Source organism: Ovis aries, chromosome 6 (assembly GCF_016772045.2).
Source record: "Ovis aries strain OAR_USU_Benz2616 breed Rambouillet chromosome 6, ARS-UI_Ramb_v3.0, whole genome shotgun sequence".
Lineage (NCBI taxonomy): Eukaryota > Metazoa > Chordata > Mammalia > Artiodactyla > Bovidae > Ovis > Ovis aries.
In genome coordinates, this window is record NC_056059.1 from 53,349,586 (window position 1) to 53,421,674 (window position 72,089).

A 72,089-nucleotide genomic window follows, 5' to 3' on the forward strand; every position below is an offset into this window, starting at 1 on the left:
TGCAGTACTAGTCTATTGTTTGTCTATACACAATGTTGAAAGTCACTAATGGCATCTATAGAAAGAAGCAACTCTCATTGCTGTACTAAGCTAAATATATAGTTTCCTAAAAGAAAAAAAAAATACATACAACGATCTGACATCATACAAGATGAGTTTCCAAGGCGATGGGGGAACATCTCCGCACAAATAAGATATACTTGTCACACAAGATGGTCTACTTATAGCAATTTCTGAGCAAGACTTACACAACTACCCAACCGAACATTCATTTACTTGGCACCCATTTCCTAGTAGAACAGGCTCACCAACTTGTAAACAGGCAACATGCCATCCTAACAGATGGCAGTGAGTATCTGCAGCCAAGAGACCATGAATGAACATCAAATGTGTTTGCTGAGGGCAGGATTCCCAATCAAAAACACCCCAAGAGCTGTCTTTCTTAAGGTTTTGAACCCAGGGTTAAAGGCACCTACCAGTCTTATTCTATCTCTTGTGAGCTGAAGTTTTCTCAAACCCCTAAGTTGTCTTCTTCTTTTCATAGCAGCTAAACTGTAAGAAATATTTTCACTGGACAGTATGTCTATATGTTTAACTGTATTCAAAGTAGTGTTTTACTTCTACACATGTTAGTTTCAGTTAATATCTTGAATATATGACCAAAGGAAATAGTACACATACACACTCAAATCTGATATTGGTTGATATATATTGCCATCATTGTCATAATTATTATTTATTATCTCAAATCTGTCTCTGACCATAAAGTACCACTACTGTTAAAAGGTCTGCTGAATAGTAACTGGCTCTACACTCTTTGTATTGGCAGAAATAAAAATTGATCTGTTCTTGTCTAGATCTGTTTTCTGTCATCTTTTAGGTAATGCAAAACAGTTGGAGAATGGTAATCATGATCTTATTCCTTAGAAATTGTAAAAGCCTGATCAACACATTTGACATTTCAATTCAAAAGATTTCTTAGCAAAAGAAAAAACAACTGAAAAAGTGTTTAGTTCAGCCTCTCAGTTGTGTTTAACTCTTTGTGACCCCATGGACTGCAGCATGCCAGTCCTCCCTGTCCATCACCAACTCCTGGAGTTCACCCAAACACATGTCCATTGAGTAGGTGTTGCCTCTGTCATCCCCTTCTCCTGCACTCAAACTTTCCCAGCAACAGGGTCTTTTAAATGAGTCAGCTCTTCGCATCAGGTGGCCAAAGTATTGGAGTTTCAGCTCTAGCATCAGTCCTTCCAAAGAACACCCAGGACTGATTTCACTTAGGATGGACTGGGTGGATCTCCTAGCAGTCCAAGGGACTCTCAAAACTCTTCTCCAACAACACAGTTCAAAAGTTATCAATTCTTCGGCGCTCAGCTTTCTTTATAGCCCAACTTTCACATCCATATATGACCACTGGGAAAACCATGTCCTTGACTAAACAGACCTCTGTTGGCAAAGTAATGTCTCTGCTCTTTAATATGCTGTCTAGGTTGGTCATAACTTTCCTTCCAAGGAGTAACTGTAATAAGAAGAAAAGTTATAAATAGTCAAAAGTTCAGGAAAGTATATCCAAGTTCATTTTACTTAAAACTGCAAAATTAAAGCTCTCTAATGAATTATTGTTATTGATAAGATTGGTAAAAATATAAATATTGGTTACCCAGAATGAGAAAACAGTTTTCTTCACTTTTCATGTGACCATAAACACAATAGCCTTTTTGGATGGTGATCAAGTCACACACACACACACACACACACACACACACACGTACACACAAAGGGGATAGCAATAAGAGAGAGAAAATGGACATATATAGATGGATATTCCAATCACTTGACAGTGATTATCTACAGAGTAATGGAAATATAATAGGGCACTTTTTAGGTACTTATGTTAATGTTTTGTTTGCTTTTGTAAAATGCATCCATTGATATTAATTAAAAATTGTATTTTCTGCAGAATTAAATAAAATTTTTCTGAATTTCCCCAAATTATAAAAATAATAAGATTCTAAATACATTATTAGTTCATCATCATTATTCCTTAAGCTTGTAAAGTAAGAATTGTGGAGTTTAATAAAATACAGATTCCTTAGCTTCACATCCAGGGTTTCTAATCAGTATATACACGGAGTAAACCTGAACATACATTATTAATGAATACTCAGGATGATTCTGAAATCAATGTTTTCTGTGGACCATACTATAAGAGGCATAATTATGATAAAATTAAAAAAAAAAACAACTAGAGTCAACAGTAGAGCCCTGTCTTGATCATAATTATATACTCAACACTTTAAAGGAAATACTCTCCACAAAGACTATTTCCCTTTAATCAGATTTCTCTAATTTATGATGTAGAGTCTAGGAACATTTTTAGTGTATTCATAGCATCTACATTACACTTACAGTAGAGACTAATCTTACCCTCATAGCTGTTTTTGGCAACCCACTCCACTATTCTTGCCTGGAAAATACTATGGATGGAGAAGACTATAGGGTTGCAGAGAACTGGACATGACTGAAGCGACTGAGCACACACAGCAAATATTAGCCTAAGGAAATGACCAAGAATGGCATATTTTTGTTAATACCAAAGAATAAAAGAAAATTACTGTCTGGAGTATTTAAGACTATAACACTGATTTTGAGCAAGTTCAAATTCTGACCTAGTCCCCACTACTATATTATTGTAACAGAGGTAGGATAGATCACGTATAAGCATGAGAACATATGTTATTTCCAACTATGAACAAAAACAAGCACATTTTTCCCAAGATCCTTGAAGTTCCTCGGCAAGAGTATACCTTTAGTGTCTGCCAGCAGCAACCCCTTGTGCAATTCCTCACCTCACTCTCTTTATTGCTAAGGCTAAATTTTTTTCCTTTCCAATGGAAACAATGTGCTTATTGCCGGAGGAGGAGGGTGGAGATGGACGAGGTGACGAGGCGCTGATTCTCTGACATGTAACCAAGTTTCTTATGAAGGTAGTGCCACCCATAGTGCCAAAACAAGGTAAAGAAGCAGCACAAAAGAAAAAAAGAATAAAACTTCTGATGTCAGTTTTGACTATTCCAATGAGAAAACCAAGCTAGAGTACAAACATTTCTTTTAGTCTTCTGCCTTTTCTCATATAGAGTTTTAAATGTTAAAGGTTTTTTAAAATTCAAATATTCATAATTTTGGAATCGCTTCTTAGAACACTGGCTATTCAAACAGAAATAAGAGACATGTGGTTTACAAACTAGAATGATAATATGATGTTTCTAACATTGTTTGCATCTACCCTTTTTCAGAATGTTTCCTTAGCAATGCCTGAAGATTATTCTGTAGAAAATCAAGAAATTTGAAGTGATCTGAAAGTGAGTATAAAAAATTGTATTATATAATATGACTGTGATTAAAAGTTATTAGTCACTTGGTTATTAGTTAATTACTTCATAGTAATATATCAATACTTGCCTTATTTTTGCTACAAATTATGTTCTGTTTGTTGTGATTCAGTTACCCTTGTCTTCTAGTTTTATGTTTCTGGTTTTTATTTTTTGTTAATATTGTGTACTTACAGGCTAAATAGGCAATTTTTTAGTTCAAAACCATTAGGATAAATTTTCAGCCATCTTAGTCTCTCTATTTTCAATTACCTAAAAATTAAGCCATATATGCTTTCTTTCTTGGCAGAGTTTAACAAATATATTCATGAAAAGTCTAGTTTATCTTGTTAATTGCACAAATACATTCAGTGGTAATATTTTCTGAGGGCAACCTTGTTGTGGAAATCTCTTGGATATAAATCATTACACTAGTTTTAGGAAAAGTTTTTAATAACATAATATTTCAGGTTGAATGCTGCCAGAAGACTCTCTTTATTTCTGTCCAAAAGGGGATCCATCAACCTTGTCTTTCCTCTGTTATAAGCAATACTGGCTCAACCTGGGCTTTTTTGTCTACCAGAATTGTGGTTTCCATTGACAATTGTGATGAATTGTCATTCACCCATGTATGTCCTTGCTTAGCAAAATTATTAATAGGAAGGGTATCTGAGATTGTGAGCTAAATTAACAATCTAAGACCAGAGAATTGAGCAAAGAATTGACATAGAAAGCTTTGTGAATGAAAATAAAGGTTACATTATTAATCAGTCAACCTAGTTGTTACTTGGCAACTTCAAATGCATTTTCTTCTAAAAATATTATTAAAATAAGACAGTTGGCACCGTATGACCCTTTTTTTCTATATCAACTAAGTGTTCTTTAAATAATATTGCTCTTTCATTGAATGCTTACTATATACCAAGTTCTGTTCTGTGTGATACATATATATACATGTGTTTGTTAGCCTGTGTTGCCTTCAGTTCATCCTATGGATTTGGACTATAACTATCTTTACTTTATGGATAAGGATTCTGAGTAGCAGACACAAATCACATTCAGCCAGCAAATGGTGAAGGTAAATTTCAGATCCATGTGTCAGTATCCATATGCCATGGATCAGACCAGAATTAAGAAAGTCCTTACACATTAAAGGACTTCTGCCTTTAGAGCTTTTTAATGATTCTTCATGTGCAACATAGCTAAAAACTGTTGACAGCTTTTCTTGACAATTCCAAAAGAAGGTAAGAGTAGAATTCCCCAGTTAGCTAATCATAAAACTGTTTATCAAACTATAGCAAGGAAATAATAGATTAAATTAACACTTTATAATTGGATGGGAGACGGTTTGGGGAATCTACACATTTAAAATGTAATTTAGGGAAGCAGAAATTATGGTATTGCAAAGAGTAATATTAAATGTTAAAAAACTTCAAATTTATATTTCATTCAGGAGAAATGACTAAGAAGATTATTTATACTAGCCAAGTATATTATTAAAATGGTAATAATACTACACTTAACTCTTAACTGTTCTACTCTCTCAACAAATGTTTACTGAAGTCATACTATATGTCAATATTCATGGGGTTGCAAAGAGTCGGACACAACTGAGTGACTGAACTGAACTGATCTGTATGTCAGTAAATATTCAGAAATCTGTAGTTTAAACTATGAACAGGAAATAAAATAATCCTGTATCTATGAATTTTTATTTTATCTGAGGAGCAGGCAGAAAACTATCAAAAAATAAATGAGGGAGAATATTTTCGATGGGGAAGCTAGGGTAACAACCAAGTTTAATTGGGTTCTTATTATGTGGCAGACATTTCTATATTATTTACATTATTACTTCATTTAATTTTCACAGGCACACTGTCAAGTATGTTATCATTTATATAATTCACATTAGGAAATTTAGCCATATTTATGTTAAATAGTTGGTGATGCTCAAAGTAGTCTGTTTCTTTTTTATTTCCTTTAATTAATAGGCTTCATCTTTTTAGATTTATAGAAATTGAGCAGATAATACAGAGAGTGTCCATATACCTCCTTTCTCATTCACTCACAACTTTCCCTATTATTAACATCTTGCATTAGTGTAGCATATTTGTTACAATTGATGAATCAGTATTGCTAGATCATTGCTACCTAGTATGCTATTACCTAAAGGCCATGGTTTACATTAGAGCTCATTCTTCATTCTGGAGAGTTCATGAGTTTCGACAAATGTATAATATTGTGTATATACTACTACAATATTAAAGAATATTAACAATTACATAATTATATTAAATTAATATTATATTAATTTGGGAGACCACATTCAGTGTATAGCATATAGTAAGTAGCCTTGAAAGACTTCCCTGGTGGCTCAGACAGTGACAAATCTGCCTGCAGTGCAGTAGACGTGGGTTCCATACCTTGGTTGGGAAGATCCCCTAGAGAATGGAATGGCAACCCAGTCCAGTATTGCTTGGAGAATTCCGTGGACAGAGGTGCCTGGTGGGATACAGTCCAAGGGGTTGCATAAAGTCAGACATGACTGAGCAACTAACATTTTCACTTTCAGGTTATTGTATGGCAAAAACAAACAGAACATTGTAAAGCAATTATTCTCCAATTAAAAATAAATTAACAAGTTTTAGGGCTTCCCTAGTGGCTCAGACAGAATCTGTCTGCAATGCAAGGGACCTGTAGCCAGTATAATGTAAACAAGCTCAGAGTCAGCTTTGTAATAAATGACACACATTCTAGTCTTCCCATTGTCTTCCAAATGATGACAAATGCATTAGTGAGACTGATAACATCATGGGAAGCTGCTGAAGACTAATCCAAATTACCCAACCACAGAAATGAGGAATAAATAATTTGTTGTTTTAATCTATAAAATTTCAGAGTGGTTTGTTCTCATCAAATGCTATTACATTTAGTATTTACTCCATTGCCTACATCATAGAGTTCTTTTTTTTCTTTCTTTAAATTGGTACACTTAAAATAGCTAAAAATTAGCTATTATTTTTAAATGTACATGGATATGGTTTATAATGTAGCTTCATGGAAGACCATGTATTTATTTCTTCAATGTAAGATATCATTTACATTTTTAAAAAAATTTTTTCTGAATGTTTTTTAAACAGTATGGCATCTAAATATACTTAACAGTTTTCAACATACATAATGGTATGAAAACCATTTTATGATATGCTATTCACATATCAAATGCTTTCAAAAGTAAAAGTCTATTATGCCCAAAAGAAAATAAGTGATAATTTTAGATTTAAAAAAATTTGGTTATTCCTTATTAGAGAAATGGAACAATGACATGGACTCTAATATTTGATGATAAGCTTTCATAGCACTCAGTGAGTATAGAAAATTGTAGTGTGGGCAGTGTATCATTCAATTTCACCAAGGAATACTGGTCAACCCATCAGCTGTCAGTAACAAATACTTAAAACTCTAAGGAAAATAATATTTTTGAAAATTTTCACTGAAAATCTCAGTGAATCAGTTTTTAAACTGAATTTATGTGATATGTGAAATGACTTGTTCAATTCTATAGTTGTTGGTTGTGGAAGGCTAAAGCCTCCCCTTGGTTGCTCAGTTGGTAAAGAGTCTGCCAGCAATGCAGAAGACCCAGGCTCAATCCCTGGGTAGGAAGATCCCCTGGGGAAGGAAATGGCAACCCACTCCTATATTCTTGCTTGTAGAATCCATGGACAGAGTAGCCTTCAGGGCTACAGTTCATGGGATCACAAAGAGTTGGACACGACTGAGTGACTAACACTTTTACTTTCAAAGCATTTTTCCTAAAGGATTTTCCTACAAATTACATGTATTGGCTGACGAATACTGTTCATTATGTCAAACTTCCAATTATTTCCCTTAAAATGAAAAGATATAAAAGTGTTTTCTAAACTTGCTATGTTGAAATTATAAAAAATAATTTTAGATAAACAGAAAAATTTGTGAGACCTTGCTTCTATCATGTTATTAATCTCATATCCTCATATTTGTGTTCATATCTTTGAATCAAATCATATTTCATAGTTTAATTTTAAATGGATTGTGGATGTACATTTATTGTTTAAAGCTGATTAACATACAACAATATACATACAGAAAGGAAGTTTTATAGAAAGTAAATTCAAATAATAAAATGTTTTGGGGGTAGCATGTTTAGACTGATGTACATTTATGCAAATCCATATATTAAGCCAATGAAATCAAGAAAATAGGAATTTTAAATTATCACCAGATATAGATATTTTAAAAATATAATTTGAAATATTTCACTAGCAGACTTTGTTTCTACTTCTCTATATAATAATAGAGAGAATTATATTCTCTATATAATTCTATATAGTAATAGAAATTGAATCTAAACTCAGAGAGAAAAACTAAAATTTGTCCAAGAAATGGAGTAGTGAAAAAGTATTAACCATCAGAATCTCAAAGAGCAAAATGACAACAAATAACTAGTATACTTGTAAATCATGATATGTTATTTATAGCTAAAATATAATTAATTGATGCTGGGAAAGATTGAGGGCAGGAAGAGAAGGGGATGACAGAGAATGAGATGGTTGGATGGCATCATTGACTTGATGGACATGGGTTTGTGTGGACTCCGGGAGTTGGTGATGGACAGGGAGGCCTGGCATGCTGCAATTCATGGGGTCACAAAGAGTCGGACATGACTGAGCGACTGAACTGAATAATTTACCATATTAAATCTTCAAATATAACCTTATAAAGTTTCAATGTTTAATATAAATTCATGTTTAGTTTTAGTCTTGTCTTGAATTCAGCTTCCACTTCAGTTCTACCATTCTGTGGCCTTAAATGATTTATTAAATGGGGTTTAATATAATAAAACTTCTTGCACATGAAAATATAAATGATATCCTCCTAGAGACTTTTCAGTTTAATTTTGCCCTTAAATATTTGGTCTTTTCTTGATTTTCACTTATATTTTCTTACATTGAAAAGTCTAGTTGTTCATACTACTTCATATAATTGTATATTTTACAATGATTCATAAAACACAAAGCTTAAATTTTGAAATTGTAAACTATGACTTATATCATGTGCAAAGTAGTCAAGTGACCAATAATCACATTAGGGATCCTTATTCCTATTGTAAAGTTGATAAACTTGATATCCAGAATTATCAGTGTGCTTATAAAGTGAAGGAGCTGAAGCTGCAATCCATGTCTTTTGATTAAGTACTTTTACATTTTGTATTGTAATAAGACTTTATAGCCTCCTGCAGAATAAGAGTTGTCTATATGTAATCTTAAATTTTCTCATGCCAATGGACAATTCAATTTAAAAATTGAAAATGTGTCATTATGTCAACAAATAGAAAAGCCAATATGAGTTTTAATTTTATGATTTTTAGTCAATCATAAGTCAGTGATTTGATGCTTAAAGTATCCCTGAAAGAAATGAGGTTTTTTAAATCATTAAATAGCTCCTAGGAAAAGAAAGTAGGATTAAAATAAAAGCATTAAAATTAATGGGGGATGATTTGGGAGAATGGCATTCTAACATGTATACTATCATGTAAGAATTGAATCGCCAGTCTATGTCTGATGCAGGATACAGCATGCTTGGGGCTGGTGCATGGGGATGACCCAGAGAGATGTTATGGGGAGGGAGGTGGGAGGGGGGTTTATGTTTGGGAACACATGTAAGAATTAAAGATTTTAAAATTTAAAAAATAAAAAACTAAAATAAAATTAAAAAAATAAAGCAGAATGAAAACGTTGTTGTGTATAATTAATGCATAATAATTTAACATGATTGCCTACTAACCAGATGTGTCTCTTGTAAGAAATTAGATAAAATAAATTTATTTAGAGTGGTATAAGATTATAGTTTTAAAACCTTGAAAACATTAAATCAATATTTATCAATATTAATAGTATATCAATATTTGGCTAATTAACATATCCTTTATATTCAATGAGTGCTCATCTGACACGCTAGTAAAGTAATGCTCAAAATTCTCCAAGCCAGGCTTCAGCAATACGTGAAATGTGAACTTCCAGATGTTCAAGCTGGTTTTAGAAAAGGTGGAGGAACCAGAGATCAAATTACCAACATTCACTGGATCATAGAAAAAGCAAGAGAGTTCCAGAAAAATATCTATATCTGCTTTATTGACTATGCCAAAGCCTTTGACTGTGTGGATCACAATAAACTGTGGACAATTCTGAAAAAGATGGGAATACAGACCACCTGACCTGCCTCTTGAGAAACCTATATGCAGGTCAGGAAGCAACAGTTAGAACTGGACATGGAACAACAGACTGGTTCCAAATAGGAAAAGGAGTACGTCAAGGCTGTATATTGTTACCCTGCTTATTTATCTTATATGCAGAGTACATCATGAGAAACGCTGGGCTGGAAGAAGCATAAGCTGGAATCATGATTGCCGGGAGAAATATCAATAACCTCAGATATGCAGATGACACCACTCTTATGGCAAAAAGTGAAGAGAAACTGAAAAGCCTCTTGATGAAAGTGAAAGAGGAGGGTGAAAAAGTTGACTTAAATCTCAACATTCAGAAAACTAAGATCATGGCATCTGGTTCCATCACTTCAACTGAACTGATTCACAGCAGATATATAAGAATGCACACAATATGTTAATCTGCAACACCTCTCAAGAATAAATGAATATGGTGGAAAATGTAAACATTTTATTGTTTATATAGAAAAATTTTCAATGATTCCTTGTATCTAACCAGTAGATATCTTATTAACTAATATGCCTTATATCTTAGTCTCAAAATTGTGTTCTTTGATTTTCATGCCACTAAAACTTTAGAATGCTTATATCTTCCTGGGATCTTATTGGTAACCATCAGTAGGACAGGAATGTATAAATATGCTCAATTTGCAAACTAATAAAAAATTGTCTTTTAACCAAAACCTGTTACTGTAAGCCACTATTGACTAAAAATTAAAATGGACTGGAGTATCAGTTCAGTTCAGTTCAGTTCAGTCACTCAGTCATGGCCGACTCTTTGTGACCCCATGAATTGCAGTACTCCAGGCCTCCCTCTCCATCACCAACTCCCAGAGTTCACCCAAACTCATATCCATCGATTTGGTGATGCCATCTAGCCATCTCATCCTCTGTCGTCCCCTTCTCCTCCTGCCCCCAATCCCTCCCAGCATCAGTCTTTTCCAATGACCATCATCTTTACCACTCCAATGAGTCAATTCTTCGCATGAGGTGGCCAAAGTATTGGAATTTCAGCTTTAGCACCCGTCCTTCCAAAGAACACCCAGGACTGATCTCCTTTTGAATGGACTGGTTGGATCTCCTTGCAGTCCAAGGGACTCTCAAGAGTCTTCTCCAACACCATAGTTCAAAAGCATCAATTCTTTGGTGCTCAGCTTTCTTCATAGTCCAACTCTCATATCCATACATGACCACTGGAAGAACCATAGCCTTGACTAGATGGACCTTTGTTGGCAAAGTAATGCCTCTGCTTTTCAATATGCTATCTAGGTTGCTCATAACTTTCCTTCCAAGGAGTAAGTGTCTTTTAATTTCATGGCTTCAATCATCATCTGCAGTGATTAGTCTGACACTGTTTCCACTGTTTCCCTGTCTATTTCCCATGAAGTGATGGGACCAGATGCCATGATCTTAATTTTCTGAATGTTGAACTTTAAGCCAACTTAGACTAACCTAACATGTATAATATCATATAAGAAACAAATCACCAGTCCAGGTTTGATACAGGATGCTTGGGGCTGGTGCACTGGGATGACCTGTATGGATGGTACAGGGAGGGAGGTGGGAGGGGGTTTCAGGATGAGGAACATATGTATGCCCATGGCAGATTCATGTTGATGTATGGCAGAACCAATACAATATTGTAAAGTAATTAGACTCCAATTAAAATAAATAAATTTAAATCAAAAAAGAAACTGAGATGTAGAAATATAGCAGAATTCTATGGTCTTTTCTGGGATTTATCAAAAACTTAAGAAAATGTATCTTTATTATAGCAATGAAGTTATTCATCAACTCAAAATAATGAATTCACCAACATATCTCATTTCTCAAAAACTTGTAGGCATGCATTTTTCTATATAAAACAAATATAATATACTATGTTTCTCTTGAGAGTTTTCATATGAAAGTTCACTTATTATAATATCAAGGATTTTTAACGTTACCTTCCAATGGAGAATTATTTACTTTTGAGGGTTTTTTTCTTATCCACATTATTAATGCTGGTTCCCATAACAATAGTGTGATTAACTTTACAGGTAAGCCCAGAATGGGTCTGGTATTGATAAGCACTTATAACCATCTGCCTAAGACTCAAGAATAATAAGAATTTACCACTCAGACTCCCCAAAGTAATTTCTGTGATTCATATCAAGTACATCATTATTATAAAGTAATTTCTCCAACACTTTACATTTTTAAAATAATCTAGATAAATCCAGTCCACTAAAATTGCACTTGAGCCTATTTAATTTCCTGTGATTTTATTATATTAGCAAAAGGATTTTGTTTGGGTTTGGGGGTTTTGCTTGAATAAGGCTCAAGTTAATCATTTAGGTACTTAAATGTTCTTAACTCAAGGATATCCCCTGATAGTCATTTCAAGAATAGCTCTATAATATTCTTCAACTCATCTATTACACAATTAATGAATGCAGGGAAATTTCATTCCACTCAGATTTTTTTCTATTTTGTCACCAAAATTCATTCCTTGGGTCTATTTTCATTTATAAAAGGCCCATGGACTGCATGGATTGAAGACCTATATTTCTCAGCTAAAGGTCAAAGGGTGTTAATCACAGCTTCATTATTGTTCTCAGCCTTCATTAAGAGATGCCGTTTTAAACTGATGGAAAGCCCTACTTAATCTGGCTTTGTTAAAATTACTCAGGTAGGTTATCAGGATGAAAGAGTAGGGAAGCTAGGAAGATGCCTTAGGGATAATGTGCCCTCATGTATCTATCTTTCTGACTCTAAAACCAAGGTAACATTGACAGATCTTTGGAAAAAGAAAGTTCAGACTTAGTATTAAGTTTTATTTATAAACATTAGAATTTGATGATTTCAATTACTGAAAGTTAATGAAAGCACAGCCTATTCCAAGAGGATTTCTGCAAGGATGTTCCATTTCTTCAAATAGCTTTAAAATTTCTATCTAATATTTGACATGACTAAAATCATTCAGATTTGTGCTGACTGCACTTTCTGGCATTCATCCATCAAAAATATATTTATGAGATATAGCGAGTACCTATGTTATAAAACACACTTTGCATTATTAGTATGTAACTAGACACACCAACTGGGTTCCCCAGATGGCACTAGTGATAAAGAACCCGCCTGCCAATGCAGGTTAGACATAACAGTCAAGGGTTCAATCCCTGGGTTGGGAAGATCCCCTGAGGAGTTCACGGCAACCCCTCCAAGTATTCTTGCCTGGAGAATGCCACAGAGAAGCCTAGCAGGCTGCAGTCCATAGAGTCGCATGGAGCCAGGCAGGACTGAAGTGACAGTACACATGCAGACGTATCAGCTACCTAATTCATGTTAATATGATTATGTTCTAGCCACTCATTTTGTTTGAAACAATCAAACAAAAAAAGGAAGCACTTAAGTTTCAAGTATCTTATATCCAATGTGCACGTATTAATAGACATTCAATTCAAGTTATACACATTCTTCATTGTTATACTATAAAAACCACTTTACTATACCCTGAGAGGCTATAAAAAGGTATTAAAACAGTTCTGTAAAGTTGATTACTCTTTGAACACAAATATACTTGTAGTATAAAAGCAGGCAGAGTATGATGCATTATTTTGGTGATATACCATTTTATGGAGCTGCAGAGAAATGTGTAGTTATTTTTTGCTGGAGTCAGGTACTTTACATGTAAGCACAGAATGGCCCTGGTATTGACAGGCACTATTTTTAAGGAGGTAATGAGTCAAATCTTAAAATATGAGTAAAGAAAATCTTAATGATGGCATTGGTGGAACATATGTTTTTTTTTTCGATAAAAGAAGGTCATGAATAAGAAGATATTTGACAGCAGGCACATGTAGTTAGATGTATGTGAACATCCTTTGCAGACTAACAGATCAATGGTAATTCTCAATATATAGAATATGGAACATACAACTAAGAGTAAGACATATGGAGCTGACATTTTAATAACAAGAATAGTAATTCATTTAGTAATTCAAGTGTAAGTTTTTCATAATAAGAGTTTTTAGGAGATATTGAAATATTTTATGCTGGGGAATGACATGACACCATTTTAGTTCCCAAATACTCACTGAGGTTGCTGTTTGTAGAGAGTATGGGAGGGAGGTGAAAGCGAAGACTGAAAGAAAGATCAGCTTGAGTGTTGTTGCTGTATTCAGTTGAAAAATAAAGGTAACTTGACATAAAGTAGTTGCAATGTTCATGAAAAATGCAAACTGTTGAAAATAAGGTTAGAAAGATAGGACCTGGAAGTTGATTACATGTGTGGTCTCAATTAAAGGAAAGTTATCATTCAAATTAATCATGTTCTATTATTTGTTACTATTTCTTGTATGGAGAGATTCTACTCTCCCTTTTCCTCTACCACATCACTAATCTTGTATTTCTAAAGAAAAAATCTCATTACATAAAAAAATTCTAATAAGCTCAGAATTGAAGAACAAAAGGAAGACAGTAAGATTAGATTCTTGGTGCTTTTTGATCATAAAAATAGATTTTTAAAACTCTATTCTTTGCTATCGAAATCATGAGCCCATTGCCATTACTGAGAGTTCTGTAAATGAAGGTAGAAAGTAGGATTGTTCATTACTTTAATTTCAAATATGTTTTTTCCCCCCTGGCTAATGTGAATATCCATGTCAGAAATGATATTACCAATTTCCTTTAGGTTATAATGTATGTTAATTCCACATCAATACATTCATCAACCTGTCCTGACCAGTTAAAAGCATATACGCCATTCAGTATCTAAGACTAGTACTCTTTTTTTTTTTTTAGTCCCATGGAAATTGCCTGTGAAATTCATAGGAAAATATTCTTTGTCACAAAGTTGAAATGTGCAAGTATAAGTTTTGATATGGTGTCGATGTATCAAAACAACACATTTCATGCTGTGTGATAAAATTTTCACCACTGTCAACCTCAGAGAAAAATAATATTTTAACAAGTTTACAAGAAAGCAAAACATGCTTCATTATCGCTTTGAATATTTCATGAGATCAAGGGAAGTATGTTTTTTCCCAGAGAAAAATCTGTTTTGTTACTGAAAAAAACTTGTTTAGATTTAAAAAGGTCAACATTTCTGAGATAAATGTTATATTTTTACTTAAAAATAAGAATTTCTAATTTTTTTCAGTGTTAAATCCCACATTCTAATACATACAACAAAATTGTGCTTGTAAATATTCATTTTGAATTAATATTTCAAATGAAAAAAACTAATTCTTTTCTTTAAACACAAGAAGGAAAAACAAAATGTTATACAAAATTAATTTTGGTGTCGGGTAGTATAATGTGTTGAAGCCATTAGAGTATGATATATCTCCATCTGCATCTGGGAGCTCCCCCTCACTAACTATGTGTTCTTAAACTATTTCACTTTTCTAGGCCCTTGTATAGTCTGCTAGGTTACCATAACTTTTAAATATCAGAGACTGAGTGGCTTAAACACCATAAATTTATTTCTCACACTTCTGGAAGTTGACTGTCCATGATAAATGTTCTGGTAGGATTGGTTTCTTTTGAAATCTCTCTCCTTAGCTTGCATGTGGCCACCTTCTTTTTGTTTTCCTACATGGTCTTTCCCCTGTGTATGCATGCCGCCCATTGTCTTCCCTTTTGTCCTTTCTTCTTCTTATGAGGACATTAGTCAGATTGGAAAGGGCCCATCCACAGGGCTTCATTTTAATTAACTACCTTTTTAAAGGCCCCATCTCCAAATATACCTACATTCTGGGGTCCTAGGAGTTAGGACTCGACATGTGAATTTTGAGGGAAAAACAATTCAGTTCATAAGGGCCCTAATCAAATGAAGCAGAGACATCATTATAAAATAATCACATAAATATAAGCATTGAATATAAATTAAATTAATAAATATAATTTATTAATATAAATAAATCAATCTAACTTGACAACTAATAAAATTAAATCAGACTTTAACATAACTACAAATATAATTTTTGAGAGAGTGTGGCAGACTATTACTTAATTCTAAAATCAACTACATAAAATCATTCATATCAGCACAATATTAGGATGAAATAAAATGTCAACATCAAATGAAAGCCAAATTTGCAAAACTGAAATTCTAGGTCTTATTAAGACGTATCTCCACTTGTCTTTCAGTTGATCTATGCATGGTTAGTACCTCAACTCACCTATAAAGCTGTCTCTGTAACCCACCATTTTGTTAGCAATGTGTGTATCACTTTGGAGTAGGATTATAGTTATTTTGTTGTCTGGAGAAATGAAATGCTGATAACAAATGCATCTTTTAAATAACTGTTACATTATAAAGCAGGTAGAGAAATATCCATCCTTTATGTATTGAAGATAATCTGTCAGAAACTAGTTGCCAGTATATTCTTAAATAGTGATCTAGTAAACATGCTCATGTCCAATATTACTAGTACTCTAAAATTTTTCAGGACAGACTGGTCAATTCATAGACGATAACAGTAACAAAAGGACACATCTATGTAAAATGTTAGAAATTTTCTTATTTGAGGTTGATATGATTTAAAAAATAAATCCAGACTGATGGGGGGAAAGCAAAGGAGACATATGCTATAATTTTTTTAAAAGTTATTAAAATATTATTTCTACAGACTGTAAAATGTAAAATGCAGGATATCCTTCATATTACCTGCATGATATTTCAGATAGATGATAGATAAGTAGATTAATAGATATAGAGGTATACAGATGTACAGATGATACTCGAACAACAAGACTTTGAATTGAGGATCCACTTACATGCAGATTATTTTAAAAAATAAATATGTTCAGAACCATACAGTTGCTTGTATCCAGGGATGTGTAAAGTGATATGGAAGACTGTGGGACTTGAGAAACTGCTGATTTTACTGAGTTGGGGCCCACTCTCCCACTTAAAAAAAAAATGAATCTGGCTAAATGTTTATTGATTTTGCTTATATTTTTAAAGAACCAGCTTGTATTTTCACTGATCTTTTCTAAATATTTTTTAGTCTTCATTTCATCTATTTCTGCTCTGATTTTTATGATTTCTTTCCTTTACTAACTTTCGGCTTTGTTCTTTTTTTTTTTTTTTTCTTCTAGTTCCTTTAAATTTAGGTTGCTTATTTCCATTTTTTTCTTATTTGCTGATGTAGGCTTGTATCACTATAAACTTTCTTCTTAAAACTACTTTTGCTGAATTTTGGATGGTTATGGATTTGTTTCCATTTTTCTTAAGGTATTCTTTAATTTATTCTTTGATTTCTTCAGTGGTACATTGGTTGTTCAGCAGCATGATTTTTAGCTTCCATGTTTGTGGTTTTTGCAGGGTTTTTTCCCTTGTAGTTGATGTCTAGTGCAGAGTGTTGTGGTCAGAAAAGAAAGCTGCTTGATACGATTGATTTCAACATTCTTAAATTTATCCTGAGTACTTTTGTGGCCTGGCATGTGATCTGTCCTTGAGAATGTTCCATGTGCACTTGAAAATAATGTTTCTTCTGCCACTTTTGGATGGAATGTTTTATATATCTCTATTAAGTCTCTTTGGTCAAATGTTGTGTTTAAGGTCAGTGTTTACTTAAACTGTTGTTTAATGCCAGTTGATTTTGTGGATGATCTAAGACCCCAGTTTTTTAAATGTGAAGAAGACACTGGAGATTCATGTATCTGGAAATGCAAATGTTGAATAAGCGTATTCATTGTGGTTCAGTCACTCAGTAACTCAGAGCTTACTGAAAGCTTACATTTATATAATAAGTGTATGAAGTAGTTTACATCAAATATTCCCTCCCTTGAGAATTTATATTATCTTGACTGAGATGGACAAGAAACACATTTTTAAATAAATATGTGTCAACATGAACATATAGGTGTGTATATATGAATTGATAATAAAAATTTAAGATGCAGTAAGCATATAGAGTGCATAGACATTATTTATTAAAATCATTAATAATATTTATTAAACATTTATATAAAAGCATACATCTAAGCTTTATGTAAAAATATTGCATTGAATATGCCTGGCACTTTTGATGACATTTCAAGTATCCTAATTTTTTCTAAGATGCATAGAAACTAATGGATAAAAAGGTTAAGTTGCTTGCCCAAGGCACACAAGCTATCAAAACACAGAGTGTGGATTTCAGGATTTTGAAGCTCATATGTTTGAATATTTTCTATGTGGCCAAATTTATCAGATTATATTCAAAATTACTAATTTGTGTTTAACTTTCTCTTATTTATAAATTCAAGAAAATCATATCCCTATGACCTAGTCTTAACTTAGTTTTCAGTGTATGAACTCACATTTCACCTGTCAGAATGAACATTTGGCTGATAAGATATTTATTTTAATTTATTTATTTTTCCTTCTTAAACTGTTCTGGTAAAAATTTATATCCTAACTGCAAAACGGTCACAGAAGCTATCAAAATAAGAATTTTTTGTTGTAATGTTATATATATAATTCATAGTTGAACAGAGCAGAATCACCTCGATTACTCAATTCCTTCAGTGTTTTATTGCTTTATTCAGTAGCTTATTATGTGAGTATTTCTAAGAAGAAAATATTGTAGCATTGAAGCTTACAGTGAGAAAAATAGTTAAATTCTATTTTACATTATTTTCTTCTCCAAATCAGAAATTTCCATATTATAATCAGAGTAGAAAGAAAAAGAAGATAGGTATAAAAACACTTAGAAGAAAGAATCATTTTTTTTTCCCTTTCCTTGAACATCTATGATCTTTCTTTACCTAGCCTTTTCCCAACTGTATGCAGAAACATCAATTTGTGTAAGCAAAATTCTTTATAAAGACTTGGATTACATATCTTTTTATTGTTTTTTTAATAGATAAATTATACATTTCATTGACTAACTAATATATTGTGAAAACAGTAGGATAAAATTGTTTCATCTATAAATAAAAATACAAATTATTTATCTATATCATGTTCCAATTTTTTTATCTCAGATATTTTGAATGAGATAAACTCAACATGTTAGAGAAATTTATTCTGCAAAGTGCTAAATATATGTATGCGAATATAAATGTATATTCACACCCAGATTGGCATAAGAAGTTTTATTTTGTCACATCAAAATTATGCTCTATTTATAATTAAAATGTCTCCTCATCTCACTTTAAAAAACTGTCCGTGCATCACATATACCTAGAAGAAAAAATATTTATCTGATGTTTAAATAAACTGTTGACAATACATAAAGGTTATATGATGGTTTTATGTACTTAGGGATTGTGAGAATGAATTTCTTAGAGATTAAAGATAACTATTTTCAGGTATTTTTCTTTGTTAACAAATAAATGCCATTCCAATACATTGGGATTTTCTGCTAAATACTCAGTATATTAACATGGAAACTAATGGTAATTATTAACCTTTATATCTTATTAAAATAACTGTATAAAATAGTGAATTCAGATTTTCAATAAATGCCTTTATTTTCAAATTTTTCTTGTAAGAAATACATGTTAATATTGAGCTATAAATACAGATGATAAATTCGCAGGATTATTTTTTTTTCTTCTCTGATTTTAAGCACTCTCATTTATTATCCCAGATACCTGTCTTATCCTACCTATGACCCAGTTGTTGAGGGGGATTCATGAATATGTATTTGAGTGTAATGAGGGTCAAGTTGAAGCAAGGTAATGAACCAGCACTCCTGTGCCCTCACTCTTCTCTATGGAAGTCAATCATTTCTTAATGTGGCACTTTCCATAATATGTGGAGGTCAGGGGTACCTTCTGCCTCCCACTCTCTGTCCCCTGGAGGTGCAAAGGCAAGGTACTGCCTTAACAGAATCATTTCTACTGAAAATTCTTTCCATTGCATCTGAACAAACAAGAATAGATAGAATCATAGATATGCATGTTAAAAACATTTTTTTTATTCATAATATGATGCTTTGGATTACTCAGGTCATGCCTGGAATTTAGCTGTGAGGTCAAAGTCACAATTCTTGGAGAACTTTGTATGAACAAGTTTTTTGATTTTTCACTTTTGTGAATTTGCCTTTGAAACATAATTGCTGCCCTTAACAGGGTACATGCCACTAGGGAAATAAAAAAAAAAGCTGGGTTTATCCAGATTCTTTTGTTAAGTTTTGGTTCAATTATCCTCAAAAGGTCTATTTCGGTATTTGTCTGAAGTAGTCCTTCTATATAGGAGAACACATATCAAGGACTTTCACCGCGAGCTTCAAAATCTGGTCTACAGTAGCACATAAACACCCCCTGGTCCTGTATATCAAAGAATAAATTAAGCTGCTAGTCTTTAAAAGTAGCTGCTACTCTTTAAAAGTAGAAGGCAATGGCAACCCACTCCAGTACTCTTGCCTGGAAAATCCCATGGATGGAAGAGCCTGGTAGACTGCAGTCCATGGGGTCACTAGGATCGGACACAACTGAGTGACTTCACTTTCACTCTTCACTTTCCTGCATTGAAGAAGGAAATGGCAACTCACTCCAGTGTTCTTGCCTGGAGAATCCCAGGGACAGGGGAGCCTGGGTTGGACACGACTGAAGCGACTTAGCAGCAGCAGCAGCTTTAAAAGTAACTAAAAGAAATTAAGTTTTAGTATGGAAGCAGAACAGGTATTAAAACATATTTTCTGACCCATTACTTATCTGTTTTAATGGAGAATATTAATATTCAGATGGGATAAATGGAGTGAATTGCTCCTCACTTATATTATTTAATTTTGAAAATATGATGAGTTTTTGTTTTGACTCTAAAATGGCGATTTTTAATAGATAATTTGTCATTATAACTTGAAATTTTGTACCTTATAAAATGTTTCAAAATTTGTGTTTCTTATGTTTGATGATTCCTCTTCAAGTTACAGTTTCTCTAATACTGGAAAGTTCTACTGAAAATTACCGTCTAAGTACAAATGAAAACTGTGACTTATACACCATTAAAATTACAACTATTTTTGGAAGGGCTTAAAAATGACATAATCAGCCTTCAGATTCAACCTTATCTAAATCTGGGGTGGTTGAATCTACAGATGTAGAACCTGAGAATATGGAGGGTCAAATCTGTGTTTCATTTTTCTTAAAATCCTTTACAACTTGTTTAATTTTAAGAAGGATGTTTTTCCATGAGTCTTTTAAGAAACTACATATATATATGTGTATATATGGTATAGCTAAAATGCCAGTAACTCTAGTACAAACAGGTTGTTTGTGGATGCACAACCACGGTTTTAAAATTTTGTCTTCTTTCATTTTATGATAGTTTAAAATTCTACCTTTTTGTTGCCATAGTTACAGATCTTGATCGAATAATTTATTTAAGAGTGTTAAGTCTGATAGGATGGTATTCCCAACCATTGTTTGTCAAACTTGTTTGTTGTCTTCAGTTTTCTCTTCCTTCTTTCATGTGTAATTTTGTTATAAACTTTCAGTACCTCAGAAATGCATTATATTATGAAAAAAGAAGCAGTTGGGCGCAGGAGAAGGTCACCAATATTTCTAGAAAATGTACCTTGCAATACAAAGGTAAAATCCAATTATTTTAAGTGGAGGAAATAACAATACTCATTTAATTAATTGATTAAGATGCCATTTTGTCAGTATTTTGTCTCAAAAAGAATGGGTATTCAATTTGCAAGCTGATATCAACTATGTGTTTGCATTTATATGGGTATTTTTTAATCAAAGGCTTCTATCATAAGCATCTAAATTTTACATGAAAAAGCTCACCTTCTTATGAAGTTGTAAGAGCACTTCTTAAGAATCAATGTTCCTTGTATTTAAGCAAATATCTATCTCACATTCCATGATACTCTTCTAAAGCAGTAGTTAGAAATCCATTGCACTTTGTCTGTACAAGTAAGATTTCCAACACCTTATGTAGAAAACTCTGATAAACCAACCTGTTTGGCAAACTGATGTGTCCTTTGTTATGTTTGTATGGATGCCTCCAGATTATTTGGACTAGAGCACAGAGAAGACTGTGGGTCTTAAACCAAAAAATGAGACTGTAGAATTTTGAGTCTAAATTTCATTTCTTGTATCAAATTTTCATTGAAAAATTTAAAATTTCTCCAACTTATTGTATGTTTTCTGTCCAAGACCTAGAACTTATAATATTTAAAACAATATTTTCACCTTAGAGCAAAATTGGGGTTCTCTCCTTGATACCCATCCCTAATTTAATATAAAATGATCATTTTTCTTGGTATTTGACAACAGCTTTTATTATTCTTATATTCATTACCTGTGACATAATTATAAACTCTTTGGGGATAGCAGTTATTTACTGTTTATTTTTATTGCTTTTAAATTAATAATAATTCTACTGTTTCTATTAATGTATAAGCATTCCACTAAAATTTGTGAGTGAATGACTTGCATTTATAAGCAAAATATTTAAACATTATACATGGAATTTTTAGTCAACAAATAAAAGTATAATTATATTAATCAGCCATGGTTAGGTATAAAGAGTGAAGCAATAATGAATAGATAGAGGACAAAAACTAAAAGCAATGCAGAACAAGAATGAGGAGAAATGATCATAGCAATCAGCAATGGGCTGAAGCAGATGGAGACTCTAGCAGCTGTAGCAGCAGCAGCAGCAGCAGCAATGGTCAGAAGTGGTAACAGGCACAGGGAAAAGCAACAAAACGCACAGCAGCAGGGCGGAAAAGACTGTATCACCATATAAGAAAGAGGAAAGAGTACCATCTTGGGTGACACTCTCATCCAAGGAAAATTAATGTTAAGTAAAAATACATTTTAGTACATCCTAGTAACCAAGGCCTCGGTGACTCAGAGGTTAAAGCGTCTGCCTCTAACCCAGGTCTCCCACATTTAGAGGCAGACGCTTTAACCTCTGAGTCACCAGGGAAGCCTTTTTAAGGGGTTAGCTGCTAAATAATAAAGAGCCATACATGCATTCATGGCTTCTCAGTGCAAGAATCTTGACCATTCAAATGATCACACATCCTGTTTTTGAAAAGGAGACTGAAAATAGTGGATTTCTGAGATGATATTATATTAATACTCTCTCTCCCCCCAATTTGTCCTTTCTTCTTTCATTTCTTTTTCTTTTTTCTTATTAAAATCTTCTTTTCTTTCTTTATTTTTTAACCAGTGAATCAAAGGGAAAAATACACAATTCCTAACTCATTTTAAACAAAAGCATTCCCCCCCACCTCCTTCCCTTTTCTCCTCTCTCTCACCCAATAAAATTCTTATCAGAAGATATTCCATGGATTTTTAAACGGTATACTGTAGAAATGAATTTGGGTGAGTACTGGCAATTGTGACTGTTAATAAATATTTTGTAAACCTTCCTTTCCTGAGGGATAATAACTGTGTGCCATTAAAACTGAAGAATGTATTCTCAAGGGCAAGCAGCAAGTAATTAATTTAATTTTTCTTATTTGGAAAATTAAATTAAATGTAACTACTCATCCCAAGGGTAAGAAAGTTGAAGCTACCTAATGTATTCATCAAAATATTGGAGTATCCAACACATCAGCACTTATCTTTATATAAGATGTTTATTTTTCTTCTCTTGTCCTTATAATTTGCCATTGTAAACCATATTCTAAATTAATTTTTAATATTCTTATTCTGTAAGTAAGTAAGTAAAGTCACTCAGTCATGTCCGACTCTTTGCGACCCTGTGGACTGTAGCCCACCAGACTCCTCCGCCCATGGGATTCTCCATGCAAGAATACTGGAGTGGGTTGCCATTTCCTTCTCCAGGGGATCTTCCCAACCCAGGGATCAAACCCAGGCTTCTCACATTGCAAGAAGACACTTTAACCTCTGAGCCACCAGGAAAGCCTGTAGGTAGGGAAAATAATAGCGCTCTCCCTAGCCCCCTGCCAAAATTCTTGCATCATCCCTGGTAACTGTGACTATGTTACCTTACATGGAAAGGGAAAATTAAGGTTTAACATTAGTTTGTTAATCAGCAGGTTATTCAGGTGAATCCAAAGTAATCAAAAGGTTTTCAAAAGGGGAAGAGAGTGACAGAAGAGGGCAGAGTACTGCAAAATGAGACAGATTATTGGCTTTGAAAATGGAAGAGAGTGAAACTCTAGGAATACAGGCAGCCTCTGGAATGGAAAAAGCAAGGAAATAGATACTCCTGAAGAGTCTCCAAAAGAAATATAACATTGCCACTATGTTGATTTTAGTCAGTGTGACCCATTTTGAAAATCTGACCTCCAGAATCACAAGATAATAAGTTGTCTTAAGTCACTACAAATTGTTGTAGCAACTTTTTATAACAAGCATAGGAACCCAAGACAGTCTGTATAATGGGTTATTATGAACCCTAAACATTGTTGAGTCAATATGTGGATTTTTCTTAAATTGAAAATATAGTTGATTTACAATGCTGTGTTAATTTCTGATGTACAGCAATTATTTTTGACTTTTGAGGTAATCAATCAGGCCTATAAAATAAAAATGTATTAAAGATCTCCAGTTTAAATAATTATTTGCTCTGATTCTTATCATTGAATTTAACTGATATGAAAAGTATTGTTATTTTCATTGTATTTAAGATTTTCATGATTATTTGACTGCAACATAAACTCAAATTTAAGATTTAAAGTCTTAGATTGCTAGTTGATTTCAATATGAATTCTCCAATCATGTTAGTAAGAAAGCATCATCTTTCAAACTGAGCTATAATTAAAATATAATTACATTTCCCTGACATATATTATCAATTTATTAGGGAAATCTTCTTTAAGGAAATAAATATATATGAGATGATTATGTAATAAAGAATCAAAAATAGTTATTTCAAAATATAATCAATTTAAAAAATGTCAAAAATCAATGTGATCTTTGTTTATAGTGCTAGAGAAAAGGTTTCTAGCCATCCATCTGTATGAAAGTCAGTCAGTCATGTCCGGCTCTTTGCAACCCCATGGACTTCATGGGATTTTTTAGACAAGAATATTGGAGTGGGTAGCCTTTCCTTTCTCCAAAGGATCTTCCCAACCCAGAGACTGAATGCAGGTCTCCCACCTGCGTTCATATTCTGGTAAAGAAAGTAGGCATATTCTTTACCAGCTAAGCCACAAGGGAAGCATCCATCTGTGTATTTTCAATCAAATCTCTTTTTTTCACATTATATCAAAACTTTGTCTTCGATACAATATGACTATAAAAATATAATATTTTTCATGAATTTTATGGTTAAGATTATATTTTGTCTTATTATTTTTCACATTTTTTCTCCTCATTTCTCTCTCTTGATTGCAATAATCTTTGAATTGTTCTTCCTACCTTGATTATAAACGTGAGACACACTCCGTCTGAAATGTTCTTTCAAATTCATTTTGGGGAGTGAAGTCATTTACATTTATTAAAACACTGCTCAAAGGTACTTCTCTCTGTGAAATCTTAACTACTTTCCTAGGCCACTAAAGTTGCCACTTTCAATGCAAATTATAAAATACTTTGATAGTACATTTTTACCTAGCATTATCATTATTGCTTATATGTAATTCCCCTGCCACAGAAAGTTAATTATTTAAAAGCAAGAATACAGCACAGCATCTGGGACACTTTATCAATGTTTATTGAACATGTTAAGTATGTGATTAAATTCTAGGTGTGTGCCATTTAATCCAAGAGCCTGATTTTTTTTTTTTTTTTTCTGGTGAGATGTGAGGTATTGGCAGTATGATGTATATACTTCACTGGATGTCCTTAACTACTCCAAACCAGTTAGTAGATAAAATTGGAAAGCGCTTGGTGACAAATTAATGTATTTATTAAAGAATCTAATTTTGGGCAACTTGTTTTAACCTCCACATGCTGGGTACCCACTTAATATATGGTACACTAGAAGAAGCATAGGGAATATTTCACTCTAAGTGGGATAATTCATTTTACAGAAGTATTTAAATCCCTTTCTGTTCAGTTCAGTAGAGCCACTCATCATGTCCAATTCTTTGTGACCCCATGAACTGCAGCACACCAGGCTTCTCTGTACACCATAAACTCCTGGAGCTTGTTCAGACTCATAGCCATCAAGTTGGTGATGCCATCCAACCATCTCATCCTCTGTCATCCCCTTCCCCTCTGTCTTCAATCTTTCCCATCATCAGGGTCTTTTCAAATGAATCAGTTATTTGCATCAAGTGGTCAAAATAGTGAAGCTTGAGCTTCAATATTAGTCCTTGCAATGAAAATTCAGGACTGATTTCCTTCAGAATTGACTGGATGGAATTCCTTGCAGTCCAATGGACTCTCAAGTGTCTTCAACACCACACTTCAAAAGCATCAATTCTTTGGGGCTCAGATATCTTTATAGTCTAACTCACATCCATACATGACTACTGGAAAAACCACTGCTTTGAATGGACGGACCTTTGTCGGAAAAGTAGTGTCTCTACTTTTTAATATGCTGTCTATGTTGTTCATAGTTTTTCTTCCAAGGAGAAAGCATCTTTTACTTTTTTTTTTAATTTTGTTTTTTTATTTTTAAAATTTTAAAATCTTTAATTCTTACATGCATTCCCAAACATTAACCCCCCCCTCCCACCTCCCTCCCCATAACATCTTTCTGGGTCATCCCCATGCACCAGCCCCAAGCATGCTGCATCCTGCGTCAGACATAGACTGGCGATTCAATTCACATGATAGTATACATGTTAGAATGTCATTCTCCCAAATCATCCCACCCTCTCCCTCTCCCTCTGAGTCCAAAAGTCCGTTATACACATCTGTGTCTCTTTCCCTGTCTTGCATACAGGGTCGTCATTGCCATCTTCCTAAATTCCATATATATGTGTTAGTATACTGTATTGGTGTTTTTCTTTCTGGCTTACTTCACTCTGTATAATCGGCTCCAGTTTCATCCATCTCATCAGAACTGATTCAAATGAATTCTTTTTAACGGCTGAGTAGTACTCCATTGTGTATATGTACCACAGCTTTCTTACCCATTCATCTGCTGATGGACATCTAGGTTGTTTACACAGAAATACAAAGGATCATAAGAGACTACTATCAGCAGTTGTATGCCAATAAAATGGACAACGTGGAAGAAATGGAAAATTCTTAGAAAAGTACAATTTTCCAAAACTGAACCAGGAAGAAATAGAAAATCTTAACAGACCCATCACAAGCACGGAAATTGATACTGTAATCAGAAATCTTCCAGCAAACAAAAGCCCAGGTCCAGATGGCTTCACAGCTGAATTCTACCAAAAATTTCGAGAAGAGCTAACACCTATCCTACTCAAACTCTTCCAGAAAATTGCAGAGGAAGGTAAACTTCCAAACTCATTCTATGAGGCCACCAACACCCTAATACCAAAACCTGACAAAGATGTCACAAAAAAAGAAAACTACAGGCCAATATCCCTGATGAACATAGATGCAAAAATTCTCAACAAAATTCTAGCAATCAGAATCCAACAACACATTAAAAAGATCATACACCATGACCAAGTGGGCTTTATCCCAGGGATGCAAGGATTCTTCAATATCCGCAAATCAATCAATGTAATTCACCACATTAACAAATTGAAAAATAAAAACCATATGATTATCTCAATAGATGCAGAGAAGGCCTTTGACAAAATTCAACATCCATTTATGATAAAAACTCTCCAGAAAGCAGGAATAGAAGGAACATACCTCAACATAATAAAAGCTATCTATGACAAACCCACAGCAAACATTATCCTCAATGGTGAAAAGTTGAAAGCATTTCCCCTAAAGTCAGGAACAAGACAAGGGTGTCCACTTTCACCGCTACTATTCAACATAGTTCTGGAAGTTTTGGCCACAGCAATCAGAGCAGAAAAAGAAATAAAAGGAATCCAAATTGGAAAAGAAGAAGTAAAACTCTCACTGTTTGCAGATGACATGATCCTCTACATGGAAAACCCTAAAGACTCTACCAGAAAATTACTAGAGCTAATCAATGAATATAGTAAAGTTGCAGGATATAAAATCAACACACAGAAATCCCTTGCCTTCCTATACACAAATAATGAGAAAGTAGAGAAAGCATCTTTTAATTTCATGGCTGCAGTTACCATCTGCAGTGATTTGGGAGTCCAAGAAAATAAAGTCTGTCACCATTTCCATTATTTCCCCATCTATTTGCCATGAAGTGATGGGACCGGATGCCATGACCTGAGTTTTTTGAATATTGAGTTTTAAATCAGCATTTTCACTCTTCTCTTTCACCTTCATCAAGATGCTCTTTAGTTCTTCTTCACGTTCCGCCATAAGGGTGGTGTCGTCTGCATATCTGAGGTTATTGATATTTCTCCCAGCAATCTTGATTCCAGCTTGTGCTTTGTACAGTCTGACATTTCACATGATGTACTCTGCATATAAGTTAAATAAGCAGGGTAACAATATACAGTCTTGACATACTCCTTTCCCAATTTGGAACCAGTCTTTTATTCCATGTCCAGTTCTAACTGTTGCTTCTGGACTTGCATACATATTTTTCAGGAGGCAGGTAAGGTGGTCTGGAATTCTCTTGCTTTTCCAATGATCCAATAGATGATGGCAAAATGACCTCTGATTCTCTGCCTTTTCTAAATTCAGCTTGAACATCTTGGATTTCATGGTTCACTTACTAATGAAGCCTGGCTTAGAGAATTTTGAGCATCAAAGCTAGCAGAACTTTGCTAACATATGAGATGAGTGCAACTGTGTGGTAGTTTGACATTCTTTGGCATTGCCTTTCTTTGGTATTTGAATGAAAACTGACTTTTTCCAGTCTTGTGGCCACTGCTGAGTTTTCCAGATTTGCTGGAATATTGAGTGCAGCACTTTCACAGCATCATCATTTAGGATTTGAAAAGTTCAACTGGAATTTCATCACCTCCACTAGCTTTGTTTGTACTGATGCTTCCAAAGGCCCACTTGACTTTGCATTCCAGGATGTCTGGCTCTAGGTAAGTAATCATACCATAGTGGTTATGTGGGTCATGAAGATATTTTTGTACAGTTCCTCTGTGTATTCTTGCCACCTCTTCTTAATATCTTCTGCTTCTGTTAGGTCTATACCATTTCTGTGCTTTATTGTGCCCATCTTTGCATGAAATGTTCCCTTGGTATCTCTAATTTTCTTGAAGAGATTCCTAGTCTTTCCCATTCTGTTGTTTTCCTCTATTTCTTTGCATTGATCACTGAGGAGGGCTTTCTTATTTCTCCCTGCTGGTCCTTGCGTCTCTGCATTCACATGGGTGTATCTCTCCTTTTCTCCTTTGCCTTTAGCTTCTCTTCTTTACTTAACTATTTTTAAGGCCTCATCACACAACCATTTTGCCTTTTTGCATTTCTTTTTCTTGGGAATGGATCTTGGTCACTGCCTCCCATACCATGTCAGGAACCACAGTTCTTGAGGCACTCTATCACATCTAATCCCCTTGAATCTATTTGTCACTTCCATTGTATAATTGTAAGGGATTTGATTTAGATCATACCTGATAGGTCTAGTGGTTTTCCCTGCTTTCTTCAGTTTAAGTCAGAATTTTGCAATAAGGAGTTAATGAACTCAGCCACAGTCAGCTCCTAGTCTTGTGTTTACTGACTTTATAGAGCTTCTCCATCTTTGGCTGCAAAGAATAGATCAATCTGATTTTGGTGTTGACCATCTGCTGATGTCCATGTGTACAGTAGTCTCTTTATGTTGTTGTTAAATGCCTTTATTTTTATGCTTATAATCTATTTTGCTTTTCAGCCTATTAACCACTAATCCTGTTTATATGTATTCATAATTTAAATGTATTTTATTTCTTTCTTGGATGCTGAATAAATATAGAATAATCATAATATTTGAAATACAATCCCACTGCTTGGCATACACACAGAGGAAACCAGAATTGAAAGAGACACATGTACCCCAATGTTCATCGCAGCACTGTTTATAATAGCAAGGACATGGAAGCAACCTAGATGTCCATCAGCAGACGAATGAATAAGAAAGCTGTGATACATATACACAATGGAGTATTACTCAGCCATTAAAAAGAATACATTTGAATCAGTTCTAATGAGGTGGATGAAACTGGAGCTGATTATACAGAGTGAAGTAAGCCAGAAAGAAAAACACCAATACAGTATACTAACGCATATATATGGAATTTAGAAAGATGGCAACGATAACCCTGTATGAGAGATAGTAAAAGAAACACAGATGTATAGAACAGACTTTCGGACTCTGTGGGAGAGGCGAGGGTGGGATGATTTGGGAGAATGGCATTGAAACATGTATAATAGCATATGTGAAATGAATCGCCAGTCCAGGTTCGATGCAGGATACAGGATGTTTGGGGCTGGTGCACTGGGATGACCCAGAGGGATGATATGGGGAGGGAGGTGGGATCAGGATTCAAGATGGGGACCACTTGTACACCTGTGGCAGATTCATGTTGATGTGTGGCAGAACTAATACAATATTGTAAAGTAATTAGCCTTCAATTAAAATAAATAAATTTATATTTAAAAAATAAAAATAAATAAATAAAATGAAATAAAGCCTGGTCTCTTGAGTCTAGAGGACTTAAATCCCAGTCCTAACACTGTGTTGGTAACTCTAAGCAAGTGAGTAAACTTCTTGGTGACTCAGTTTCGTGAGAATGGATGGTAGACTTTTCATGCTAAGCAGGCTTCAAATGCTTGGAGGTTTCAGAAAGGGGATATGCTACATGCAGTCATGTTAAAGGAATAACTGCTTTTAACATTGGTATTTCTTGTCTTCATGTGTTCATTTTAATACATTTTATACCTAGAATGGTCGGAGTACTGACTAGTAGTAAGTTGTACACCAATTTGTGAAGATTTTAACATTAAAATAAACAGAATTATATTTTTTTTCAAAATCTCTTCACATTGCTGATTATAGTTGATTTACAAGAACAAACCTGGTTACATTTAATTCAATAATAATAATAATACTCATCTTTTGACTGAGTAATTATTGTTTTAGAGATTCTGCGTTAAGACCTTTATATGCCTTTTTTCATTTAATTCTTCACCTTAAAGATTATTTTAATTCTCATTTCAAAGTTGTGATAACTGGTGCTTAATGATATTAAACAACCTACACTCTAAGTGATGTAAGCAAGCATGATTCCCCTGATGATTGAACTGTAGGGCTAATAGCTAAGGACTATGAAATAACTCTTCAAGTCTAAAATGAGGTTAACATAAGCTAAAAGAGATTGCAAAATTATAAAATGTTATATAACTCAATTAAACTTGTAAGGGTATTGATGAACTTTACTATTAAATGGAATACATTATGAAGAAGAGTAGAGTTAGGGTGAAACTGTATTCTGGTAAGCCTGAATTATATATTGGACCAGTCATGCTTAATTTCTATGTGGTTCTTGAGGGAGATTATTTACACGTGTCATAGACAAAAGGGAATCTTGAGTACTGTTTTATTATTATCTGGTGTAATTAGCCACTCCCAATATCTCAATGCAAAGTGTCTTTGGTAAAACTAGTTTTAAGTGTAAAATAAACTTTTTTTTTTCATTTTATAAATGTTGAGGTTTTTTTCTTTTTTTTTTTTAACTTTACAATATTAGTTTTGCCATACATCAACTTTTTTTTTAACTTCACAATATTGGTTTTGCCATACATCAACATGAATCCACCACGGGTGTACATAAGTTCCCACTCCTGAACCCCCCTCCCACCTCCCTCCCTATACCATCCCTCTGGGTTATCCCAGTGCACCAGCCCCAAGCATCTTGTATCCTGCATCGAACCTAGACTGGAGATTCGCTTCTTATATGATATTATACATGTTTCAATGCGATTCTCCCAAATCATCCCACCCTCTCCCTTGCCCACAGAGTCAAAAATAGAAGAACTAGAATAAACTTTTTAATCCAAGCAGATTCACTCTTGAAAACCTTTAATTCTAATCTTGCTGTGAAACAGCCACTGTAACCTAGGAGATAAACCACCTGGAGTATGTATATTAGGAAATTAATAGTGTCTTAAAATACACCTATTCAGTCCGTCACTCTATTCACAGAAATGCATGGATAAAAGAAAGGAAACCTGCAAAAATCTAAATCTCTGCACTATGTGGTGCAACTTAGTAAATGTCATTCAAACTGTATCATGGAATGAAACTGAGAGGAGAGATGGTCCTACTACTTTGAGTAAAGCTAAAAGGGCAATTGTCAAAAGAATGGATGTTATAATCTTTAGAATAATGTATTTTTTGTTTGTCTTATTGTTTATGTGTTTTGTTTGTTTGTTTTCATTGCAAATGTCATACTTTAGCAGTAAGCAGCACTGCTCACAGCCAGATATCAAACCCAAGTAGCAGTATTCTTTTTCTTTCAGACTATCTTATGTTTCATAGAATAGAGAAAATATACACAAATACAGAGAAAGCAATACAGAATATTTTCAATTATACACAGCCCATAAAATTGTGATCCTTTAAGGCTTAAATAAATTTATTCAGCACCTGATTTATGCATAGGTGAATGATTCTGAAATTCCTGGCATTAACCTTTTAGGTTAAGACAAATGCATTATCCACAATAATAAACAATGTGGTGTAGTGGGGAAAAAAAAAGAAAGAAAAATCATTTATCTCAAAGTCATGAGAGATGACTTTGTCCATGCTTTGTCCAAACTGTGAAGACTTTTGTCTTTATTTTTTGATTTTTAACTTTTGAGGGTTCAGGAAACCCTTCCAATTTCGTAGTTTGAGACTTTTTTTCAGCGTATTTGCCACTATAATGCCTACCAGTACTTCCTTAATCTAGATTCTCATCAAACCTCAATTTAATTAGTATAGTAGCTTTCCAATAATTATTTCTCTTTCCTCAACAGTGATCTTTCTAGGATACAAGACTGCCACATTACCTCATCTTTATAAACATCTGATGGCTACATACCACCTATGAAGGAATTTTGAATTTTTTAGCATAGCATGCTATATTCCATAATGTTTCTTAAACCCAGCCACATCCCTTTCATCCTATGTCTTCTGTTTCAAATTTCTGGGAGCAAACATTTTACAGTTTTCTTCTTTCGGATAACTTCTCTTTAATCTTTCTGATATCTTCTTTTGGATAACTTCTCTTAAATTAAGTACCTCCTAATTTTAGAACAAGTGCACATTTTGCTATATGTATTTCTCGTAATCTTATAGAGTAACCATCTTTGTAATGTTAGAGATTAAAAAATCAATCATAAAAGTACTAGGTTATTTACCTGAAGTTACACTGTTAACAACTGAGATTGTTTAATTTCAAATCCTATCTTTTTGTAAATTTCATTGCCCTAGAAAATTTTAGTGAGACTGGAAACTAACCTACCATATTTCATCTAAAGTAACTTTGAACTTCACCTGCATCATCACAGAAAATGACCCAAATTTCTACTTGATCATAATATTATTTTTGATAGAAAGGACAAGAGACACATGTGATAAGAGTATTTGTGACTCTTTAAAAAAATAAATTTGAGTTAAAAAGCAGATGAATTTTTTCCTACTTTAAAAATATCAAATACATATATTTACATGTATATGCACTATGTACATGTATTACATATATACATATAAATAAATATATAAATGTAATGAATATCACTTTTATATAACCTATCTATATATGTTCTATACAAATCTACATATTTGATTACTTAATATATATATTTGCCATGTTGCTTTATCTTTGCTGCTGCTGCTGCTAAGTCGCTTCAGTCGTGTCCGACTCTGTGCAACCCCATGGACTGCCGGCAGCCCATGAGGCTCCCCCGTCCCTGGGATTCTCCAGGCAAGAACACTGGAGTGGGTTATCATTTCCTTCTCCAATGCATGAAAGTGAAAAGTGAAAGTGCTTTATCTTTATAACTATACAATTAGCAAATACATATACATATATATGCAACTAGGAAAATAAACATTCAAATATTTTATAAAGCAAATAAAATATAATTAGAAAACTATTTCATTTTTCTCATTGTATATTTAAGATTTAAGTTTTATATTTTTCCTTCTTTGTTTATATTCACTTTTCTAATTTCAAATATAGTGCACCAAAAAATAACGTGTCAGTCTTCTTCCTTTTGCTCTCAAATGTTAAATTATTTTCATTTATCCTTCCTTCCTAGCCTGCCTTCTTCCCGTCTTCCCTTCCTTGATCTTTTCTTTCTCTCTTACTTTGAAAATGTGTGCCAACACTTTTCTTATTATTTGTTAATGTTACTTACCAGTTTGTCCAGAAAAATAAAAGCATTACGTAACAGAAATATAAAGCAAGTTAGGCTGGCTATCGGCATTATGAACTCTTTAAATAAGGTCCTACTCCAAGTATATACAGAAAAAGAGCCAAAGACCCAGATCGGAGTAGAGTGAGTATGGGCAATAAAGTGTTTTAGTGTCTTCTATTTTTGCTCTTTGTTCCTGTTTTATGACATAACTTGAAGATTTCCAAATGAAAATACAGAAGTCTGGGAGATTGAAACATCAAATTCACTTTTATTTTATTTCACTAGCTTAAAGGGAAAAAATACTGTTCTGTGCTTTCCACTGATGGTATGTAGGCTATTTTTGCATCTTTAAGTCCCAGTAGGAATTCCTTTTTCTTTTGTTGTTTGTCGCTAAAATCAGCTCCTGTCTGAAGCTGCCAGCTCTCACACTTCTCTTCAGTTGCTACTATCCACCACTTGCCCAATTACCTCTCGCTTCTTGTATGCAGAACAATCTTGATCTCATGCAACCTTGAATCATTCTAAAAGCTATTCTCAGGACTTCATGGACATCCTTGTTCATTAAGTAAGGGTGGCAGTATTCTGATCAGTCACAAGAGAAGGTGCAGCTTCAGTGTTTTAAAGACTTTCCTGAAACTGACACAGTCCATCAGAATGCTCATCTGTGATATTAACAGCATTGATTCTTTAATTCAAAAAGTATGACCTATCATCCTTTTACCATTTGAATCCTGACAGTTTGGCTTAGGAAATAATACCAAAAAATGAGGAAAGCATGCCCTTGAGGGATTAAAAATGTAAACAAATATGTTTTTTTATCATAGGCTATTTCTGAAAAATTTTCAGTTTACAAAGTTTGAAATACCACCAAATTAGTAAGCATTTGCTAAGACATTTTTTCCTGCTCCATAAACCTCTACAATAATTACAATTAAATATGTGAAGCCTCTCAGCATGCATTTTGCTTCCAAGCTGTTTAGATATGCCTCCACTCTGACCTAATGACACCAAGAAACCCTACTTTACTACGAAAAATGTAGCCACCTCTCATTTCTAATACTAATGAAGATGAGACTATTGAAAAATATTTCTTTTCCCATAAATGTTGTGGCATTATATAAACTTATATAAATATAAAAACAGAGAGTTCCCTGGTGGCCTAGTGCTCAAGATTCTGGGTTTTCACTGTTCTGGTCTGGGTTCACTCCCCGGTTGGGGAACTGAGTTCCCTCAAGCCATGCAGTGTGCCCCCCGCAAAATAAGAATACAAGTCAGAATTGTGTATACATGTTCATTGCTAGGAACAATGGTTTCCTAATATTTAAAAAAATAGATAAATCTTTATATATAAACCTAAGCAGACAAAACAAAGTATAAACTAAGAAAAAAATTCATCTTAAAATCCCTCATTTCAAAGCAAGTTTGTCTATGGTATGTGAAATATAGTTTGCAAAGACAATTCTTCTCAATACATGGGGAGAAGATGAGTCAAAGGTGGAAAGGTGTATCAGTTCAGTTCAGTTCAGTTGTACAGTGGTGTCCGACTCTTTGCAACCCCATGAATCACAGCATGCCAGGCCTCCCTGTCCATCACCAACTCCCAGAGTTCACCCAAACCCATGTCCATCCAGTCGGTGATGCCATCCAGCCATCTCATCCTCTGTTGTCCCCTTCTCCTCCTCCCCCCAGTCCTTCCCAGCATCAGAATCTTTTCCAGTGAGTCATCTCTTCGCATGAGGTGGCCCAAGTATTAGAGTTTCAGCTTTAGCATCAGTCCTTCCAATGAACACCCAGGACTGATCTCCTTTAGAATGGACAGGTTGGATCTCCTAGCCGTCCAAGGGACTCTCAAGAGTCTTCTCCAACACCACAGTTCAAAAGCATCAATTCTTCAGTGCTCAGCTTTCTTCACAGTCCAACTCTCACATCCATAGATGACAATGGAAAAAATATAGGCTTAACTGGATGGATCTTTGTTGGCAAAATAATGTCTCTGCTTTTGAATATGCTGTCTAGGTTAGTTATAACTTTCCTTCCAAGGAGTAAGCGTCTTTTAATTTCATGGCTGCAGTCACCATCTGCAGTGATTTTGGAGTCCCAAAAAATAAAGTCTGACACTGTTTCCACTGTTTCCCATCTATTTCCCATGAAGTGATGGGACCAGATGCCATGATCTTCATTTTCTGAACGTTGAGCTTTAAGCCAACTTTTTCACTCTCCTCTTTCACTTTCATCAAGAGGCTTTTTAGTTCTTCTTTACTTTCTGCCATAAAGGTGGTGTGGTATGCATATCTTAGGTTATTGATATTTCTCTCTGCAATTTTGATTCTAGCTTGTGCTTCTTCCAGCCCAGTGTTTCTCATGATGTACTCTGCATAGAAGTTCAATAAGCAGGGTGACAATATACAGCCTCGATGTACTCCTTTTCCTGTTAGGAACCAGTCTGTTGTTCCATGTCCAGTTCTAACTGTTGCTTCCTGACCTGCATATAGGTTTCTCAAGAGGCAGGTCAGGTTGTCTGGTATTCCCATCCCTTTCAGAATTTTCCACAGTTTATTGTGATCCACACAGTCAAAGGCTTTGCCATAGTCACCAGAAATAGGTGGTTTTCTGGAACTCTCTTGCTTTTTCAATAATCCAGCAGATGTTGGCAATTTGATCTCTGGTTCCTCCACCTTTTCTAAAACCAGCTTGAACATCTGGAAGTTCACGGTTCACGTATTGCTGAAGCCTGGCTTGGACAATTTTAAGCATCACTTTACTAGTGTATGAGATGAGTGCAATGTGTGGTAGTTTGAGCATTCTTTGGCATCACCTTTCTTTGGGATTGGAATGAAAATTATAGGGAAGACTTTTTTCTTATATTGAGATGTAATAGTAATTTAATTATAATAATTAAGATCTGGTCTTTAACAAGTCACTGGATCATAGAATTTACTGGAAGGCAGCTTTGGAGGTCTATTGGTAGCTAGTGACATTTTCTTGAGGGTCAGATTTAAGAATATTTTTCAAAAAGGACAAGATGATGCTTATGTCAAATTATATTCACAATAAAAATTCAAAGTCTAAATATATTATCATATATTTTCTAAGTCATCTTTAATGTTACAAAGAAGGTCTTAATTTCTTTTTGTCTCTTTCTCTTTCATTTCCTTCCATGTTAGCAATATCCTAACACTGGATTAATTATATCGATATGTAAACCTTGAATGCCTTTTTGAAAAATAAAAATTGTTGTTGTTTATCTACATGTTGTGTCCTATTTACAACACATTTAATTTATTTTTCAATTAAGCATTGCAGCTTTATCTATGTGCTTGATTGTAAAGAATATATAAAGAATAGTGATTTTTAATATTTGATTGCATTTTTACTAACTAAGAAAACACATTACTTCTCCCACTTATATATTTTTGAAACTAATAGCTGTTATGAAATAAATATGTTTGTTCTGAATGTATTACATTACAGGCTTAACATGTATGTGGTGTTAATATGTTTCTTGAAGTGAAGTCGCTCAGTCATGTCCAACTCTTTGTGACCCCATGGACTGTAGCCTACCTGGCTTCTCCGTCCATGGGATTCTCTAGGCAAGAATACTGGAGTGGGTTACCATTTCCTTCTCCAGGGGATCTTCCCGACCTAGGGATCAAACCTGGGTCTCCGGCATTGTAGGCAGACGCTTTAACCTCTGAGCCACCAGGGAAGCCTTTACCATAAATTAATAATATGTAAACGATAAAGTTTTATTTATAACATTTATATAATTTACTTACTTTATTGGATTGATTGATTTATATTGATTACCTCTCAAAGTGATCAAATGCTTGAGAAATGCTATAGAAAGCATAAAACCTATGTAGTATATTTACAAGCCAACCGTAAATAAATTTCATACTGTAAGTAAATCATGATGATGTGAATGATGTTTCAAGGCAGTTCAGTACCCACTAATACTATCGCATTGTCATTTACAATTCTCCTAATACATATGTCCATTTCTTATACATACTATCCATCTTATACATACATACTGTCCATTTCTTCATTATTTATGAGTGAAATATTAATACAGTTATTAAAGAATTGAAGTAAATCAATGAAGAGATTCTGAAGTGATATATTTCTTATGTTATAGTATACATATTTAATTTTTTTAAGTTGTTAGGTGATTAAAACTTTCCCACATAGTACTATTCAAAGCTATAAGAGAAGAAAATGTAAGCACATTTTATAAAATATGTTTTTCTCAGCTCTATATTTAATTTTTAAATTATGCAAAGCATAGCCTACTTAATAAATACATGTGATCCTACAAGTTTGTTTTACTCGTCTTTAAAAACATATTTTGCTTATGAATATTAAAAGTAGCATATCTATAAAGGAAATTAGTAAATTATAAAATATGTTTAAAACTAAATGATATTTCATTCATTCCAATTTACATTATATATTTTTAAAAACTATTTTTGTCAAATATTTTTTTCAAGACTAAAGTGAAATAAGCCCCAAAATAGTTAACAATGCTCATCTTAGAACACCTGAGTTCTTCAAAGATTGAAGCACTATGGAGCTGATGAGGGGATATCTGAAGTGCCAATCAAGGAACTGTTCCCAAATCCTCCCACATGGTTGAAATCCTGCTGTCAGGAACATATTGGAAAGTTGTTCATTCACTTGAGGTGACAGATACAGATTGTGACAAGCCTCATATTGGGACTCAAGCCCTAGGGGTTAACACAGAATGAAATCAGGAATGCAGAATTAATGGTGAAAAATGTCACTTGCCAATCTCCCTACTCACAACTTATTTCACTTTGGACTGCAGTTCACAGTATTATTTGGGAAAAGAAAACAGTCATAGCTGAGATTTTATGTTACATTTTATATTTAAATTCTTAAGGTATAGTTTCTATATTTAATAATTAGAAGATCTAGTATGATTATTTTCATATCATTTAACTGTAGGTTTTTAATCCTAGTGAAAATCAGATTTACTTACTATAAATTTAAACTGGAAAAAATTGAAAGGAGAAATTGTATCTTAAATTTGAACACTTACTTGACTATCTGATTATATCACTCCTTTGGCAGTGATAAATTACTGTCTGTATCCATAAATTTATTTTTTCAATAAGACAACATAACTCTAGAGCTCTTTTTTCAAAGAACCTAAACATTCAGCTTCCCTTGTAGTTAAGTTGGTAAAGAATCTGCCTGTAATGCAGGAGATGTAGGTTTGATTCCTGGTTCAGGAAGAAACCCTGTAGAAAGAAATGGCAACCCACTCCAGTATTCTTGCCTAGAGAATTCCATGGACAGAGGAGCCTGGCCGCCTACAATCCATGGCATCACGAGTGGGACACAGCTTAGTGACTAAACCACCACCAAACATACGCCACAGATTTCAGTCAAGAAACCACTTAAGTTGACTTCTACTCTAGTGTAAAAACATTGGAAGACTTTAAAGCATTATTTTTGTAGAGATGAAATTTAGGTGAAAATAATAATCATGAAAATATAAGTGAAATTTTTACAAGAAAAGTATCAATAATTAAAAGCTCAACTTTGCCTCATAACAGTTAGAGCAGATCAAATTTCTAGCCATTCTATTAAAAGTTTGTTAGTATTGGCCCTTTGTGTGTAAATAGGAAAAGCACTTAAAATCTAGAGATTACATACACACACATACAGACACACGGATTCTGATAAACTGTTACCAAGAAACTAGAAATACTGATACATCTCATGTTGTATTATACAAGTGGTGAATATATCTTCTATCAGATTCCCAAGGAAGATTTGTCAAATAATTATAATAATTGAGAAAATAGTGATTATATAACAGAACACAGAAAAATTTTCAGTGAATTTCTGAGATCATAAACTGTACTTGTACTGTAGTTTTATTTCAATACGGTATATCTGGAAATTAATAGTGTAAATTAAATTAGCAGTCCTCAATCATATGACAGTTTTTTTAAAATGCATTGTTTCAAGAAAGAAATAAAATAAATAAATTAGAAGTTGAAACATCGAAACATATATGAAATCTGACTATGGAAATGATCCTCAATTAAAAAATTCTAAAACTTGGAATGTTCTTATTCAAAGATAAGAAATTTAATTAACTACTATTTATCTTTGAATTAAAAATGTTTTAAAAATTAATAAAATGGAGCAAGTAGTAAAATTAAAAGTTAATTTTTTAACTACAGAATAAAATTAATTATATGTTTAAAATGATGGAAAGAAAATGTTCACATATTTTAGAAGTTAAAAAGAGAAAAAGAATAGACATGGGAAAAATTTATATACTTTGAGAAACTGCTAATTTGAAAATACGGTAAAAATGAATAACACTTTCTTATAAAAATTAAAACTTTCCATCATTTTGGATCACAAAGCATGAAGAAATATTTGGATTTATAATAGTTTTCAAGAAATAGATCTTCACTCTATACAAAAATACTTTAAAATTCAAAATGTTCACAATTATTTTTTCTTTACTATAATTTTTTCTGCATTCATCCTATAGTGTGCACATATGCAAAATATAAAAATGATTTTTCATTTTTTAGTTGCCTTATGAAACAGGTTTTTAACTTCTTTTCATAAAATATATCTGATAAATTTATTACTTCCCCATGGATATTCAGTCTTGTCAGCATAATACATTCCCAATAAAAATTAAATATCAACACACTCTTTGCAGTATTGACAGTTATACAAAACATGAGACAATATAATAATTTTCCTGAAAAATGGCATGTTTTGACTTTATAGTCACTGATATTCTGTTAATGCGACATGTGACAAATGCTGATTTCTCTGCTACTTTTCATATAGTATCTGTCACTAGTATATTAACAATCATCATTTTTGACCTGGAGGCATAAGTATGTGAATTTTCTCAATTTATTATGGAAGAATATATTTTCTTCTTTTCTTCCTCCTTTCCTTTTTTCCTTCCTCCATCCATTTTTTCTTTCCTTCCTTCTTTTTTGCCAGTAAACAATTAATCTCCCTACCAAGGAACTTCTTTACTGGAATAAATGTATTAGATGATTTTAGAGGAAAATGAATTGTTTTTCATAATAACACATTGCTTTATATACTAACTGATAGCAAGCTGAGAACCACATGTTTAGAGGCAGTGGCTGATGGAAGCATGAAATCCAAAGAGGGCATAAAAAAAGCAGAATATTTTGATACTAGGAGCCTGGGATTCCAAAAAGATATGAGTGTACTTTTAAAAATTTATTTATATTTTGGTTTGCGGTCTTCTCTCCCCACCATAAGCCTCCTATCCCTATATATATAATAAAATATGTGTTTATATGTAAACACATATTAACAAAGAGAGAAACATCTTGTTTAGTATCCTTGGTAGACTGTAAACTCCTGGTAATTTTTCTTAAAACTCCTGCAAAGCTCCTTGTTTTTGCAGATTACTATGTTAGAAATAGCCATTTATGTATCTTAGGTATTGGATAATTTTATGTATCATCTTGTGTATATATGATTATGGAAACCACTAAAACTGACTAACAGGGTGTAAAGTAAACTTATTGTTGAGAATCAGAGTGAGATGTGATGAAAGGAAAAGGAGTGAAAATTTGATGAACCCAAATCAGCTTTGTACCCAATCAACTCAAGACAATTCAATCAAGTCAAGACAATAATAATCTGAAAGTTATTTTAAATTAATATCTTATAGAAAGAAGTCTTGTCAGCTAAGAATTAACCAAGTATAAGATATTCAAAATGGTTATTAATGTAATAACATATTTTTAACCTTCTAAAATAAGTAAGACTAGATATAATCTGGTAGAACAAAGTGAATTGGTAGAATAAATCAATATTCAGATGAAGGCTTCTTATATAAATGGTTTACACTGATTGACTTTCTGATGGATTAATTTTACTTTGTGTCAGTGATGGACACAAAATTGATCAGATTCTACAAGCATAAATTTTAATTGGACTAGTGAAAGTGTGCCGTAATAAAAAAGTTCTTCTATAGTACCCACATATAAATATCGATACATATATACAGATAAGAGAAGTTGTTACCCTTATTTAAATGAGACATACATTTATGAATCATACAATTCTAAAATTTTCTTTGAACTATTTTTTTAAAATGTTCAAACAGGTGAAAGCAATAATATTCTTATAATGCATGCCTAACCTTCCAAGAAAAGTAATATGTTAAAAAGATAATAGAAAGTTGACTGACCTGATGTGCAAAGTTGAAATTTGGAGGGAGAAAATTAAGAAAGAAGGGCTAGGGGAATTTTTCCCATTACAAACATGTCTCATATCCTGCTTCATATAAAAGTTTTCCTTTTCTATTAATAGGTCAATTACTTCAGCATTAAATCATTCTTTCTTGTGCCCAACCTTAAAAAAAAAAGCAAACAAGCAAAACATTTCCAGACCCCACTCTTTGCTCCAGCTCTCTCTTAATTTCTCAACTGTAAGACTCTTTGATGTGCTCTTCTGCACGAGATGTCTCCAGTTCTGCAAACCTCCATTCTATTTTGAACACAACCTAGTTTTTGATTTTTTTTTCTATGACAGCTTTACTCTATTTTCTCTTTTCAAGGTTATATTTATCCAGTGGATATTTCTTCATAGTAAATTCTATTTACTGAGCATTAAAGGCATTGAATTAATCTGTTTTCTTCTAATCTCAATGACTGTTCATTCTTTCATGAGCAAACTCTAAGTACTGGAATGCCCTATGTCTTAGTACTGAGAACATTTTCCTATCTTCATTCACTACCGAAAGGTTCAATCTTATGACTTTAAATTATTTACATATCTCTAATTGCATTAATTTTTATCTCTAGGATGGATCTTTCTACAAATTACAGATTAACCCATTCCCTTATTTGTCATTTCTTAATTGTGTAATAGTTATCTCAAACTTGGTGTGTTACTAGTGAATTGGAGACTTTACCTCAAAAATTGCATAGCCATGTAAGCAACCAATGGGCTAGCCAAGTGTGAAAACAAATCTACAAAAGAAGATAGAAACAAAAATATTAACATCAATATGTCTTGATATGAGTGGAAGCAGAAAAGGTCTTGCTATATATCTTCTTTCACTACCTACACAATTTCACTCATTTTTTTTTGAGATTGTGGCTGCCAGTCTAGAGTCCATATGGAACACGAGTGAACCATAACACTCCGTATTCATGTTCCACCCTATATCCCATAAGCTTAACTGTGTTCATCTGTAGTTGTAAAAGAACAAGTTTTTAGCATATGCCAGCTTTCCCTTTCAAGAACATGTATATCTCTTATTTTCTGTCAGGGGGCATTTTACAGCACAGTGTCGACTTGCATAGCTGCCTTCAGACAGAATCCTTAAATGTGGAGAGCTTCCTCTGAGCGACTTCACTTTCACTTTTCACTTTCATGCACTGGAGAAGGAAATGGTAACTCACTCCAGTGTTCTTAACTGGAGAATCCCAGAGACGGTGGAGCATGGTGGGCTGCCTTCTATGCGGTCGCACAAAGTCGGATATGACTGAAGCAACTTAGCAGTAGTAGTAAGAGATGGAAGTTACTAGATTATGCTCTAGCCTACTCAGCATGTAATGGAATGAATCTGAGTTATGTCTCACACAGCCCTGATTGGTTGACTGACTGACAATATACATTTTTCTTGTCTTTCTTCTTTTCTGTCTTACTTTGCCCTTTCTGCCATTTTGCTTTCTGGGATTTTCATCCAAATAAACTATCTGCATCTATGTTCTTGATTCAGGTCCTGCTATGGAGGAAAACCTAAACTATGATAGGTGTCAATAAAAGACTGTTTGAAAAATGCAATATTTTTTCAGTTATATGAAGGATAGCAAGGAGTTTAAAAGTTGAATAGTGAAGAGTAAAATATCCTAGATAAAGTAAATAGTATATGGCAAATTAGAGAGCCATAAAAAATAGTGTCCCAAGGCTGGACAGAAGACCAGGGTGGCTTTGTTATAGTGATTGCAGGGGAGAATGACAGTTGATTTTAGAGAATTAGCAAGGGGCCACAGTAATTGCTTTGGATTTTGAATTAAGCTGAATAGGAAATCATTGCAGAATTATAAACATTGGACATAGATACAAAAATATAATTCTGCCTGCTTTGCTGCTCCAGATCAGGACAAGTTAGAATTAGTGAGACATCCAAAGGTATAAACTAGGGCATTAAACAGACTAGAAGGATACAGAAAACTACTCTAAGTTTGAAATAGTAGTACTCGCTTTTGGAATAAATGTAGATGAGGAAGAAGGAAATAGTCCTCAAAAAGAGAAGAAAAATAGAGATTTCTCAATATAAGGATAACAGAACTATTTATTGGCCTATCTCTAGAAAAGGAAATTTAACAATACGTTTAACATCAAAATACAGGTAGACGTTGACCTAGTAATTCTACTTAATAATTTTAAATATAAGTATCAATTTATACATTTATGTTTTTATATATTTTATTATACATGTAAACAAACAGTAAAGGATCTGCCTGCAATGAGGAGACCCAGATTTGATCCCTGGGTTTGGAAGATCCCCTGGAGAAGAGAATGGCTACCCACTCTAGTATTCTTGCCTGGAAAATTCCACTGGCTGAGGAACCTGGTTGGCTATAGTCAATGAGGTTGCAAAGAGTCGGACATGGCTGAGCAACTAACACACAGACATATTTAAATGCCATATGTTATAATATGTATTGTATATATTTATACTTATAAAAATGCAAGTATTATGTACACTTGTATAAATAACATTGTTTGCTGGTTTATGCAATGATGTATGTACGAGGATAATCGCTGAGATTTGGAAAGGCCTAGGAAGAGAAACAACTATGTTCAATATCCCACTGTCTATGGGACATTTATAAATAATATATTATTCAATAATTGCAAAGGAAAAGAAAAATATATATATACTGATAAATAAGACTTAAGAAATTTATTACCTAAAAAAAGCAAGGAGCAGAAAGCTTATGTAGTTTGCTGCCACTCATAACTTGCAAATTAAATTTGTTTCTTAATTAAGCAAATGCTTACTGAGCTTTAATTTTCATAAGAATTCTAGAATCAAGGAATGGAGTGATGAAAGTGTTCCAGATTATAGTTTAGTATTTTTTTTTTTATAAATATTAACTTTATAGGTGTTAAAAGCATTGGGTTTGGTTCCACTTCTCTTTTAACTTTGAAAGTGAAAGTGAAAGTCCCTCTGCTGCTGCTGCTGCTGCTTAGTCACTTCAGTCGTGTCCGACTCTCTGAGACCCCAGAGACGGCAGCCCGCCAGGTTCCCCTGTCCTTGGGATTCTCCAGGCAAGAACAGTGGAGTGAATTGCCATTTCCTTCTCTAATGCATGAAAGTGAAAAGTGAAAGTGAAGTCGCTCAGTCCTGTCCAACTTCGCGACCCCATGGACTGCAGCCTACCAGGCTCCTCCATCGATGGGATTTTCCAGGCAAGAGTACTGGAGTGGGTTGCCGTTGCCTTCCCCGGAAAGTCCCTCAGTCGTGTACAACTCTTTGCGACCCCATGGACTATACAGTTCATGTAATACTCCAAGCCAGAATACTGGAGTGGGTAGCCCTTCCCTTTCCAGGGGATCTTCCCAACCCAGATATCAAATCCAGGTATCCTGCATTGCATGCAGATTATTTAACTTGGAACTGACTTTTAAAATGTTAAAATCACTTTTAAAATTGTCATGCCCACAGAATTTTGACTACCATCATTATGGTTGTCACTTATGGAATTTTATTAATTCCTCTGCCTTCATTCTCTTGTATTTCCTTTAATTTTGCATTTCCTATCAACTATTACAGTCAGCTCTCATTGATATCCTTAGGCAGTACTCACATGACACTTTGGGGCACATTTTAATTTTTTTGTCAAAAATTCTCCAATAGAGCCATAGAGAAATTGCAGTTATTAAAAAATGCCATTTTTAAACAAAGCATAATGGTAATTTAAATATATTGATAACATCAGGAAAGAATTAAATACAAAAGTATTATTTTCTCATAAATTGCTTAATTAAAGTTGTGTGAGCCTTCACAAATACTAAATATTCAGATAATATTTTCCTAGTGTGTTACACTAAAATAGATGTTGATTATTCGATATAAATAGCCATCTATTTCATGCATATGGATAAAGTATTGTCTTCATGGCAATACAGTTGTGAATCTCAAATAAATAGAATTAAATGAGGACAAATGTGTAGATGGGAAAAAAAACTAAACTTTTCAAAAAATCCTTGTGTGCATTTTTAAGGCAAGATTGCACAAGTTAAATTTCAAAAATATATTTTATAATTTTGTTTTATTTAATATTTAGGTAAAAAAAGTCTAGATATTATTGAAACTAAAATATAATAAGTATTGTTAATATTTTAGAATCTTGAAAGTTTTAAGTTTTGTAGATTTCAGAGATCCTATATCCGTGTAGTCCATATATCCCACTAATAAAGAAAATTGAGTTCATATATTTCAATCAAATATTTTCATTGAGGTACAGGTTTTTTCTCCTTTTTAAAATTTTAGAGTTGATATTTCCTCTCTAAAAAGAGAAAAACATACCTTTTCTTACTCCCATAGTTGTCATGAACAATCTCAATAAACAATTATTTACTTTATTTTCTTTAAGTCCTCTTCTTAGAAGCAATATCAAGCTGCAATGTATTAGTAGAATCGAAAAAACACTGAAGAAGAAATGAAGTGCTATTTTCATAACAATTTTAAAAAGAAACTATATCCAATGAGATTTTAGGGAAATAGGCATGTTTACTTCATTTTGCTGGATGTGTAAATTATTAAAGCATTTTGGGAAAGTTAGAAATTTCTACAGAAGTTGAAAATACACAAAACCCTGCAAATAATCTCTCCTTTGGCAATAATTTCTATAGGAATAAAATCTTTATGAAACAAGAATATATGAGCAATTATTTTGATTGCAGAATGGATTGTGGTAACATGAATTTGTGAATAGCACAAACATCAGTATGGGCTTCCCTGGTGGCTCAGATGGTAAAGAATCTGCCTCCAAAGCAGAAGACCTGGGTTCAATTCCTGGGAAGATCTCCTGGAAAAGGTAATGGCTACCCACTCCAGTATTTTTGCTTGGAGAATTCCATAGACAGAGGAGCCTTGCATGAGGTCACAAAGAGTTGGACATGACTGAGTGACTAACACTTTCACTTTACAATAAATATCAGTATTTTCACTTTTCATTGAATATAGTAACGTTTAAATAATCTCTAACACACACACATTTTAGTATATGCTTGTCAATTAAAAAGAGTGAGTCAGATCCATAATTTTTGGCCTTAATAGAATATGAAATTCTAAATGATGTTAACGTGGAAGGTATACTTAGATTACATTGTGTAGGAATAAAAACTAATAATACAGCATTTCAGTGATTCAAAGTCATATTTTTTATTTTAGCATCATAAGGCATGCATCTTCTTAAGTGATGAGAAAACAATTAAATTTTATTTTTAAATGTTCTTTTTTAGTATTAAACTTGAAAACAGTTTATAATCAATATCTTGTTAAATCTAGTGACAAATCACACAAATAAATAACATTTATTGAACACTTACATGCATAATTCCATACATATAATTTCAAATGTACCATATTCTTGCAAAGGCAAATATAATGTCAACTTAAAGAAATACACACAATGTATGAGTTGTGAGCTTAAGTTTTATTCAAGGTCTTACTGAGGATAAACCCGGAGACAGCACTGAAGAACCTTTCCAAAAAGGTACAAGAAGACCCAGGTTATATATATTTCTGGCCAGTAAATGTGTGTAGTCAAGCCTATATTTTGGGAAAATATTACTGCTAACCACAAAGAATAGATATTTCTGTTAATAATCTTAGTGCTTTTCTGTGTATAGAGAGTTGCAAGAATCTGGGATTACTGAAATTCTTTCTGAGATAGGCATCTATCTAGGGGCTCATTTATCCAAAGCATTGAGGGTCACATCTTGCTTTATTGTCACCCTGAATTCTTCTTAGGGCACCATTAGTGGGCATGGGCAACTTTAGTGGGTTCTGGCTTAACACTTGCATAACTGTGTGATGAGCTACATTCTTTGTTGTTCTTTGTTCACAATAGAGATAAAAGCAGGTCAGTGACTGCCAAATTTTGTGTTGGCAATTAATGGACATGAGGACTATTTTGGGCATGACAAAACTGTTCTATATCTTGATTGTGGTGGTGCTTATCACCTAGATGCATTTTTCAAGACTTGTAAAGCACTTCATTAAAAGGGTAACATTTACTGTTTGTAAATATATCTTAATTAAAAACTGTAAAAATCTTAAATGTTAAGTAGGAGATCAAATGACATATCTGCCCTCTCAAGAATGACTATAATATTCTTTTAAAAAGAAGTTTATGATGTGAGGGAGAAAAATAACTTTTCTAGCATTTTACATTCTTGAATGAGACACTTCTGTGATAAAAAGGTAGATTAATAGGAGAAAAACAGATAAAAGTTTAACAAATAACATGTATACCTTCTTATTCATGGGAGACATCCAGGAAAACTGACTAACTTCTGAAAAGGACCCAAACCACCACTTCAAATAACATCTCCATCTAAAACCAAAGATGTTGGGGGCAGCAGAGCCCCATGCAATGGATATGAACTTAGATGAACTTCAGGATATAGTGAAGAACAGGGAGGCCTGGCGTCCTGCAGTCCATGGGGTCACAAAGAGTTGGACACGACTGTGCAGTGCAACTAAACAGCATCAAGAAAAGCTCAGTAAACAAGGCTAAGGTTGTTAATCAGATTTAAATCTTGGCTTCCCTGTTGAGAGTTTCTAGAGACTTAGAGTCACCCTTCTCTTTTTGGTACAGAGCAGAAGACAACTTCACAGATGGAGATTTTTTTTTTTTTTTGTCACAGTAAATGTTTCTCACAAAAGGCTAACTTCTACTCAGTTTTCGGAGCTTCTGCTCTGTCTTCTAGTTCTTGAAAATGCGTCCTCAGTCAATTCTGTGGTGCCCAACTCTTTGTGACTCTATGAACTGTAGCCTGCCAGGCTACTCTCTCAATGGGATTCTCCAGGCAAGAGTACTGGAGTGGGTTGCCATTTCCTTCTCCAGTGGATCTTCCCAACCCAGGGATCAAATCTGGGTCTCTTACATCTCCTGCATTGACAGGCAAGTTCTTTACAACTAGTGCCAACTCAGCCTAAAATAATCAATATACCAAAGATTAATATTTTTAGTGGTGTATTTTGCTCCCTTTTGATAATATTTTTTAATATAATTTGAAGTTTCTATAAGTATAAAAATCTACTGGGATCTAAGCTTAATAATGATTTCCTTTGGGTAGCAGGAGATAAAGAATGAAGATGATATGCTAAGTCACTTCAGTCGTGTCCGACTCTGTGTGACCCCATAGACAGCAGCCCACCAGGCTCCCCCGTCCCTGAGATTCTCCAGGCAAGAACACTGGAGTGGGTTGCCATTTTCTTCTCCAATGCATGAAAGTAAAAAGTGAAAGTGAAGTCGCTCAGTCGTGTCCGACTCTTAGCGACCCCATGGACTGCAGCCTACCAGGCTCCTCTGTCCATGGGATTTTCCAGGCAAGAGTACTGGAGTGGGGTGCCATTGCCTTCTCCGGAAGAAGACATAGAGAAACTGATAAACTTGTGTGTATATGTGTAAGAGAAGTGGGAGGAGGCAGAAATGTGTTTTTACTCACTATTTTCATTGAATGCTCATTAAATATTTTATGATACATTTAATCTTCTTACAGAATTGTCATCTCAATAATGACTGGGATTTTTGTTTGCTCTATTCACTGTGATTTCTAGCTCATAGAATGGTGCCTGGTATACAGTATATACTTAATTAATTTTTCTTAAATAACAATGATTCATTAATTAACATAAAATGTTAAGACTCCAGTTCATGTGCAATATGATGTACTCTCATTTGTAGAGATTTACCTTGAACAGGTGATATTTATGTCTGATTTTTCTGGCTAGATAGAATTGAAAGTGTTACATAGGCTGATTTTGAGTATTGTTGGTTAGGAAGAAAAATGTAATATCTAACAGATGTTACTTTTAGCTCTGGATCACCACTTACTAGATAAGTGCCTCTAGGAATATGGTCCAAGTACTTTTAGTCTCATTTTTCTTGCATGCATGTTTGTCTGTTAAGAGTAAATATTTGGTAACTACAAACATAATTTATAATTTACCTTATTTTTATTTTACTAAAGCAGAGATAAATTCTAGTACCTCATTCTATTTATATAACTAAATGTAGATAATGTGTATATTTTAGAGATGGCTTGTATATAATTCCCCTTGAAAGCTGAGGAGAATTTATAAATTTTAAGATTATATCCATTCTTCTATTATTCTATGATTTTTTTCTTTCTACTTCCTTTTTTTTCTCTTACTCCTTTTCTTCTTTTCTTTCTTTCTCTTCATTTTAAGTTCACCTGTGTTCTAAGAACAAAATAGTTACCATACATATCTTACTGACCACATTAAACAAAGACCCCACTCTTAGGGACTTTAAGATATAAGAGATTTATTCAGTTATCCATTCAACAAATATTGATTGAACACATGCTTTGCATTAGACATAATGCCAGGTGTTAGAAGTCTGCTTGCTATAAACAAAGATGAATCGCAGTGCCTCTGCCCTTTTCAGGTTTGCAACTCTGTGTGGCAGGGAGTAGAGGACATTGAGTAAACAATGGGGATGACTGCTTCAGTTCTTCCTGGAGAAGCAAATGGTAACCCACTCTAGTATTACGGTCTGGAGAATTCCATGGACAGAGGGGCCTGGCAAGCTACAGTCCAAGGAGTTGTAAAGAGTCGGACACGACTGAGCGATGTACATTTCAATTCTTAGTAATGAGATAAAAATTGTATTTCATATGCTCCTTTAGTGCAAATAAAGGGTCAATTTGACTTACATTTTTAAACTGTCTAGCATAGCATAACTGTGGGCACATCAGAGCAGTTAACAAATGACCTGGAGATGATAAGGATATTACATATCAACAAGATCCATCATGCCTTTCATTATTATGTCTATAATATCATTTAAATTTCCCAACAGGTTCAGATTTATAATGAGACAGATATAGTATTACTTTTTTTTAATCATCATAGTGTTTTGTGAGGCAAAAAAATAAACACATACATTTTCAGAAAGTGACAGGAGCAAACACAATCAAAAATCATCTTGAGAACTAAAATCGCGCTGTGTTGTAGATCACTAGATATTATCTTACCTAGGTCACTAAAAATAACTGAATTTAAGTAGTTTTTTGGCTATTTCAGTTAATTATCTTGTTTTTATCTGTCTATGGGCTATAGTCCATGGGATCACAAAGAGTTGGAAACAATTGAGTGACTCAGCACACACACATACACACACACACACACACACACACACACACACACACGTTGTTAAAGAAAACCAGAACCAGGCAGTAGTTAACAGTAAAAACAGATTTTATTTAAAAACTATAGCAATGGAGGAAAGGAGACCTCAGTATAGAATCAAGTTCAGTTGTGAATACAATAAGACCAAGCGGGGATTTATCACAAGGAAAAGATTTGAAGAGAGGGGTCCTTGAATAGAATATTACAAAGTGGAGACATTAAAGGTAGGGGAAATTCTTGCTAAACTGACCTAACAGGTTTCTAGCTGAAGACTTGTGAGGGTGGTCAGATTTCACCTGGAAGATGAAATATTTGATAGACCTTCTGGGTGATCAGATAATAAGGGTAGAGAATTCGCTCTAAATTGATTTAGCAGGATTCTTGCTAAAACTGGGCCATGCATGCTGAGTTAGAAAAATTCAATTTTCCTGAGTAGGGGAAACCTGCTTCTTTCTTCCTGATGACCTTCTTTCCTTTGTGTCTCCATTACTCTCACTGTACTACCATACTCACTCAGAACACTTATTTCTGACACTTCTGGTTGTGAAACATGTGGAATGTTTTCGCCACAACCAATTCTCTGCAGCACAGCTGCATGTCCTACAATTTAACTCAGTTCTGACCCTATCTGGAGACTGTGTTAGATCTCACAGATTAAGGGCACAGTCCCACAAGATGACTCCCACCTCACTTCAAATGCCAATTGCCAGTAGTAGGTCCCTAGGCTACCTACAACTTCTACAAATTGGAGTTTCCCACAATGCCTTCCTTGGGTTTAATTTGCTAGAGCAACTCAAAGAACTCAGGGAAACACTTATGTTTACCAGTTTATTAAAGGATACAGATGAACAGCCAGGTGAAGAGACGCATATGGTAAAGTCTGAGAGGGTCCCGAGCACAGAAGCTTCTGCCCCTGTGGAGGTGGGGTGAATTGCCCTCCCTGTGTTGATATGTTTGCCATCCTGGAAGCTGTCTGAAATTCATACTAATGGGATTTTTATGGAAACTTTATCATATAGGCATGATTGATCATAAACTCCATTTTCAGACCTTCTCCCTCCTTAAGAGAATAGAAAAAGTGAGACAGAAATTTTCCAAATTTCCAATCATGACTTGTGTTTTCCAGTGACAAACTCTCAAACAGGATCCATCAAGGAGCTCAACCAAAGTTACCTAGTGAGTAAAAAAGACACTCCAATCACCCAGGAAATTACAAGGACTTCAGGGGCTCTGTGCCAGAAATTAGTGGCAGAGACCAATATATGTATTTTTTATTATCTCACAAAGACCTGACAAGGATAGACAGTGAAGCCAAAGGTGGAAAAGTTCTTAGAGAAGCCTGAGTAAAGTTTAGTCGTGTTTGTCACTGCATGTCATTCCTGGACTTGATGGCAGTGGTTACTAAACTGCTTCCTAGAATAGGAATGAGAAACATCACATATTACACATTTACATGAAGAAAAGTTCAACATGGTCACATTATATTATTTTATTTTAACTCAGTATTAAGGAGAAGATTCTTGAGAGTCCCTTGGACTGCAAGGAGATCCAACCAGTCCATCCTAAAGGAGATCAGTCCTGGGTGTTCATTAGAAGGACTGATGCTGAAGCTGAAACTCCAATACTTTGGTCACCTCATGAGAAGAGCTGACTCATTGGAAAAGACTCTGATGCTGGGAGGGGTTGGGGGCAGGAGGAGAAGGGGATGACAGAGGATGAGATGGCTGGATGGCATCACCAACTGGATGGACAGGTTTGGGTAAATTTTGGGAGTTGGTGATGGACAGGGAGGCCTGGCGTGCTCCGATTCATAGGGTTGCAAATAGTCGGACACAACTGAGCGACTGAACTGAACTGAACTTTTTTCTGAAATCTGCTTAAAAAAATTAGGAACTTAAAATCAAGTAATCAATGAAAGAGAATACTCACAGAAAATTTGTTGCAGGTACCATGAGCTAAGATTATTATTTAATATCAAGGACCTTGTTTAAGTAGTACTTACAGGATTGAAAGTCACAAATATTTTAAAGGCTTAGTTAAGACAACATTTATAATATAGAACAAAATATATGTGCAGGGAGTTTGACTAAAATTTTTCCCTTAAGAAAACCAAAGTAGCTACTATTTACATATGTAGGCTATGGTAACCAAATTAATGACAACATTTAAGGCATAAGAAAAGAAAGTTGGCAGAAAACTCTCACTGCTTTGACTGAAATCTGTTTTTCTCTGTGTATAGCGTAAATGTGGACACCATCACCCACTTTACACGATGGCTGTGGTGATTAAATAAAGGCACTTTATATTCCTGATTTTGTTTCTTCATTTCCTATAAGGAAAACATTTTGGGTTTACATATAATATTAGTAACTATTCTTTCCTTTCACACTAAATCCAGAATTAACAAGATTCTACTATGTACTAGTGTGATGATGGACAGGGAGGCCTGGCCATGCTGCAATTCATGGGGTCGCAAAGAGTTGGACACAACTGAGTGACTGAACTGAACTGAATTGAACTGATGTACTAGTGACAATGTCTTGTTTTGTTAGAATTAACATTCTAATTATTTTAAACATTCCCATGGATCTCTGGAGAAGGAAATGGCATCCCACTCCAGTATTCTTGCCTGGAGATTCCTGTGGATGGAGGAGCCAGGTGGGCTGCTGTCCATAGGGTCACAGAGAGTCAGACATGACTGAAGCAACTTAGCAGCAGCAACAACATGGATCCCCAGTTTCTGAAAATTTTGTCAGTCTATGTTCTTTCTGTAACATCTCTTCATTGACAATGTCTTTCTTAAGAGATGATAAGGAGTTCTAGAACCAATATTGCATCACTTTAGCCCATTATAGAGTCTATTCAATCTCTTCTGAAAACTTCAGTTTAGTTCAGTAGCTAAGTCGTGTCGGACTCTTTGGAACCCCATGAATCACAGCACGCCAGGCCTCCCTGTCCATCACCAACTCCCAGAGTTTACTCAAACTCATGTCCATCAAGTTGGTGATGCCATCCAGCCATCTCATCCTCTGTCATCCCCTTCTCCCCCCTGCCCCCAATCCTTCCCAGCATCAGAGTCTTTTCCAATGAGTCAACTCTTTGCATGAGGTGGCCAAAGTACTGGAGTTTCAGCTTTAGCATCATTCCTTCCAAAGAACACCCAGGACTGTTCTCCTTTTTTTTTTTTTTTTTTTTTAGTTTTTTATTTTTTAAATTTTAAAAACTTTAATTCTTACATGTATTCCCAAACATGAACCCCCCTCCCACCCCCCTCCCCATAACATCTTTCTGGGTCATCCCCATGCACCAGCCCCAAGCATGCTGCATCCTGCGTCAGACATAGACTGGCGATTCAATTCACATGATTGTATACATGTTAGAATGTCATTCTCCCAAATCATCCCACCCTCTCCCTCTCCCTCTGAGTCCAAAAGTCCGTTATACACATCTGTGTCTCTTTCCCTGTCTTGCATACAGAGTCGTCATTGCCATCTTCCTAAATTCCATATATATGTGTTAGTATACTGTATTGGTGTTTTTCTTTCTGGCTTACTTCACTCTGTATAATCGGCTCCAGTTTCATCCATCTCATCAGAACTGATTCAAATGAATTCTTTAGAATGGACTGGTTGGATCTCCTTGCAGTCCAAGGGACTCTCAAGAATCTTCTCCAACACCGCAATTCAAAAGCATCAATTCTTCTTTAGAATGGACTGGTTGGATCTCCTTGCAGTCCAAGGGACTCTCAAGAATCTTCTCCAACACCGCAATTCAAAAGCATCAATTCTTTGGTGCTCAGCTTTCTTCACAGTCCAACTCTCATATCCATACATGACCACTGGAAAAACCATGGGAAAGTTAAAAAAAAAATAATCAGTGATATTATTGCAGATGGGGGCATAGTTGCAAGTGATCTATTCTTCTCTTAAGACTAAATTCCAACTCATGAAAAAGTAGGTCATTTATTCTAATAATAAAGTGTATTTCCAAAGAATCTGTAGTTCCACAGCATAAATTTAATATCATATGGTACCAGTTTCAGATGGTATAGGTTTATGATAGAAAATAATTATGTGTATATGTATTGCTTGTCTAGCTGAGAGATATTATTTCCAAACTGTTAATTTGAATATATAATTTATAATTCAAAGGAAAAGTTATAATCTTACAGATGTGAGTAATTTATCCAATTTTATATTTGGTAGCCTGGTTGCATATTAAAACAGAAAATATATATCCTATAAGTTGTCCTGATATCTCAAAAATACAATTTATAAAATGAAATGGAGTATAAGACACTATTTTCTTGGAAAGGAGCTTCATCATACAGCCATCTTGAAGTCTTTTTACAGGATTAATTAGAAATATTGAGCTTTGTGTGGAAACTTTCTTAGTGCATCTCAAAGGATTTGTAAATGATAGAAATCTGTAGAGCTAATAAGAAATGACAAATGTATTGTATCATATAAAGAAACACTAAAGAACAGGGTTTTTCCCAATTATGTACCAGCACTGAAAGGAAAAAGGAGCTATTGTCACAGATTCTCTTTCAATTACACTAATATAAAACACTACATTTTAGCTAGTTAATTGCTGTCATGTACCAGTGTAAAGAGAAATTGTTTAACATAAACCAATGTGGTCTTTCCACAAAATAACAACAGACATGGTTACTGAAATACCAGGCCATCTTGTATCAACTCACTCTAAAATGTGTGATTCCTAAACACAAAGAAGTAATTTCACAAGTGTATCAATGCCAAGGGGTCATGTTTTGAAGGTTCAAATTATAGGAGATGATTGCTAAAATAATCAAAGGTGAGGGAAAATAATGTAGTATATTTTTATGACATTAAATTTTCAAAGATAGATACATGCTCTTTTTATAGGAAATAAAAGCAATCTCTCACTCATGTTCTATAGAAGTCAAACAATTAAACATACAAGTGTGTGAAAATTCCCTCCTCCCAAGATATGTATCTGCTCTCCATATACCAATTTTCTGTCGCAAAGATGATTCAGGAAAGATGAGTGTGAAACACAATTTGAAATATAAATCTTTTTTATTTACCCATTACAATCATAATAACAGATATATTGCAGGATAGAAGGACAAGGTGGATGAGATAGCACTTCATGAAATATATGCTTGACCACAAACGTCTTGCCTGGAAAATCCCATGGACGGAGGAGTCTGGTAGGCTGTAGTCCATGGGATCGCTAAGAGTCAGACATGACTGAGCGACTTCACTTTCACTTTTCACTTTCATGCATTGGAGATGGAAATGGCAACCCAATCCAGTGTTCTTGCCTGGAGAATCCCAGGGATGGGGGAGCTTGATGGGCTGCCGTCTATGGGGTCGCACAGAGTCAGACATGACTGAAGCGACTTAGCAGCACAAACATCTTTAGGGTATTAAGAGGAAAACAAAAAGGTAAATTATCAAAATAAGTTGGGAAATCTGGCTTAATTAAGCTAAGAAAAGTTTCTTAGGACCTCTCAGATTTTTTGATATGCAAGATTATTATAAAATAATTATTATATGTATGCTGCTGCTAAGTTGCTTCAGTCGTGTCCGACTCTGTGCGACCCCATAGATTGCAGCCCACCAGGCTCCCCCATCCCTAAGATTCTCCAGGCAAGAACACCGGAGTGGGTTGCCATTTCCTTCTCCAATGCATGAAAGTGAAAGTGAAGTCGCTCAGTCATGTCCGAATCTTAGCGACCCCATGGACTGCAGCCTACCAGGCTCCTCCACCCATGGGATTTTCCAGGCAAGAGTACTGGAGTGGGTAAAAAGTATAGTGGGGAATATTTTTAATATTTTGATATTTTTATTTAAGCAGGTGATAAAATGTGAAAACAAGCAAAAAATTAAATACTTTGTATATTTACCCAAATTATATTCTATTTTTTCATGATCTGATCCATCCTTAAAATTCTTGAAAACATATTTAAGTAGAATATCTAGTCACATCATTCTGGAATGTTCTTTTATTTCCTTATAAATTCTATATATAATACATATCTATAGATCATGTATAATATCGAAGTCCAGTGTAGATTCATTCACCAGGGTTATAGCAGTTCACAAGAAACATATGAACTGCTAGGAAACAAACATTTCTTGGAAGAAAAGCTATGACCAAAATAGACAGCATATTAAAAAGCAGAGACATTACTTTGCCAACAAAGTTCTGTTTAGTCAAAGCTATGTTTTTTTAAGTAGTCATGTATGGATGTGAGAGTTGGACTATACAGAAAGTTGAGCACCGAAGAATTGATGCTTTTGAACTGTGGTGTTGGAGAAGACTCTTGAATGTCCCTTGGACTGCAAGGAGATCCAACCAGTCAATCCTAAAGGAAATCAGTCCTGAGTATTCATTAGAAGGACTGATGATGAACCTAAGCTCCAATACTTTGGCCATCTGATGCGAAAAACTGACTCATTGGAAAAGATCCTGATGCTGGGAAAGATTGAAGCCAGGAGAAGAAGGGGATGACAGAGGATGAGATGGTTGGATTGCATTACTGACTGGATGGACATAAGTTTGAGTAAACTCTAGGAGTTAGTGATGGACAGGGAAGCCTGGCATGCTGCAGTCCATGGGGGCGCAGAGTCAGACGCAAGACTGACTGAACTGAACTGAACTGAACTGAAGCAAACATTCAAGTGGGGAGAAACAGATGTTAAAGAAGGAAACCGAGATAAATGACATAATCTCAGATTGTGAAAGAAGTGAAAAGATGATTGTGAGGTGGAAATGAAGGTGGGTGGGGAGAGGGCTTCTGCTGAATGCATTTGTTTGAGAAAGACCTCTCTGAGGAGCCAAGAATGAGAGATATTTAAGTCTGAGAGCTCAGAGTGCATATTTTGAGTCTGGAAGTTTGCATGCACTGGCACTGACAAGTATCATGTTTTTGTAATGCCAACATCTAGTCCTTTACTCAAGCAGAATTTGGCTACTAGTAGAAACAAAGTAAACTCTGTGAGCCAGTGTATGTGTCTTTAACTTGGTTGGGCAATACAAACTACTAGTTTGTTCTCTATGATTCCTTTCAAACTAAAGCTCTTAACTATTTCCTTTTTGTGAAATTCTTTTCTTTTAAAATCAGGTAAGTGCCTCTTCATTGAAAACACACATACGTAAAATATTGATGAGCATGTCAATTATACCCCTATGGTCTTAAAGTCAATTAGTACAGTTAGTTTGGCCCACCTCATTTAATTTGTATAAGACCAGGTTTTTCCTAAAATATGGGTTCTCACCTACCTGCATGGAAATATTTTGGAGATCTTTTTTAAAAATTAAAGATATGTGTTGATATTCTAGAACTAATTTTTCTGACTTTCTAAGGTTAGAACATGAAAAACTGGCTTGTTAAGAGGCTCCCCTAGTGTTGTTTATTCATGCCAAATTTGAGAACCTCTATCCTAAGTGCTATGGTTTTTCCAGTGGTCATGTATGGGTGTGAGAGTTGGGCTGTGAAGAAAGCTGAACGCCAAAGAATTGATGCTTTTGAACTGTGGTGATGGAGAAGACTCTTGAGAGTCCCTTGGACTGCAAGGAGATCCAACCAGTCCATTCTAAAGGAGATCGGCCCTGGGATTTCTTTGGAAGGAATGATGCTAAAGCTGAAACTCCAGTACTTTGGCCACCTCATGCGAAGAGTTGATTCATTGGAAAGGACTCTGATGCTGAGAGGGATTGGGGGCAGGAGGAGAAGGGTATGACAGAGGATGAGATGGCTGGATGGCATCACTGACTTGATGAATGTGAGTCTGAGTGAACTCCAGGAGTTGGTGATGGACAGGGAGGCCTGGCGTGCTGCAGTTCATGGGGTCGCAAAGAGTAAAATCTAAAACACTTATGTCCTCATTATGATTTTAATTTTTATTTATTTATAAACTTTCTTAAATAATAATGTTAATTGAATACTGCTATGGTCTGAATGTTTGTGACCCTCTAAAAGTTATATGTTGAAATGTTAACACCTAAAGATAATTGTATTTGGAGGTACTTAAATCATGAGGATGAAGCCCTCATGAGTAAAAGTAGTCCCATTAACACACACACACACACACACACACACACACACACACACACACACACACACATACAGGTCCTCTGCCCTTTCCACCATGTGGGAACACAACAAAAATATACTGACTGTGACCCAGGAAGAGCGGTTCTCAACAGAATTCAGCCATGCTGGTGCCTTGATTTTGGACTTCCCAGCCTCCAGGTCTGTGAGAAACAAATTTCTATCGTTTATAAGCTACCAAATATGTGGCATTTTCTTATAGCAATCTAAGTGGACTAAGATAGATAAATCTCCAGGGACATTCAACATTAAAAGCTAGAATAATATATACAGAAATTAACATTTAAAATATTGCTAGTTTTCTAGTAATACCCTGCTCTCCTGTCATGCTGAAGAGAGCTTCAAGATACTGCTCCATAAACTAGTTCCCTCTCTCCTACATTGGAAATTGGAGAGAGAAAAAATATGGGTACACAGTACATGTGCATATCACATGATTCTCTGAGAATTTTATGCCAATATTTAATTAATTTAGGCCTTTGCTACTCAATATGTGTTACCTACTGGTGCTTAACTATGAATAGTTTGTTTCTGATCCATCAGGATATGAGAAACGTGCTAGATATATAAATCATCTAATATTTTCTTCAAGAAAGTCACATCCCCCTCCCCCCAAAAAAGTTAGTGAAACAAATCAGTGTTGTATGTTTACTACCAGAGTAGATTTACAGACTGGCTCAAGCCTCCTATCTCCTTAGGAACCAGTAACAAGTAGGCTAGCACTGATGGAGGCAAGCACATATGGGCAGAGCTCATTAAACTTCTTCATCTTTGACATGTTTATGTTCATTTACTCAGCTAGTAAAGAATTCACTGCAATGTAGGTGACCCCAGTTAGATTCTTGGGTCAAGAAGTTCCCCTGGAGGAGGGATAGGCTACCCACTCAGTATTCTTGGGCTTCCCTGGTGGCTCAGATAGTAAAGAATCTGCCTGCAATGCAGGAGACCTGGGTTCCATCCCTGGGCTGGGAAGATCCCCTGGAAGAAGGCATGGCAACCCACTCCAGTGTTCTTGCCTGGAGAATTCCTGTGGGAAGAGAAGCCTGGCATGTTACAGTCCATGTGGTCACAAAGAGTCGGACATGAGTGAGCAAATAAGCATAGCAGACTGAATTGAAACATTCAACTGTGGAAAATGTTTTATTTTGCTTTCAATGGAAGATTTCTGGAAATTTCCAGGAAATATTTATTTTCTATGAAATAGTTTAAGCTCAAAATAAAATTATTATTTTCTGTATATCCTTAATTTGAATTTATAATTCTTCATTGTTAAGTAACATATATATATATATATATATATATGCATAGAAGGAATTTAAATGGTAATAATGACATATATTAAACATAACATCACTTAATTGTTGACTTATAAATGAGAAAACATGAGTTTTAGCTTGTTTAATTTCCAGTGATGCTTATTACTTTCTGTTCATAAACTCATAAATGTTTTATGTTCTTTTAATAATTGAATAGGGAGATTGGTATTTACCTGGCTGCTATGGTGAAAAAAAAAAAAAATAGCATTAGCCTCGTGATTTAACCAAAGAGACATTAATCAACACTGATGGAAAAAAAAATTTTTTGATAACATTTTCAAAATAGTTTACAAGTTGACTTTTATTAATTATCAATTTCTTGAAATTGTTAGCATATAGCATGCTATTTAAGACCATATTAATCACTACAAAATTTGAGTTTAAACCCTAATTCTGGTATCTATGTACTATTTAATCTTAAGTAAGTAATATTTCAGATTGCATATTCTTTAAAATTCTTTAAAAATAGAAGTAAAAACACTAACTGATAGTGTTCTTTGATGGATCAAGGTGGTCGTGGTTTAGTCATTAAGTCATGTTGATTCTTGCGACCCCATGGACTGTAGCCTGCCAGGCTCCTCTGTCCATGGGATTCTCCAGGCAAAAATATTGAAGTGAGTTGCCATTTCCTTCTCCAGAGAATCCTCCCAACCCAGGAATCAATCCCAGGTCTCCTCCAATGCAGGCGGATTCTTTATGGACTGAGCTACAAGGGAAACCCCAAGACATGCAACCAAATTACTAACTCAGGTTTAGCATATAATGGGTGCTTTATAAGTTATTGATGTTGATATATATATATATATATATATATATTATATATATATACATATAATATATATATATGTATGATGTTTCATATATATAGTTAATTATATGTCTATAAAAATTCAATAACATGATCGAAAGGACATAGTATCAGTCCTCAAGAAGTCTAAGAGGGGTATATTTATACCTGAAATCCTATTAAATAATGCCACTTCTAATCTGAGTACTGTTACAAGGAGAAGAATAATTTCATTTACTAAAGAAAAAATTCTCATATTTGCAAGACTAGTTTATTATTGTCCTTGAAGCATGTCAGTACGAACCAAAGTAGTTACTATTGTGGAAAATGACAAACATGACTATAGAAAGACAAATAAAGGAAGAAAGAAAATTCAGGTTTGAAGAAACCAAACAGAAAATCAGCCTTGAGGCAATACGTAGCAATATGTGGCCCAGGTGCTTGGCAGTTTATCCCTTTTTAGATCTAATTAATTGTTTTTATGCCAGAAATTCTGAATGTCTTTTGTAGTTAGTAGTATGGATATTTTAAACTATAACTTTGTTGTCTTAAATGTTGCCAGTATGGATAACAAAGACTACCCCCGTCCAAAAATAAATCAATGCTGATCATCAAAAGTTAAACAACATAGAAACACTCAAGTATATTGAGGACTTTTGACATTCATTTCTTGTGCTAGGTCTTTTTGTTCAGCTTTAACTTGCTTGAACACTTTTGCCAAATTTAGATTGGAAAAAAAAGAGAGAGAGAAATGAATATATTGAGAAGAAAATACCTATCTAGCACTTAGAGGTTCTATCTATCTTACCTCTTTGTGAATATAATATACTGTATCTTGTTGATGTTGCTAATTAGTAGTTTAAAAAGTTTGAACAACCACTTAAAACCCAGAATGATGAAAATGAATGACTCCACATAAGTTTAGGTAGAGGTTTAAGGATGTAATTTATTTATGAACTAATGAATTAATTCATGAGAATCTGGATATAGTTATGGAATTAAGGTTCTTTTCTCTGTAATCTTTGCTTGGAAAATGTATAGTCTAGAGGTTTTAGCCAGCTGGTGATGAAGACCATTAAATGGAAGCCAGATTGGCTTCTTTTTTTACTCTCACAGTCACCTCGAAGCCAAATGTTAGGACTGTATTCTACCTGTCAAAATCAATATGCTTTTGAGGACAGATATATTTCATAGAAAAAATTTAAGCTTATTCCAGACCATCTTCCTATTTACTTTTCAGGTCAGACATTTTCTTTATTAAGTAAGCAATAACATAACCATGAATCTGTGATTATAGAATTAAATCCTGAAGAATATTAATGAAAATCTCAATTTTTAGAAACTAATAAATACATGTATACAAACACCCCAATATATAGTCATTCATTTGAGGCAACTGAGGCTGAAGCCCTTCTTTCAAAGATGCTGAAGAGATATACTTAATTTCTTTTAATGAAGGTAGTAATTTGGGTAAGAAATGCTCAAAATAAAAGACATTTGCACCTTGAAGCATTGCCTTTAAAGTTTAGCATATTTTTAAAGCTTCCCTGGTGGCTCAGATGGTAAACAACCTGCCTGCAGGAGACCAGGGCTCAATCCTTGCGTCAAGAAGATACTCTGGAGAAGGAAATGGCAACCCACTCCAGTATTCTTGCCTAGAGAATCCCACGGACAGAGAAGCCTGGTGGGCTACAGTCTGTGGGGTTACAAAGAGTCGGACGCAACTGAGCAGGTAACACACACACACAGGCAAGAAAGACTAAAGCATTTAAAGGGAAGTTGAGATCATCTACTGAGATAAAATATATTTAGAACTATCAGCTGACTTGAGTTTCTGTTCCCATTCCCAATCTAATATCTGTCATTGTTGCTGGGGAAGTGTGCCATTGGTCAGAACTACCCACAGACATTAAGTATAAAGCAGAGAAGTATCATTTTCTGTCTTTAAAAGCCTTAACTGAATTCTATCCATCCTGAATTCTAGCATGAAGAAGATGACCTTGTAGTTGACATTGTTAAATATACAAAACCGTGAAAGCAAAAATATAAGTAAGTCCAAGCAATCAATTATAGGGATTCAAATTTAAAGTTCTAATCTTGTATTTTCTTAAGATCCTGATAAAAATGCCCAAGAATTAAAGTAGTCTCCTTACTTCCACAGAATTTAGGCTGTACTCTTTTAGGGATCCCTTTACTGGTTTTGTTAGCATAAATTATTTATTTATAAATACGTTCCATGTATTCAGTAAGTCAGACAGTTCCTGGAGTATTGGCACCAATTCTGCATCCCTCTCACAGTTCTTTATATATGGAAATTATCAAATAAACAGTTTCTAATTAATGAATAAAGAATGGAGAAGCAAATTAATAAACTAATAGCAGCTGAGCTACAAATTATTAACTGTCATTCTTCTTTTTCCTAGGACTTATTTGGGAAAAATATAATTGATTTGTTTTAATGGAGAGAAGGTTTGGCAAGTGGAGGCCTGGGAGCATTTCAGCTATAGAGTTTTGAGCTGGTGAAAGGCAGAATGAGGGCTCCCATTACCTGAGGGTGCTAATGAAGAAGTGATCCTTGGAAAGAAGAGTAGGGGAAGGGGAAAGCAATGAACAATTTCACTTAACTGTTTCTCTTAGACTTGGCTCTGAATATGGATTTCAAAAATGGAATTAAAAAACACCCTAATTGGTATATCTATAAAGATAATAATAATAAGTGATATTTATTATCCATTGAACAGTGAGCATACTTGCCTAAGAACATACTTAAGAGAGTTTCCTTTTTGCTTGTGTTGGAATAAATAGGAATAAGTGACAGTTTGCATTATCTAATGAATTTCTTCTCCTGTAATATGGTATACGTGTGTAGTCTCATCTGATTTAAAAAAAAAATAGGGTTTAATGGTAAAGAGTATGGACTCTAAATTTGAATTACCTGAGCTTTATCATTATTAGCTGAATGACAGGACCCATACAGCATAAAACTTTACAACTGAGGTAATATGAATTTGCCTGCAATGCAGGAGACACAGGGGATGCAGCTTCAGTCCCTGGGTGAGGAAGATCTCCTGAAGAAGAAAGTGGCAACTCACTCCAGTATTCTTGCTGTGAAAATCCACGGATAGAGAAGCTTAATGAGCTGTGGTCCATGGGGTCTCAAAGAGTCAAACATGACTCAGCATGCACGCACATGTGTGCACATGTGGAATGGTAAGGATCAGAGTTGGAGCCAGAGAATTAAAACAGCTTTCCCAAAGGCACTTGGATGAGTGGAGGAAGGGCGGATAACCTCTCAAAATGTTAAGAAAGACAAAAGAAAAGATAAACGTTGCATAGCAACCAAGCAACAAGACATTCTGCCTCTGACTTCTCAGTAGGGTGGGGAACTCATCATAACAAAAATGAACCACTCACTTAACCATTAGAATCCATTATCTTCTGGCTTTCCACCCTAGCTTACCATATGATAAAGCAGAATGTTACAAGTAGAGGTGGTAGAATATTAAGACAAAGAAAAACCATGACCAGCAGTATTAAGACAATTATTACAACATTTATTAGACAATGATTAAACAAACATCAAAATGTGAAAAGTCAAATGTAAATTAATAATACAACACCCAAGTTTAAATTCGAACTAAGAAATGAGGACACACTTGAAAGGCAACAAGATATACAAGTTGAAAAGCACAGGCATAGAAAACAGACTTCTTGTGATTCAAACGCTGTATCTTCCTTTGATTAATTATATCATTTCTCTGTCCCTACACATTTTCTTCTGTAAAACAAGGATAATATTAGCATACAATGTATGTAGTGGTTGTGAAGAATAAATGGGATAATACAGGTTGAAGTACGTGACCCCAAATAAGTGATCAATTAAATATTTTTTCTAATGTCATCATTTCTTCTTGATCTGACCTTGCAAATGCATCTACTTAGAAATTCATGCTTGTGTCTATTTTTCCATAGTATCAAAGATATAAAATTATAGATCCAATTATAACAACTAAGAAACATGTTATAACGAGAAAAGTGCCATTTATATTCCTGCTGTGAAACTTCATAAATGCAAATGAAATCAATGTGACATTATTTGACTTGAAAAGGTATTTAATTTTTATATAAATCTATGGCTCTCAGATAATATTGTGGTATTTAAATAGATACATAAAATCATGTTCTACCACATGATAGTATTAAGCAAATTATTTTGTACTTGTTAATTAAAGCCTTGAAAATGTTAGAACCAGACAGTTTAAGTGTCAGAAAACTATGAACATAGTTAATTAAAATTTAAGAAGAGTATTTGCATGATGATTTTCATAGGAAACATGTTTATATTTAACTTATGAAGAGAACTGATCATTCAACTAGAATACTGTGGTGTGAACTTAACAATTGTTTACGCTTGACTTGTTCTGAATGGCTGGTGTCTTTTTGTACTCTGTTTATGTATTCTGAATTCAATTAAGATGATCAAGATGTTCAAAATCCTCTATTAATTTTATAACAAAAAATATCTGGCAGAAGTGTTAATGTACAATGTGATCAATTTTCCTTTTTTATTTTAAAATTTCCTTTATAGTCTCTAGTTGTAGATTCTTCTCTAAAAGATGACTTATTGAGGGTATTTAGATATTCACAAGGGATATACCTTCTACTACAGTGTGATAAGGTAATATTGAATGGTACTAAAAGTCTATTTTGTTTTCAAATGTAAATTTTATTTGATAGTTTTTAGGATGTTTAACCTCTTTGATTTACATTATGAGTGGTAAATTAGTTTTAAAATGATGCAACATAGTGGCAAATACAAAAATATTTTGAAGAACAACAATGCTTAAAATAATTTTGGGTATTGTGTAAATTTTATCCTCTTGACAAGTAGAACGAGATCATGTCTGTTACCTACTTACTGGTTGTCAGTACGAAAAATAGAACAAATCTTTCTTTTTATTTTATATGTATGTTTGAATAAAATTAAATGTACACTTGTCAAAAATTTAATGCTAGCACACTAGTACAATAAGACTTTTCATGTATTCTTTTCACATATATTTTTAAAGCAAATTATTGAGCAAATTTTTAAATATTATTTTTACTATGAAAATTATATCTAAGTATGAAATGATGAAAGTGAAAGTGGAGAGTGAAAAAGTTGGCTTAAAGCTCAACATTCAGAAAATGAAGATCATGGCATCTGGTCCCATCACTTCATGGGAAATAGATGGGAAACAGTGGAAACAGTGTCAGACTTTATTTTTTGGGCTCCAAAATCACTGCAGATGGTGACTGCAGCCATGAAATTAAAAGAAGCTTACTCCTTGGAAGAAAAGTTAAGACCAACCTAGATAGCATATTCAAAATCAGAGACATTACTTTGCTGACTAAGGTCCGTCCAGTCAAGGCTATGGCTTTTCCTATGGTCTTGTATGGATGTGAGAGTTGGACTATGAAGAAAGCTGAGCGCTGAAGAATTGATGCTTTTGAACTGTGGTGCTGGAGAAGACTCAAGAGTCCCTTGGACTGCAAGGAGATCCAACCAGTCCATTCTAAAGGAGATCAGCCCTGGGATTTCTTTGTAAGGAATGATGCTAAAGCTGAAACTCCAGTACTTTGGCCACCTCATGCAAAGAGTTGATTCATTGGAAAAGATTCTGATGCTGGGAGGGATTGGGGGCAGGAGGAGAAGGGGACGACAGAGGATGAGATGGCTGGATGGCATCACTGACTAAATGGACTTGAGTCTGAGTGAACTCCAGGAGTTGGTGATGGACAGGGAGGCCTGGCATGCTGTGATTCATGGGGTCACAAATAGTCGGACATGATTGAGTGACTGAACTGAACTGATTCACAAAATTGAAATTGCTGAGCAGAACAACTTGAGGAGATGATGTTTAAAACTTTATATTAGTTCACTGAGTTTAATTTCTAAGCAAATTTTGATTGTAGACATTTTGAAATGTTAAAAAAAAGAATTTAAGAAATCATATTTTATCTCTTAAAACAAGTATATAGATGTGGAGTATCTTTACACTCCCTTAAACAATTGTTGCTTACATTATTTAAGTTAGGGGAGGAATTTCATTATAATACCAGTATTACTTTTGTTTTGATATCAGTTCGGTTCAGTTCAGTTGCTCAGTTGTGTCCGACTCTTTGCAACCCCATGAATCGCAGCACGCCAGGCCTCCCTGTCAATCACTAACTCCTGGAGTTCACTCTGACTCACACCCATCAAGTCAGTGATGCCATCCAGCCATCTCATCCTCTGTCGTCCCCTTCTCCTCCTGCCCACAATCCCTCCAGCAACAGAATCTTTTCCAATGAGTCAACTCTTCACATGAGGTGGCCAAAGTACTGGAGTTTCAGCTTTAGCATCATTCCTTCCAAAGAAATCCCAGGGCTGATCTCCTTCAGAATGGACTGGTTGGATCTTCTTGCAGTCCAAGGGTTTTGATATCAACTTTTTCATAATGCAGTGAAAAATAAAATACGTATAAAAATGGAAGCAAACAGGTTCAACTTATGTCAGCTTAGTTTTATATTGTCATATCTGCCTTCTACCCTGAACTCCTTTCAGAGGGTGTTGAAAATCAGCAGCTACAGCAGCACATAATTTAATACTTGTAGAGGTACTCAGACAATAAAGAATCTACCTGAAATCTGGGAGACCTTAGTTTTGATCCGCGAGTTGGGAAGATCCCCTGGAAGAGGACATGGCAACCCATCCCAATATTCTTGCCTAGAGAATCCTCATGGACAGAGGGGCCTGGTGGGCTATAGTCCAAAAGAGGCAGATACAACTGAGCGACTAAGCACAGCATACAGCACAGCACTGCACAGAGGTAGATGGCAAATGCCCATTGTTGTTGTTCTGTCACTAAGTCTTGTCCAACTCTTTGTGACCCCATGAACTGCAGCATGCCACGCTTCCCTGTCCTCCACTATTTCCCAGAGTTTGCTCAAGTTCAGGTCCATTGAGTCAGTGATGCTATTTAACCATCTCATTCTCTGCTGCCCTCTTCTCCTTTGGCCTTCAGTCTTTCCCAGCATCAGGGTCTTTTCCATTAAGTTGGCTCTTCAAATCAGGTGGTCAAATTATTGGAACTTCAGCATCAGTCCTTCCAAAGAATATTCAGGGTTGATTTCCTTTAGGATTGACTGGTTTGATCACTTGCAGTCCAAGAGACTCTCAAGAGTCTGCTCCAGCACCACAGTTTGAAAGCATCAATTCTTCAGTGTTCAGTGCTCTGCCTTCTTTATGGTCCAATTCTCAACATCTGTAAATGACTACTGGAAAACCATAGCTTTGGGTTACAAGGACCTTTGTTGGCAAAGTTGTATCCTTGCTTTTTAATATGCTGTCTAGGTTTGTCATAGCTTTCCTTCCAAGGAGCACTGTTGTGCATGGCAAGTGCCAATTTGTAGTTGACATAGTGGAGGAGGGCCAGTTGGCCTAGTGTGGATCAGAGTTCCATTATGGAAGTAATCAATCATCTGGCTATTAAATATTCTGGGGTACATATTCAACTCATCTTCAATAAATCCTAGCAATTAAATCATTGCATCCAGACAGTCCAACCATGGAAGATGACAAATTCCAATTAAATCATAGTAACAGATGAGACCTGTGCACATTTTATAGAAGAAACAAATTGCTGGTGAGGAGGAACAGTATGGATGTGCCCTTTACTGTTTGACATTGAAATTACGTACTTATGGGCAATGTCTTTTCCATTGAACTGTCAATTCTAGTTCAAGACTTGATAATGTCTTTGAAACATCAACATCTGCTAGAGGACCTGGCATATATATGTGCTCAATAAGTAGAACTATATTCAATAGAATATTTCGATTATATAAGGGCTTTCCAGGTGACTCAGTAGTAAAAAATACACCTGTTAATGCAGGAGATGTGAGTTGAACCCTTGGGTTGGGAAGATCCCCTGGAGGAGGGCCTGGCAATCTACTCCAATACTCTTTTCTGGAAAATTCTTTGGACAGAGGAGCCTGGCAGGCTGGGTCCATGGGGTCACAAAGAGTCAGACACAGCTGAGTGACTGAGCAGGCATGCAAAAAGTATGTAAGCTGTTTATTTCTGCAGTGATGACTTAGATTCTACTGTATATTGGGCACAATTGTTATACTATGCTACTTATTTTTTAGCTCTGGATAATGCAAACTATTTATATTATATTTCAATATTCCTTTTGTTATCAATCATCCTTATGCAACTTAGCCTTCCTTATTTTTTGGGATATCAGCCATGGATTTACTCCTCAGTTTAATTCAGTATAAGTCTAGTTCTTTTCTGGTCTGTAAGATTTGTTTTAAATATTTTAAATGATATTAAATTTTTAAAAAAAATCACCCGTTATACAGTGCCCTTTTCTCAATCTGTAACTATTCAATAGACTTTGTAAACAGGAATATCTTCCAAAACAAGTTTTGGCTCCAAAAACATTTTCATGCACATTAAAGATGATGATTCTTAGCAGTGGGGAAATAGTACCAACATGTATGTGTTGTTAACATTTAATAATAATTAAATGTTTGTTAGAGCAGGTTATATTATGAAGTGATTAAAAACTTTCACCAAGGAGTACTTAGATTTTTTTCTTGTTAGTGTTTTTCTAGTCCTTGAGGAAAGGATTAGCATTATGTTTCTACATTGCTTTGTAATTGCAGCATTATTGTTTTCTAAGGTCTGAATAGCTTTAAAGGCTACTGATGTTATTTTGCCTTTATGTCCTCATAATTTTATTGCTTTTATCAAGTAATATGCAGGAGAAGTCTGAATTAGATTATATTCTGCAGACCTTTTATGTTTTCTCTTTTATCTTTATTTCAATCATTGACTTCTCATATATAATTCATAACTAAAATTACTTATCAAGAAGTACCATCAGATATTTTCATTAGATATTATGTTAGACTATGGGTAACTCACCTGTAGGTATTTATTAGCCTTCTCATTTTACAGATGTGGGGGAAAAAACAGGAATTGATGTATGAATTACCTTACTTAAGGTTACACAGTGAGCAAAACATCAAAGCAGTACTTAGAATTTGTCCATTTCACTAAATAGAGCATGATATAAAACCAACATAATCATGAGGACCCATTTTATTATAAAACACCACTCCAGGCTCTAAGGAACTACAGATGAATGTTATCTAAGACATACAGGTCAGTTTGCCTGAAAAACAGAAATAGAATCTAGGATATGGAAAGATCACCTGAAGATCCTTACACACATGCAATGCCACTGATATAAATTCTGTGAATTTCCTTTCACTCTATACAGATTTTCTGTTAAACATTGAAATAGAAACACTGTCTTGTTTCCAGTATACTGATTTATATTATTGTGAGGAAAATATACAGCTTTTCAATACTTGGAATATTTCTTTTATATTTTCTCACTGACTACTCTGAAATTTTAAATGATGTGTATTTATAGCTGGGTTCGATCCCTGGATAGGGAAGATACCCGGGAGAAGGGAATGGCAAGCCACTCCAGTATTCTTGCCTGGAAAATTCCACGGACAGAGGACCCTGGCGGGCTATAGTCCACGGGATCACAAAGAGTTGGACATGATTGTGCGACTAACACACACATTTTAAATTTTTACATCAGTTTGAGCTTATTTGTTTGCTCTAATGTATTTTTTTCCTGCATGCAAAAAATAAAAGGGAAGCCTACCTGAGATTAGAGGCCACAAAATAAATTATTTACTTTTTAATATTTTAATTTATTTATGCATTTAATTACTTCAGAAAATGCTCCCTGAGAAAAATAGCAAAAAAAAAAAAAAAAAAAAAGCCTTTTTATTTAAGACTGGGCGAGTTAGTGGCAATACTGGTCTAGTCATAGCTTGTGAAGCAAAATTTCTGGACAGGACTAGCTGTTACATGCTATTACAGAAAGCAAAATTATCCTTCCCCTGGCACATTTGAAAGATGCAGCTCTTCAAAAGTAAACTCTCTTCAGGCTATTGAAATGAAACACACTGCTCTCATGCAAAAACAGTGCAGCTGGTACCATGGGAAGAAGATATTCAGATCCTTTCTGATGAAAAAATGAAGTCAGACCAAGCTTGCCTCTTCTCTTTTACAAAATGTGATTATGTAAACCACAAAGCTCTATTATAGACAATGTTTATAATTAGTACTATTTTCCCTTTAATTTTAAATAAAGCATGCTAGTTGTGAGTGTCATGCCAACGTATTTGCTACAGATGCTATAAACAATGAACAATCAGAAATCCATTTGGGATGTTTTGTAGTTATTATTTCAAATTGTGAAAACTCATAATAAAAAATCAATGTGATGAACAAACACTATTGTATGTTGATAAACATCATACTCTTTCATTTTCAGACAAAGCTGGTGAATATTAATCAGATCTTTGGCTCTAAAATGATAATACCAAATGTGATATCCTGTACCTATTAGGTTTTCCTAATAGTTCAGTTCTAAAAAGGCCATTGAAATGATTTATTTTATTCACATCTCCAAAGTTTTCAGAAAGACATTAATATATTTATTATATGCA